The sequence below is a fragment of the Carassius auratus genome, unplaced genomic scaffold (genome assembly GCF_003368295.1).
Source record: "Carassius auratus strain Wakin unplaced genomic scaffold, ASM336829v1 scaf_tig00216420, whole genome shotgun sequence".
NCBI classification, from domain to species: Eukaryota; Metazoa; Chordata; class Actinopteri; order Cypriniformes; family Cyprinidae; genus Carassius; species Carassius auratus.
This window is the reverse complement of record NW_020528563.1, coordinates 106,309-178,397: the sequence shown is the minus strand read 5'-3', so window position 1 is coordinate 178,397 and position 72,089 is coordinate 106,309. Positions and strand designations below refer to the sequence as shown.

Sequence of the window (72,089 nt, the reverse complement as noted above, 5' to 3'; positions counted from 1 at the left end):
GCACAGGTGTGAGTGGACATTGCTTGGTCATGTCGGTTCTTGACTGCAAACAAAATCAGCACAGGCAAAGTGACAATAGGTGAACATTTCTCACTGTCTCAGGTTTCAGTGGGATCTTTAACACTGAACTGTTTTCCTCACATGTGGGAATCTGCTCTACAGATGGCCTTGTCGTGTTGTTTAACAACTAAAGGGTGGCCTAATAACGTTCAGTTTATTAGTAGTGCACATCTTAATCTGCATAATTTCATGTTTCTCAATGCAGTGGATTTAAAATAGACATCAACCACATCATTTTTGCCAGCTGGAGCCTCACTCTTACAGACCCCAAACTTGTAAATGGCATTGTACATAATTAAGAACATCAATTTCCCTTTGAGTTCACTGAAGAACCGTTTGGATTGATTAAGTGAATGACTGAATCTAATTTGAACTGATAACATCACATTTGGTTCAAGGACTCATGTTGTGAAGGAAATATTATTACAGTGCTTCATTATGTTGCTCCTTCCACATTAGTGCAAGAATGCAGACGGTGGAGACCTATTAATAATAATAACCGATGCATGAAAATAATGTTGTTTCTGTGTTTTTATAGAAAACAAAGATAGAACCAGTTCTGAATAAGCTTTCTCCTCGCCATGTCTCTTGACATCATGCAAAGGGCTGAAAATATGTGAGGAATCTCAGCAGCCTCTCCCAACATGCTAACTACTGCACTACTAGTTATTTTGCCAAGTGGTTTTGAAGAAAGGACTCTGGTTGACCTCTGAAGTATGTGTAATAATCTTTGCTTGATTGTTGTTTGACTGGTGTGCTTAAAAATCCCAGATTTTCTCTGTGGTCTCAAACTTTTGACCTCACAGTATATATATATATATATATATATATATATATATATATATATATAATATATATATTATATATATATATATATATATTTATTTAATATTTTAACCAAACAACAAAAATAATTTGCTTGGAAACGGTGCAGCTTCATGTATGATTTTAAGAAAGAGCATGCTAGCTTACACATGGGTCCTTTCAAAAAAATAATTTTTTTTTCAAAATCTTGAAGGCTGTCGCGATTTTTCACTTTAGTCAAAACAAAAAGGTATTAAAATGTGTTTATTTCATATTTGCATGCTGGAAAAACCCTCTTTCTTGAAATGCTGCAGGAACTTCCATTCTGTTTGGTCCAAGTTCTTCTTTTTGTCCAAATGTAAAATCTTTAAATGAGGACTAGTTTATTTATGTGTGTGTGTGTGTGGTGTCAATCAGGGTCTTGATTAGCTCAGTCCAAACTGCTTGAGGGTATTATAAGGTTATATTGAAATGAAATTCTCATATTAGTTGCTCTATTTCCTCCAAGCTCCAGTCATATATTGATTGTATGTGTGTTTTTTTGTTTAGTGTAGTAATTTTATTTTATTAAATCATTGACCCATTTAATGTCTGACCTCCCTTTCTGATTTATGGCACACACGACTCGCCTGGATTGCATTTCTACAGTGAATATATGCTCTGAATAATTTTGTCTGTGGAATTTTGAGGTTGTCAGCACATGGTTCAAAAAAAATAGAACCACTTTATGCAAGTTTCATTTACGTTCTGAATCAAGGACGTTTCCAGCTAGAATTGAGTCATTATTCTGTCACTAATTAGTCTTGCATGATCAGACTTTTGACTATAGGCAGATAATCTGGGCCAAGAGCCAACCATTTGTTCTGACATGAATGTTAAGTAATCAACCCTTTTTTATGTGTGTGTTGTTGTTTTTTATAGTTATTAATACATTTTTTTTTGTTACACATAGGTCAGGTACAAAAATGTTATATGGAAAACATAAAAAAAAAAAAATATAATCTTGCAAACGTCAAACTCAAAAACACAGCAGATACATGCCAACCCAACTTTTTAGCACTGTAGACAAATTCTTTTTTTCCTTAGTAAGGTACAGATAAATGTCGTTTTTTTGTTTTTCTGTAAACATTTTGTTTCACATTTTTTATGTAACATAAATCAATAAAACCGCAGTAAGGTAGCAATGCTGCAGAAGTCTATGAGACCGACAACACAGAATAAATTAATATAATATTGCGAACGTCTGCCAATTCTTGCCATTTCTGTGTGCAGTATGTATCAGATGGTTTGTGGGCATGCCATCTGAAGATTTGACAAAGCTCTGACCTATGCTGGCAATCAAATGTTTCGATGTGATTTAAAAGAAGTCTCACCAAGTGCTCACCAAGACTGCTTGTATTTTTAATAAAGATACAGTACAAACAATGATATTATGAAATATTATTACAATATAAAATAAAACAGTTTTAACTAAAAATAAACATTTCTCAGTTTGTTTATCTCACTTAAGTTTTATTGCTGCAGTGCAAAATGTGATTGTCAAGCAGGCAAACTGACCAACACTTTCATGAAAACCTGTCAGATATGTTGTATGCGCCAGGCAAACTCAACTATTTGTATTATAGTCTAGTCTAGTCTAGTCCACATTAACTGTAAACAGGAATGCACTGCTGTGCTACTTCAGGTATTTTGAACAACGCCTTGAACTTGTACTTAAAAGTTGTGCTGGCCCTTCTGCAATTGGTGCATTTAAAAGTAAATTATTATTCATTTTAAATCAAATTAAATGTAACAAGAACCGAAACGATGGTTCTGGGCCGAAACAGAAAATTCTGTATCGCTTGGCTGAAACGAAAATGCTTTGTAATTATTATTTATTGTTTTATTAAATAATATAAAGTAATATTGTTATATATATATATTATACATTGGGTGTAAGTGATTAATAACAAAATTGTCATTTTGGGGTGGAGTGTCACTTTAAGAAACATTTCAACTTGTCAATGTTGAATACAGTTCTGCTGCTAAATATTCTTATAATTGCTTTATTCTTTATATATATACATATATATATATATATATATATATATATATATAATATAAAAAAATGGCTAAAAGAATAGCATTTTGAATATTTAATATTTTCTAACAATTTAAAATCTTTACTGTCACTTGATCAGTTTAATGCATCCTTTGTTAAAAAAAAGTAAAGATTTATTTAAAAACCTCTAGACATCATATCATCTCTAGCACTTGTTGGTATGTAGATGTTGTGTTAAATGACCTAAAGATTTAATTACCAAGTCATAATTGGTATTTGGTAATTAATAATGGGTAATTACCAACCATAATTTGCATTGTCTGGTTGTAGTTTAAAGGAATAGTCCTCTCAAAAATTAAATATTATAAAAAAATAAAAAATAAAAGAGAATTAGTAATGAAATAATATTATTTGCTTATGTTGTTCCAACCCCATATACATCTATTTTTCTTATTTTCATGGAACACAAAACAAATGTAAGAAAAATCAATGTGCAGATTCTTGGCGAAAATGAGTAACAGAAATGTGCAGTGAAAGCATACTAGCGCTTGTGCATCTCTCAGCTCTTTGATTAATCTATGAGCCATTTCTAAAATGTAGAATAAACAAGGGGCCGTTTACTTCAGCTCCACCTGTGGAAATTAGTCTGAGAGGTAATTTCAAAAATTGTATTGCTTGCTTGTTGGATAAAACTTAAACAGTCATTATTAAAACCTCTTTTCTTAGACTCAAGGCTGAATTGTTTCCTACCCCGTGTAGTCTTTTGTGTTATTTCACTGACCCGGTATGTTCCTGTAGTTATTCACAAGCTGGCAACTGTGAACAGAGTTTTAAGTAAAGCTTTAAAGCATTTTGGCAGTCAGAATGCAGAGAAGTAAATTACCTAATATGTTTTGCTTTCTAAATGGCTGCAGAGGGAATAAGAGCAGAGTTGCTGGCTCTGGATCTGCTCCTGCCACTCATGCAAAGTCGTCCAACTATGTCATTATGACAATTTCTGCAAAGCTCTGCTCCAGATCAGGATGCTTCGGCAGGCTTAAACAGAGAGGCTAAGTCAGCATGAAACATTGGATACATGAGCTACACGAAGAAGCCATATTGTTGTTTAACTACACACTTTCAGTTTCCAAAAATCCTGACCTCAGTTAATCTCTGCATTTCTGTCATATTGGTACTGACCAGTTTTTTCTGTGCAAAAAGGGTTACAAAATAAAAAATATACTTTCTATATACTCAATGACATGATCAAGCCTTTTGAGTGAGTTAATTTGGAAGCTCATCTAAATTTGGAAGTTCTTCTTCCCCCTCCCCCCTTCTTTTATGGTTGGAAATATGGTCAAGACTAAATTAGAAGTAAAACTAGCTAACCACATTTTATGGTGGTTTGACATCATACGTAACTTTTGTCTTCTGCAAACTGCACCAAAAAGAAGAGGAAGAGACAGTGAGTGTGAGGCCACCAGCCTTCACACTGTGTTAAAAACAGAAAGTGGCCACAGAAGAGAAATGGTTTGGCGTTTGCTCAAAAAGGCTTGGATTGTGTACCTGGTTGTCTGTGGTTTAAAATGTACTTCCCAGAGAGCTGAAAGACTTGTGAGACCCGTCACTTATGAGAAAGTTTAGTCAACTGTATCTGTGTAAGAAGCAAGCGAAGTATGAAATTATGAGTGATTTCACTTCTGTATTGTTTTTCTTTTGTCTAAAGGGATTTGGTAAAATATTTTATTTTTAAGGACATATTCTTAGTTTTAACAAAAATTATAGGCATGCATATTACTAGAATATTGGCTGTTTATTAGTATTTGCAAAGCATATATTTAGGGGTGGCAGACACAATTAACTGGTTTTAATTAGCAATTTACCTAGCCTTGCAGTTTAAAAACAAGTGATTTTTAAGCTGTTCAAATGCAATCAGCAGTAAAAGCAGGCTCATTTCACTAGATTTGTGCTCTGTCTGTTTCTAAGCACTGTCAGTGAGGCATGTAAAGAGTGTGCTCATATAGTGTGAGAGTATTGAAGAGCATTGATTTTGATGTTTTGTAGGCCTTGAATGGTTAAATACACATGTATTTATGCCAATCTTTGCAAGTATCCTAGTAAACGTAGTGTTTTAGGTCTTATTAAAATGCAAAATGCTGAGAAGGAACACAGTGCGTCACAGAATATTGGATCTGGCCAGCTCTTAAAGTGACAGCAGTCAAAATTTCCTGCTGTGTATTATGCATGTTAATCAGACCACAAAAGAGAAAAAAAACTCTCTCACTGGTCTTGAATAAAGCTTTATATGTGCGCTTAAGCGAGTATTAGGCAATTAGATTAGTTCACATATATTAAAGGCTCAATAATTATGATTTAAATGTTTTTTGTTTTTTAATAAGCGTGCAATTAGTCAACTAATGCTTCAAATGAATGACTGCTAGTCCAACAGAAATATCTAGTTAAGTGCAGCCCTAGTTTTTATACATTTAATTACTTTATACAATGTATGTAGCATTTCTTATTTATTTATTCTACTGCAGTTTTTCTGTCCTAATGCTTGTAATTACACACTTCGCCCGAATAAGTTGACTTTGCTAGAAATTTTCTTGGAATCCCATTGCACAAAACTTTTAAAGTCTTTACCCAAATTGAAACTAAACCGCTTTAGTTGAATTAACATAGAACCTTAAGTTTATGCAGTAGACAAATCAAGTTTACATTAGTAGGCTTTACTCAAAATCTTAAGTTCACATCAATTATTATTTGGAGTGTACTGTAGGTTGCATAAATTAACTATTGTAAGTTACAACTACAAATATATATATATATATATATATATATATATATATATATATATATATATATATATATATATATATATAATATGTATTAGTAAATAACATTAACAAATGTTTTTAAGTTATGATAAATGTTAAATTTATGTCAATGTAATTAGACATAAATTGAGATTTATTCTATGAAACATTTTTTCTAAAAAAAAAAATAATAAAAAAAAAGATTTCAATGCAAATTTTTATTATTGTTTGCCAAAGAAATGGTAACATGACAATGTATTAAATTTTTCAGCCACAGGATAAGTAAAAATAAGCTTTGACAGCACATACTAACAATTGTAACTAGTTTGTAGAAGAAACATGAACACACAGTATTCATCAATATATTCTATATCCCTTGTGAATGCCTGGGTATGCATTAATTTCAAACTTGGCATGCATTAAAACGGAGACAATTCTCTGTAACTTTTTTAACTTGGCTGTAGAATTGTGTGAAAACACATTAACCGAGCACTAACAGCACAAATATGCAGTGACAGAAGAACACACTTTAATGTCATATACAGCAAAACACAAGTGGCTTCTCATGGGAGCGTCTCATATTTCCTTACATTGTTAGCTGTTTTTTCAGTGTTTGCAACATGGGTTTGGTCCAACATGAGAAGTACCTGTTGGATGAACTAGAATGTGTTCTTCATAAATTTAGTAGTTGAGATGCAGTGTGTATGCAAGTCCATACAGAATGCACATAGCTTTTGGCAAGTCATCAATATTGTCCATCACAATTTCTCCTTCAATGAGGATCTTCAATGAGGCTGGATTAAGATGGAGAGAAGATGAGAGCCTTGTTGTTCAATGAGGAGGATTCCAATGTCATCAGAGTCCTAACAACATAAGAGCACAATCATGAAATTTCTCATTACATAACCATCAATAATGTTAAGCAATTTGTTACGACTGCTGGAGTTCTGTCTTCACAATGATTATTTAAATTTGGTTACATGGACTTTTAATGTAGGAACAGAAAATGATGATGTTTTATTAAAAACAGTTCACACACAATTGAAAATCTGCTGTTAATTTACATATCCTCAGGCCTTCCAAGGTGAATCTGGGTTTTTCGTCAGTAGAACCTTAAAAGATTATTAGCTGAAACTGTGCTCTTTGGTGATTGATATAAAACAGTCAATGGAAACAATTTCTGATAGTTTAATAAACATGCACAGGCAAAACAAAATGAATACCTGTGGATACTCCTGACCAATGCAGCGCACAATGCTTATTCTCCAGACATTAGTAAACACACTCAAGACTGTGTGCTGGGGCTGTGGATTAAAGGTAATAATGCTGTAAATAATGTCAGTTTCTTTCACGGACTGATTGTTTTGCTTCATAACACCTCAATGTATCATCAGGAGACAGGTATTCAATTTGTTTTGCCTGTTTTTTTGTTGTTGTTTTTTACAACACTTTTTACTAAGTGATGGTAGCCATTGACTTGCATTGAATGAATCACCAAGGACCAAAGTTTCAGCTAAAAATCTAAAGCTACAACGTTTTTTTTAGTTATTAATGTAATGTAAAGTTTTTTGCATTTTTTACATTTTACTTAAATTCCACTTTTGGGTAAACTATACTTAATATTGTATTTTAAAAATGTACTTTTAAAAAGTCCAAATGGTTTGTAACGACATAAAAAGAGCTATTGTAATAAGTTAATGGTTTAGGCTTTATTTTCAGAGGTTTTATAAAACACAGGAACTATCAATTACTGGTGAAATGGTAATGTTTTTATGTTCTTTTAGATATTCTAAGAGAAAACAGTGGTTAAGTAACAGAGCATACTTTGTAGAAATCTGTAAGTTTGTGGTCAAGGACGATGGGGAGTCCTCTGAGCACCGGAGACCTATCAGTTGGCTCTTTAGTCTGTTAGGGAGTAAAATGAATCACTGATGAATAAAATGAAAGAAATGATCACAAGAAAGCAAAACCAAGCACAATTTTGTTTGCATTACACAACCAATTGTAAACGTTTTGTGATACATTTTCAGTGCTTAAGCTGTTAAAAACTTTGCAACGCAAGTCTATAATTGATATGGACCAACCTTGATTTGTTGTGAAAGCTGTCAACAGTTGCCCAACTTTCTCTCTCCTAGAGGGAATATCTCAGTTTGACTTCGTCTATGTTGGTTAATGATTTCATAATTGAGATTCCTGCCCACAATCCTGTAACATTAATTAGAACTCCATGAACACCTAAAACAGAAAAAAAGTTTTCCATTTCAGGACTAACTGAAACTTTCAGCATAAACTTTTAGCATGTACGCATAACCCTTTAGGCTCAGTTGCAGTTATTATAAATAATACTAGACATGATAATATATCAATAAGACAAGCTAACTTAGCTTTAACAAAAAGCTAATTGATGCACACATGCTGATGATAAAATACTGAGGCTAAGGGTAATGATATGTAACGTTACAGCTAAAATGAACATGCAAACACACTTGCTGAACTTAATCTAACTGTGAACCAAAAGAAACACCGATTTAAATGTTAGCATCATAGATAAACTGTGAACCGTCAGAGGAAAACGGTTGATCGGTACATTAAGAGTACTTTAGCTTTAATTACAGTAACGCTGTCATCGGACCAGTCTTTTGAATGATCAATTTTCCCAGAAAGATAAATATATAGAAGTTAACACACTCACTATTACATGCTGCTTTCCAAATCCATTGTGTGCATCATCAGCCGGAATCTTCAAACTATTGCGTGTTCACTGCTTAAACGTGTTCAAACGGGGCTCCTCCCCTTACAAAAACTCAACACATTAAGTTATCTCTAGTTAACATTATCAGTGCATTCAACATTCTGTCTGAATAGTTCAAACAACTAATTATATTTAGTAATGTCAACGTTTTTTACAAAAACACGGAACAATAATTAATGAAGACTAAAAATGTTTACTTAAAACAAAATCTGGGGTTTAGAGTGTAGATTCTTATTCTTATTTAATCAACTGTTTAATTGTCTTCAGTGAGCTTGTTTTTTTTTTTTTTAGGCTAGTATTTGTTTTTTCTGATATTGACACCGATGACATTTCTAGGGTATCAACAATTTTGATATCATAAAGACTATATTTAAAGCACAAATAACTATTGTGATTATATATTGTTACTCTGAAATAAAATGACAATTGTTCCCAAAACTAAAGTTTGTCCTTGTCAGAGTTCTGGTCAGGGTAACAGCCATACAAACTAGTGTTGGGCAATATGGTCATTTTTCAAATCATCAAATTGTCAGCCCGTGAGATCGACGATACACAATCTTATCATGCATGAGTGGAGCAAATGAGAGACTATTTGTTCTGGTGTTTTAAACCGCACATGTGCGCAAGAGAGAGAGAGCCTATGGAATCACCAATATTCAAAAAAATATACTTTAAAACATACAATAAACTAACGTTAAATATAAAAATGCAGATTCTGTATTTAAAACAACTATAGTTCATATATAGTCTGATGCAACTATCATATTGCGCATCCTGTAACAAATCTGCCGCATCTGTGCACTGACGTTTATATCAGTCTAAATGTTCTGCAAAATCAGTCAACGGTGAAAATCAATAGTAGATTTCATGTAAAGTCCAGCAGTTTAACGCTATATTTAACGTGTTTGTTTATGTCCAATATTAAAGTATTTAAAAAAGGTAAGTTCATTTGGAGTAAGCTGAATTATAATAAGTAACCTAATGCAAATAATAGTTATTATTATTATAATCTAATACATTAATAGGAAAATGAGCCTAATATCGTCTTGATTACCGACAGATGTCGATATCTCTGACTATCGGCGATACACAATACTATCATCTATCGGCACAAACTAATAACAAGATTAAAATGTAACGCATTAAACATGATGTGCAAAAAAAAATGTGATGTGGGGGTGTCACACTACGCAGCTAGTTGTCACCTGTCATAAAAAAGTACATTTAAAGAAGAATTTGATTGTTAGCATTATTTATTTGTTTATCATACTACGCCATCTTTGAATTCTTTAGTCTGATTGGCTAACTAATGTTCCAAGGAGTGCAATTACTTTCAAGGGAAATGTACGGTGACCATAGTTCAAGGCAGGTCTTGACCGCATTCATTTACGTCCATATCACTTTGCCAAATTATTTCAGTTATTTCAAAGGTCCTTAACAGTCTAAAACAGCAAAAATAACCAAAACCCACAATGACATTGGTCAAGCAAATAAATATGTAAACAATAAGATATCTTAAACAATAAGATTTTTTTGGCCAAAAAATAGTTTTATTATATACGGAAAGCAAATACTCTATTTCTCCCACTCTCTCTCCATTACAGATGCACATGTAGAGTACAGACAGTTACAAATGCTAGTATTTTAAGGACAAAAACTGGACGAATGCCTTAATACCTTAAAATGTGTTGTCTGTTCGATGTTTTGTATTTTGTACTACTGTGTAGTGAAAATTTGATATTGTGACAACCCTAATATATTGTATTATTATTCACTGCTGCAGTGTGTACACCTTCCACTTTTTTTGTAGCAAGAAAATGTCTTCTTTGTCAAACCTAAAACACAGATTCCTCATCAAGTTGGCCTAAACCTTTTTATTTTGCATCTCTCGACAGATGCTCCCAAATGAATTCCCCAAAATATTTTGGCCATACAGGGAATTTTTTTTTTTTTTTTTGATGATTACAAAAGTACATATTTTTTTATAGAAATCCTTTGTACAGACATAACCAGACAAGGTAAGGATGAGATCATGGCAAACACACTGACCTCTTCCCTGTGTTTTCCATGAGAAGTCCCTGCTATCTCTGACGTGGCTGTGTAAATAATCTTTGTCAACAGAAGTACTGTGTGCATATGCAGCTGATCACATTCCCCTCAGACTCATTCAGCTCCTCACAGCCAGATTTAGCGCTTTTCCTAAGGCATTGTCTGACACGATACAATTTCCAAAGTCTCTGCAAATGGTTGGGAGATGTTTGTGTCTGGGTGTCCGTGGTAATGATTAGGTAGCAGAGAAACACACATTGTTCAGACATTGTTGTTTTTGTTTGCCTGAAACTTGATTGACACCACTTTGCTTGGAAACAGTCATTCCAAAGCCCTTGAAAAAGTGCTTTAAGTGCTTTTGGCTGTTAAAATTACCATTGTTAGGCTTTGTCCTCCAAAACAAACCTATATTTGATTAAAACATTGTTTATAGGCTGTGCTCTGCTGGCCCTTGGCCAGTGATTTTGAAATTATCGCTCAACAAAGAGGTCAAACAATAGTAGCTGTAAAGGGCAAGGTCTAGATTTCCACACGGCTCTTCTGTGGTCCTGGTGTGGAATGTTTATTCATTCTTTAAAGGTCAGAACCAAATATTAGGACACATATTTGAAATATTGGACTAGTCAAGTTCATGTTGGTCTCATAGGGCTTTAACCCATGTGTTAAGTGAAGAATCTAGGTACAGTAATTATGAAATTTTAATTGGATTCATTACAGTTAATCAGAAATCACACTATTTAAAACAAAAAAAACTGGTACAATTAATACCTATCACACATGACAAAAAAAATGCTTGTTGCCGAATATATAAATGAAAATGCCCTTAGGCTTCTTTGTTGAGAAACTGACATAATAAAATGCATCAAAAAATATTTAATTTTAGGGTCTGTGCAGCTGCCTTTAACAATGAAATATGAGGTCAAATTGACTCATAATCGTCATAACTTTAATAGAAATTCTGTCACATCAAAGTGTCAAAATAGTGCAGAAAGTGAAGAAAAATCAAAAAAATTCAAGAAAACTTTGTAAGGTAACCAGTATTTCAGACAAAATAAAATTCAAAATGGGTCCAATTGACCGACAGCAAATGAACAGTTCAACCCAAAGTTAATATTCTCATAATTTTCTCACCCATGTGATGGTCATATGACTTTTAAACTACGTATATGATAACGATTGTTTTGTTTGTTTTTATTCGTTATGTGTTTCGCCTAAGAAAGTCATGTGGGTAGATGATGACAAGTTTCATTATTGGGTGAATTATTCCTTTAAGGATAATAAATACATTTTGAAATTCTATACAATATCAGTTTCAGTGTGTGTCAATGCAAACAGACCATTTGTTGTTGAGAGAAGCCATTTACTTTATTTGTTTAGCTTGATCAGTTTGTAAATGGTGTGAAAAAGCATTGGTTGTATTTTGCTGTTCATCTTTAAGTAATATCTGTGCTATTATGTCACAAACAACCTACTTTCAATGACTGTCTGTTCTCCCCTTTGTAGTTGAGGTGGTGGTGGAGTTTGAGTATGAAGCCGTCCATGACGATGAGTTGACCCTCAGACTTGGAGATGTGATCAGAAACGTGCGACGGATTGAGGAGGAGGGATGGATGGAGGGAGACCTCAACGGGAAACGAGGCCTTTTCCCAGACAACTTTGTAAAGGTAATTTCAAGAAATGCTTTTTTATGTTGTTTAATATATTGGGTTTATTTTAGGAAATAAAGAAAGATAAAAAGCCTTGTGGTTGGCCAAAGCTGAGTGGCAACAGGAAGGAAGTGGTTTTCTTTAGGTATGACATTACAAGTTTTGAATTCCGTTTGAAAGCTGGCCATGTGTCATTCAGGTATTGCAGTCTCTTCTTCAATTTGTGTACCTCTTAAATAGTGTTTTAAGTAGTTACTGAAGCAGTGTGAGGGAACCCACATTAAAGTCGGTTGTAATGGCAAATCTTGTCAATGGCAGGAAACTATTGCTTTAGTTTCCTTGTGGAGATCATTTAGTAGGGTGTGAGGTAATCTTCCACTCCCTTAACTGAACTTTGATCCCGGAAAGATTTGATACTCAGCACTCAAAGTGGTTTCTGGAGAAGATCATGGAAATCGAGCAGGTAAGGAGCTTGTTTTAGTTTGTCTGTCTGTCAGTTCATATCTAAATAAGATCTTGGGCTTGTTGTGTCTGGAAAACATGTTACTGGTAATGTTTTGTCTTCAGTTGGTGTTCTGTTCATTTAGTTTCTCATAACATGGCACTGGATTTGATGTCCTGTTTCGCTGAATCACCAGACAGATTCAAGATAGCACAGGATTTAAAGGTCCCATGACATGGATCATTTCCTTATCTCTTTAAATACTTTTTAATGTTCTCTTAGGTGTACTTATATTTTTAGTATGATTTTTACATTTAAAATTTAGAAATAAAAAGCATTTTTAGATCCTGATATTAGCCCTCTGGTTTGAATGCTCTGTTTGAAGGGGCGTGTCTGCTGTGAGACTCCCAGTAAACCACAACTGTTGTGATTGGCTGACATAGTTGCATTCGAAATGCGTTCATGTGGAACCCCTCTCAAATATAACGTTATATATATATTAGGGATGTCAACGATTAATCGATGATCGATTAATTGTCGATAAGAGATGCAATCGATTAAGGCTATCGATGGTCGGTTAACCGATTCAATGTTGGGCTGCGTGCGGCTCATGCGCACTCAACACGTGCGAGCGGCTGTGAGTGACGGTGACGATATATAAAAGCATCATCATTCATACACAATGTACAAATTAAGCTTTTAATGTGATTTAAACTTTAAAGTACATTAAAATAGAAACAACATAAAAGTTCTTCAACATTAAATGCAATAGAAATGTAGTTACTAATCATTTCATCAGATAACTGTTTTATATCGTGCGCTTTGCAGGGCTGCGGGACACAGTGACAGGACAGGTAGTCTATTCATTCCTACAACTTGTTAATTCATTCCTACGAATTATTAATGTGGCAATTGTCCATGTTTCATTAATTTTGTTCCCTAAATAACCCATGATTTAAGTGAAATAAGGGAACAAATTAATAAATCGAACGAATTCTTAATTCATGAAATCTTTAATTTCCCTTCCCATGTTTACCACAGTAAGAGATGCGAAAACAGTTATTAAAAGCGAAAGATAATAAAATAAACCTGGGAAATTAGAGGGTTAGACTATGAAGATTTAGGAAAAGAAACAATGCCTAAATATACTGAATTTGGGGAAATTCGTGACCAACCGGCAAACCAGAACAAAGCCGCGTAAATGAAGACTATGGGGTCCAAAAGCATGGTCGCAATCTAACATTTTCCAGTTAAGCTATTATTCCTCTAATAAACAAAGCTTTTATACCACACTTGTCATAATCAGATCTTATCATTTCTAAATAAATAATTGCTGGATTCAAAACAGCGATTAATAGGCGCTGTGACCGACACATTCCTGGAGCATTCACTGCTGTCACTAAACGATGACGCCGAGCATCGTTCACAAGTTTCTGCATGGACCTGACTAGGGCTCTAAGCCCTGGGACAAAATGGGATGCTTTAAGGAAAATTTATAGCCTACTAAGTAATAGGCCCAACATAAAAATAACAATTTGTTTTCATGTTTTTTTTTTTTTTTTTTTTTAAATAGGCTATGCGAAATATATCCGACTTAAATAGGCTAATTAAGATTAACGGATTTAAAACAGAAGTGTGGGCGCTCCATAAGTTCACAAAAAAAAAAAAAAAAAAGGATGACAACGCATTCTGTTTGTTTGCTTTATTTTACAAGAGCACAAATCTTCTGTTTTTATTGTGAGTGTGCACAAATGAAAGTAAACACTTTTGCGGAAAATATATATATTTTTTTAATGTCTCAGCTGTTTCGATCGCCCCGGAGCCTGCTGCACACGTATATTCTAGCGATTCAAAGTTACATCGCAGTCTGTTCATTATCAAAATAAAATGTCAACTAAACATTAAAAGGTTACACTGGTCAGTTTAAATAGACCGTAGTATACCGGTCCACTCTGCTGTTCCAAGGACGTTTTTGCTCATATGAAGAGGATCATCTTTTCCGTCTATATGCGAATGCGTGTTAAGTACAAGCCTAGTTTACATTATAAATAATAGTTTAACATTCAAATACATTGCGAATATGGAAACATTTCGATTTGTGCCGAATGAGACATGAGCAATAACCTCCAAATAAATCTAGCCAAAGCCGCGCTCGCACATCCTCGTCTGCACGCATGCACTGTCACGATCTAATGCGCTGTATGCCGGATTTTTAAAAATCTGACATTTTCTAGGACAGAATCCAGCAGGATCAAATTAATGTGAGCAACTGTGTTTTGGTGCAGCAGCGCCGATGTAGTTCACTTAATGTGCAGCGCAGTCACACGCGCTCCACATTTCGGATAATTTTATACAATAATGTCAGTTGAAAACATTGCAATTGTGCTTTAAAATACAACAACGAGCACCACAAAACCATTTAAAGTGGCGCGTTCAGCGTTCTTTCCGGGATTGGAAACTGTCAACAAAGTAAAATGACCTCAAAAGTATGGCGCGCTCTCTTCATTTTATCAAATGGTCATAATCGCATCTATTCATTTTATAATCCTGCTACTAGCATTTTATTCAGACTAAAACCTCTTTAATTCAAGTGAGAAAGCGTTTTGTGTGTGTGTGTGTGGCTTTTGCACATCCTGTCATACCGCTGACTGCGTGCCTGCAATAGACGCGTTTTGCAGTATTATGGTTAACGATTAATCGATTAATTGATCGTTAATTTAAACGACGATCGATCATGGAAATAATCGAAATTTGACATCCCTAATATATATATATATATATATATACATATATAATTTTTTTTTTTACTATTACAGCTGTCGAGATTAACGAATCGTGGAAGTGTGGATTATATAAAAAAATGTTCGATCTTTTCCCATCACATGAAAGGCTGCAGTGATGAGCATTGAGTAGACAGAGTCTGTTTATCGCGTGGATGCAGTGATCTCGTCATTATTGCAACACGTTATCTCACAAAATGCTTTCACCACAGCTAACAGCAAACACATGAATACAGTAAGAGCTCCGTTCTGCAGGATAACAGCGTCATTCATTGTAACGGCAGTTTGGGCAAGTGTGCAGATATACTCGCGATGTGTAACAGCTCCGGAAAAAAAGTGAGCTTTCTTTGATCGCTCGCTGTAGTTAAATCACAATTTAAATAACAGATTTGTTTCATGCTACTAAGAGAAACAATGCGAAGTTGATCGTTTAGTCACTGGCTTGATTCTCTGATGCATAAACAGTATTAAACGATTTAGAAAGAAAGTCTGTGTGAACTTTAATGATTAGCTACACATCAGAAATCACTGATCACAGATCAGGCATTAATAAACACTGTTACTCACTGTTTGTGCCGGTGCTGTCGAATCCATATCATAAATGTCTGTTTGTAACGCCTGTGCTGAATTATATGTAAATATTTGGGCGGGAAAAGCAGAGAAAGGGGAGGTAACAATTCTCGTTACAACGTCACAACGAGGAGATTCAAGATCAGCCTGATTGAGCTTCCATTTTCTCAAAGGCAGAGAAAGATAGAAAAATCTCAATTTACACCGATTCAAATTTCTAGAAACTTGGGGACCATATACAGGCTAGGGGAACTCATATTAATTTTAAAAAACCTCAGAAAGTGAAATTTCATAGGACCTTTAAAGTGCGCTTACAGGAAAAGCATAAGCAGAAAATAATCATTTAGTGTTTTTACACTTACAGCACAATTTGATTCTCTTCTTAAAGTTCATTGTGCATTTAGAACATTTGTGTTTTAAAAAAAAAAGATTTCATTTTTTTTAAACATATTTATTTTTAGACAGGAATAGTTTTTGAAGTGATTTTATACTTTTTAACTTATTTGATCTACCGCTTTCAGTACAGATCATTTAGTATATTTATGTATTTATTAATTCTGATCATTTAGGTATTACAAGAAAACCAGGAGCTTTTAAAAAGGTTGAGAAGGCTGACCTCAAGTTAGTTACTGAGCAGGGAGTAACAAAAAGGAATTTCTTTGTCAGCACCTCGGGCAGGAAGTTTGGCGCGGATGCAGTCTGTGGCATTCTCCATTCTGCACCGGAGCCTCCAGGAAACAATGCTCCACATACCTTTCTCTCAAACCCAAACTCTGTCTGAGTCCGTCTAAACCCAGCCCAAAAGACTTCTGTAGTGTTTCTGTGGTAATACTATGGCAATGCTAGAATAATGCTAGGGTACTTTGATGTATTACGTAGTACTGGATGTATTACATAGTGCTTACCATAGTATTAAAGGGTACTTAAAAGGATGTTGTGTTATCAACCATAGGAAATTTCCCCAAAACAACATAGTATTATTCCCAATGATGAGTGTGAATGGGCGCATTAATGGCAAAACGGATGGCTGAACGATAAATTGTGTAAAGTTTTTTTTTTAGGGCTGTGTGTGTTTGGTGCCATGCTGTATATAATATCGCCATAATCCAAAATTGGCAGTACTGTCATCTTAACTAGGGTGCATTTGGTAGCATAAATAAAGGAAGCTTTATTGCGCAAAAGAAAGGCTAGCCAGCTTTTACATTTTTGTTTGAAGGTTATTGATGTGTGGAATAAATTACAGGGATGAATCCAACCAAATGCTTATATATATATATATTTTTTTGACATACTCCAGAGCCATACCGTTCATGCAGGTGATTGTAAGTGGAGTGTGAGTAACCGGTTTATGGCTAAAAATTATATATTTTGTTTTACTGGTGTTAATGCGGAGATGGAGATTGTCAAAAAACTGCTCTATAGAGTTTAAGACTCGAAGCCGCAGAATATGGAGAGGATCAAACTGTGTACAAAATTGTATCATCTGCATAAAGATGAATCCAGGAGGTGTCAGCAGCTCTGGCTATATCATTGATGTAGATAGTAAAAAGGGTTGGGCCCAGGATGGAGTCTTGAGGCACACCTTTAGAGATAATAAGTGGGTCTGACATGATGTTTTCAACCTTCAATTGCTGGACACGGTTGGTAAGATAATTGGCAAACCAATCACAACTAGATGAGGACAAGCCAATACTGGAAAGCTTATATAAAAGGATTCTATGGTCGACAGAGTCAAAGGCCTTAGGTCTATAAAGGTGGCAATACAGACCTACATGCAGTCTAATGCTGTAATTACATCATCAAGGACCTTTGTAGTGGCTGTTATGCACCCATGTCCCATTCGAAAAACCAGATTGCATGTCAAATAATATATGATTCTTATCCAGGAAATCATTTAGCTGTTTTTGGACAAGCTTCTCCAGAATTTTGGCAAGGTATGGTAGGATGGACATTGGGCGTAACAATTTGGGTCAGATTTGGAGCCCCCTTTGAAGAGTGGAAAATTTATGGCTGATTTCCAATTTCTTAATTCAGTGCTGAATTGGATGCTAAATAGGTGTAATACACTTGCTCTACCAGCTCAGGATTCTTTTATTCTTGTTCATAGTATGAAGTGCTATACTTCAGATCCTCTTAATATCCATATCAAATACAAATATCATTGAGAGAGAGAGAAGCACAAAGCAAGTTTCATCTGGATGTGCTGAGAACTAACTTCTCTGGGCCTATGAGAACACGGCTGTGTGATGTCGCTGGAGATCTTATCACTACTTTGTTTCTCTCCTGCCTCTCTCTTCCCACCTTTTTGTGTATGTGTGATGTTGCTGAATTTACATGTTTGGAAGGCATGAATGAAGGTGCTAGTCAGTGGTTTCTGTAGAGTTTTACATAATGTGGGTGTGAAGAATGTAAATGTAGACTGTAAACCTAACAAAGAATTCATGCATTCATAAACAAAACTTATAGGTGCTGTAGGTGTATAATTGATGAATTCTCTCAGACATTTTCACTTGAATTTATACTGCTTTAAATTCAGATTTTTTAAATGTATTGTATTACTGAAAAAACATCTGTATTTTTTTATCAAACAGGTTTAGCTAAATCATTTATATTTAAATAATTTAGGCATGTTTTGCATCACTCCCTAATCGGACACACCTGATTCAGGCCATCAGCTCATTAGTAGAGACTCCAAGACCTTAAATTGGTCTGTCAGAGAAAGGAGACATGCAAAATATGCAGTGTTGGAGTGCCACCAGGACCAGGGTTGGGAACCACTGATTTCTACCGTAGTATATATACTAGCAATGCTATGAGTGACAAGGCAACATGGTGTAACGTGTAAATACAGAAGTTAATATGAGAAAAACTACTTGTATATTGGATATTGGAACGTCTGTCAGGTTCCAAACAAACTGAGAAAATTTGCTAAAAATAAAATGCTGAAATACCTTTCATTTGTGCAGCATTTTCTTTGTGCATTGTCATATGATTATTTAATATATAAAGCATTTTCATATGACTTTTCAGGGAAAATACCATAATACATGTGATATCTGTGGTATAAAATAACTTTTAACATGATGTTTTATTTGTTTTTTTGTCATACGGTCGTTATATGTGATGCTATATGTGATATTTGATTATTTCGTGTGTGTGTGTCTGTGTGTGTATCAAGGAGTTGAAAAAAGAGGAGCCAAAGTCCAAAGAGGAGCCAAAGGAGGTTAAAGAAGTGAAGGAGATGATTGAGACTCCGATACAGAGGCGAGCATCAGGGAATGTGGCAAGCCTGGTGCAGAGGATCAGTACCTATGGCATCCCAGCAGGAGGAATTGGCTTACAGCCCCATTCTCAGCCCCGTGCCTCAAAAAAGAGTGCGTCTTTTGTCATATCAAATTCTAACAGCTTTTCACTCTTCTTTTTAGAATACCACACATAAAATGTCCCTTCTACCTGACAGACCACATATCTGTCTCTGTGGCAGCCCGGACCCAACAAAAAGCATTTTAGCCATTGAGCAAAAGCAGCCGATCAGGAACACATTCTACCTGTAAATCATTTAGCATGTTTCAGTTTGCTGTCTGACTTTATTGGGTTCACTCAAATGTCTTTGGATGAAGGCCATGTGGTCTATAGATTTTGGTGGTCTGGTCTCATTTTAGTCTAGTGGACAATGATATTAGCATGATGGGTTACAGCATCTTTACTGTCGATTGGTTATTGGTGTCAATGTGGGAGTTTTTGTTGTCAGAATAATTTGTCACAGCAGGCTGATATGATTTTTATATAGTTTGCCATAATACACCATATGTTAAGATCTTTCACCAATTATTATTCGATTTTTTTTTAGCGGATGACAGCTTTGGCCAGTAGTGGGCACCAGTTGCTTTCTTATCGGCTAATAAAACCTGTTTTCATTTCCTCTTTCTTAAGTCTTGACTGTATGACAGATTTTAGAGGAAGTGCATATGATCCTCTCCAGCTGCATGGAAACATTGTCAAAAGAGCACACGATGATTGTGGTGCCGTCTTACCTTTAAGGTTTCTGCTGAACAGATCATCTAAAACAGTGATAACAGTTGGAATGTAGTTGTGTTGATTCACTTCCTCTGTCCTACTGTGCAGGTTTATCACATTGTACCCTTGAGCAAATAATATATACTTAGTTTCTGCTCAATGCAGCTTACATTACAAGCCAGCCATAGAGAGCCTTCTACTAAACGAGTGATTTCAATATACAGTGATAATGAAATATTATTATATTCATGTACTGTGGCATTAACTTAATACTAAGTAGTAATACACAAAAAAAAAAAAATTGCAAAAGTTTGGTTCAGAAAGTCTTCTTTTTAAGAAATTAATACTTTTGAGCACCAAATCAGAAATGTTGAGCACCAAATCAGCATATAGAATGATTTATGGAGGATCATGTGACACTGAAAACTGGAGTAATGGTTTCAGAAATTTTAGCTATGCCGTACAGGAAAGAATTACTTTAAAAAATGTTTTACACTGTTAATGTTTTTACTTTATTTTTGATCAAAGAATGCAGCTTTAATTAGCATGCAGCAACATAATTGATGCATTGAAGAGTTTATGTATGTTAAAATAATTTATGTATGTTTTTATCAGAATTATTTTAATGTGAAGGAAAAACAACTTTTTTAAATACATTTTATGTTTACTGTCACTTTGAATCAATTTATTGCATCATGATGGAATAAAAGTAGTATATAAAAATAAAAATCCCAAACTTTTCAACTGTAGTGTAACTGTTAAATAATTGCTAATTTCTCACAGTTCATAAGTATAAGAAGCTTCTGTAGTAGTGAAGAAGATTTTTTTCAGTTTAGTTTTTGGGTGACAGGTAACGTGTCTTAAATTGGCATGTAATATGGAGCAAACAAAGTAATATGCCGGTTTCTTTCTCCTTAAAGGGCACACTCTCACCCCAGGCACAGGGTGTGAGAGTGTATGTGCATATAGGTTTAATTGAGACCCTTCCTGATTGTGCTAGTCTTTACTCATTGAGCCCTCTTCAGGTAGCTGGAGGAAATGCTCCCCATGCATACACACGTTGTTGGCTGAGTGACGTGTCAGGAGAGATCCAGAGTGACTTGTTGAGTTTTCATTACAGAGCCCAAGAAGCGTCAGTGCAAAGTCCTGTTTGAATATTTGCCTCATAATGAAGACGAGCTGGAACTGAAGATTGGAGATATCATTGACATCACTGAGGAGGTCAGCTTCTGTCTTTTGTATTTTATGTTACTCGATGTTTTGAAATTGTGCTGAACATATAGCAAATGTTCTTTGGCTTTTTGCATGCTGCAGTGTGAGATATGATGAAGTAGTTAGATGTTCTTTAATTTTCATTTCTCGAAACGAGCAATTTCCTTGTAATTTTAGTTGCCCATGTTTCTCATGAGCTAATAATAAAATGTTGTTTATTCATTTTTTTTTTTACATACTCTTTCTCAAACATTCTTTATGACTTCATCCATAATGTTATGGAGATCAGTGGTTCTCAAATGATGGTTTGTGGCCCAAAAAGTCACAAGTCTGTTTATATATATAGAGTTGCAGGCAGTAAGGAAAACACCTACCGTATATAAAATGCTAATTAAACAATTCAAGTAATTATATAGTTGTGAATAGTTAGTTAATTAATAAAATAAGTGGTCCTATGTAGGCTGAAATCTTCATATATCATGTTTTGCTTGTCAAAGACAGTGTTTCTGATCAAACTGTAATATTGTAGTGCAGATTATTCTAGTTTAGTAGATGCTAACCAGATAAATGGACACATACCAATAGGGCAAACATGCTTGATGTCTCCTTTAAAATATTACAAAATGTTATATATTTTTAAAAAGTCTTTGCATTTTTAGGGCGGTTTTGCTTTATGCTTTAAACCATTTTGCCATTGTGTTGGTTTGTCACTTGATGTCCAGTGTAATATCTGCATCCTGAAGTGAAACCAGTTGAGACCGACGGCCTTTGAAAATGAGCGTTTGACTGGACAGTTTCTGTATCAGTGCTGACTAAGTGTTTGTTAGGTTGAGGAGGGCTGGTGGAGCGGAAGCATGAATGGGAAGTCTGGGCTTTTTCCTTCCAACTTCGTCAAAGAAATAGAATCATCTGAAGAGACCGAGACCAGCGTCATAACAGATGAGACAGGTACTGCTCAGCGTATCTCAGTGAGGGCATGTCCTCATACAGAAACACTCAACAGATTTTTAAATGGCTAAAAACTTTTTTAGTTTTGCCATCACAGGAATAAAAATATATAAAAATAAAAAAAAAACTGTTGTTTTACATTGTAAAAATATTTCACAATATTACGGTTTCACTGTATATTTGATCAAATGAAAGAAATCTTGATGGGTATGAGAGACTTTGAAAAACATTCTTGCCAACCCTGAACTTCTGAACGTGTAAACATGGATTTCGGAACGAACCAAAAGAAGGGGTGCACATTTTAATATTAGAACTACAGGCCTAGTAGTTAAAGGCCAGATATATAAGCCTACGTATTTTTGAGTTATGATTCTGAATAATTGATTTTTAGAATATAGATCACAGTTCTCCCGATTCTGAAAACAGAACATTAGACAACCAAACAAAATAATATGTAGGCGAGTTTACTGACAAAAGTTTTCGTCAAAATAATATATTTAATGTTATAAATGAGGCTATTTAAAAATATTTATTGGGCTACTTTAAATGAATTCATTATGACAAAATCATTGAATGAAGACTTGTTTAGTCCAGTTTTTTTTAAACAAATCTCTTAAATGAATGATACAGACATCAGATATATTTTAACAGTCACTGGTCGCCACCTACTGGAATGATGTAACAAAATCTGTGTTTGAACCGCAACAGGTTTAAATATTCAGATGTGACTTTCATTTCAAAGATTAAATTGACATAACAGGATTGTAATTTAGGAATATGATTGCATGTGTTTTAATCAAGGTCTTAAAGATTTTAAAGATTAATAGTGAGCCTATAGCCTATGTATTTTATATACCAGAGATAAAAGTAACCTGGGACCAGGCCCGGGCAGCCCCCCCTATTCGTGACCCATGCATAGAAATTAAGTAATTAATGTAAAATCTGTCCACCATAACCTTTTTACCATAAGGTTTTCCAATTTAAATTGTAAAGAAGCATCATAGTTAAATTTCAATTAAAAACTATTCCAAGTTTTTTTAAATTCATTAAAGCTTATGAGCAGACTGAACAGTCTGATTAAACAAATTATTCAGATTAATAAGATCATCAGGCTCATGAACGATTCATTCATGAATGGACATCCAACTTTCATACAATATAGCTTGCGCAGATGTCAATATTTTTAGTTCCAACTAAAATTTTTCTCTGTTCCTCACACAGATGTATTGTATGACTTTAGAAAACCTGGCATGTAGCGCACAACTTGTATGGATCACTTTTATAACTTTTATTGCGCTTTTGTGTCTGTTGGGTGAATTCAAACTTCAAAGTAAAATATCAATTATTGTACAGTCTACTTTGCACATGACACATTACTTTTTTTTATCCAAATGTTGTACAGCCTGTTTTGGTGGTACTCATACAAAAGTGTGTGTTCACAGATAACCAAGATGGAGCATCTAGCCCCACGTCCCCTCACCAAGGCAATGGAGTCATGGCCCAACCGAAGAAGATCAAGGGCATCGGCTTTGGTGACATATTCAGAGAGGGCTCTGTAAAACTCAGACTCTCTCAGAGATTACCATCTGACAATGAGGAAAAGAAAGAAAAAGTAAGCGTAGTTCTGAACATGACAATGTCTTATTTATAATCTCAAAGTCTTTCCTATGTCTATACTGCAGGACTAGTACCAGTCCCAGAAAATGCAGTATACACTTCACTTTAAACAGAAATCTTTCAGAATTGTAAATGTCACAGTCAAAAATAATGTGTGGCTGTAGTTGTATATCCAAGTTATTCTGAAGAAATTCTCTATTTATGAAGACGGAACTGCACTGCCAACCAGTGTAGCACATAATAGATCCATATAAAATCATATCATTGCTATGGCATGTATGGAAATCAGTGCCGCCCATTCCCATAGCCAAGAGCAATGGATGATTGAAGGGTAATTACATGTCTAACTGCTCTACAAGTTTTACCATTGATTGCTCAAGACTTTACCACATAGACAGACAGTCTCATGATGAGACCTTCCTTTTTAGGAATATGTCTTTCTATTTTGGGACTTCATTATTTAGGATGGCTGTTTTTGAAGCATTCTGGTATGGACTGCTTCTCTTGTTAATGTTTTTTCCTCTGCACAGCTCAAACTTAGGGCAGAATATCCCTGTCTATGCTTTGTTATATCTGCAGACAGCTGGAAGGCATTGCACATTTTAGTTACTAGACATGTCAATGATGTGTGTGCATTGTGTTTACATTTCTAGGAGCTACAACTTTTTGTTAGTTTTATAGGCAGCTGTTTGCAACTACAGTTTCATTCTTCAAGACAGCTTCAAATCGAGATGAACCCTTTTACAACCATTGTAAATTCCCCTGGTTGTGTGTAATTGATTCATCAGTGCACATTACTCTGGTGAAAGAAATGTCTCATCAGAACATAATAATTTGCTTTGACATTTTTGGTGATATAACCCATACTCTGTTGGTAAGGATATAATACTATATAAATCAATCATATTCAAACTGGGTTACAATTTGAGGCAAATTTTTTCTTTTACATAATGAAACACTAAGAATTATTTTTATCGTACGTATGAAACGTTTGTATATTTCTAGGTCATGTTTCATTGCTACTGTTCTAGTAAGCTTGCTCACTGGTTTTTCTGCTTTCCAATGATATTTATTGTGAATAGAGCTATAGATATAAATCCAAAATATTTCTCTAGTCTTCTTATGTTGGTCAGAATTTTAGAAAAAGAAAATACAAAGTATTTTCAGATAATGTTTATTGATATGTTCAATTACTAATTAATGTTTATTGCTAAATTTTGTGGATGCATTTTGCTTTGTGTATATCAAAGTTTTCTTCATAATATCATGCTTTTTTTTTGCTTTTTTTTTTCAAATGCTAATATATATATATATATATATATATATGTGTATATATGTGTGTGTGTATATATATATATATGTATATATATATATATATGTATATATATATATATATATATATATATATATATATATATATATATATATATATATATATATATATATATATATATATATATATATATATATATATGTATGTATGTATATGTGGGGGTTCATGTTCATTAAAACGTTTGGAAACCCTTAATATATATTATTAATAGCAATAATTACATAGCACATGATTAGTGGAGATGTAGCTTGGTTAAAATCATTCCCATTCTACATTTACCCCTGAATTTTCCATTTCACTTAGTAGTACACCACCATTTTAAAAAAAAATGGGATCAGTAGCATTTTAAATGTTTTAAAAGAACACCCTTTCAATCACCATTTTGCATCCCGTCATGTCATTCAGTTCAGTTGAATCATCCACTATGTCTCTTATCAAGAGCTCAGATGTCATTTATAACATGTCATCATATAACATGTGATGTCAGATCATTTACTAAATACTAGATTCTTACTCTGTTTTGGATAAAAAATTAAATAAACAAATCCTAAATGCGCTCCTAGTCCTATTAAATCTGTGCACATGTAAGAGTAGTGATTGTTTGCCCAGCGTTCCTTTCATCCAGGCATGGCTGACCTGTCTCAAAGTCTCTACCTTCCAGTGTGCAACTGCATGTGTTTGTCTGGCCGCCGTGTCAGTAAATCCATTTGTGATTCTGCTTCATTTTAGCCAATTCCATCATTACCATCAGCCACAAAGCCCACCCCTTTGAGCACTCCTGAACCCCCTAAAGGAGAAAAAGAGACAGAGAGCAAAGGAAAAGGTGAGTTCATGGGGAGGTTGACATAAAGCTGTATGTGATAACCAAAATAATGACAGGAGATTTATAGAACATACATGAACGGCTGATACGGACTGCCCTGGTTATACATTGGTTTTCTTCCACTTGGTTATTAGCTAAACCCAAATTATAGATTAGTATGTCTTTATGTTAGTACTTGAAGTGAACTTGCACCTTTTGCTTTACTAGTTGCACTCCACAACTTAAAGTTTTTAGTACAGAGTCAATAGTAGCTACATAAGACAAATCAAAGTGTGGCATACTGTACAAATATCATCTTTTTTTTTCTTGCCTCTCTACAGTAAAAGAATATTGCAAGGCCATATTCACCTTTGAAGCAACTAACCAGGATGAGCTGGATTTAAAGGAGGGTGACATCATCCACATACTGAGCAAGGTATGGAAAAGGGTGAGCAGATTTTTTCCTAACCACACATATTATTTTATAGGACAGCTATTATTTAATAAGTTACTTTATGTAATGTATAGTTATAAAAGAGAAAAAAAATAATAATCTACCAGATGACAAGCATTGAACATCTGAAAACAAATAAAACATGTTTGTCTATTAAAATGTAGCAATAAATTTGTCATTTGTCGAAAATATTAAATTACATAGACCACGTTCACACATGCAACAGCAGAATATGTTTGTCAGTCACGTGTTTTCATGTGTTTTCTGTTACTTAAAGAAGAATGATAATTTATTTTAATGTGGTGCACTGTTACCCTTTCTACCTAAAAATCAATCAAATCATGTAATGTGAATTTGGTACAGTCTTGCTCGAGACTAAAAAAACAAGTTGAAAGCGCACCGTGCCGCGAAGAGACACTAGTTTCTCAATCGCTTTCCGCAAGCATGAATTGAGACGAAGTGAAACACGGACAAATGCGTTTCATTCATTTGTTCATAACAACTCATACCACCAATCACTGTTATGTTTTGTTTTTGATTGTTTTTTATTGCTGAAATTAAGGGGAAAAAAACACAAAGTTCACAAAGTATTTGTTAAAATGTATTTAAAATTCATGTATTATTCATTTATAAGTCTCTGGGATCAATTTTGAAAATAATACTAAGTGAAATGTCAATTTTTGTTAATCAACCAAGTGGGCACTGTTATCAGATAATGTTGATCATTTCTAAATAGCCTAATATCAGCAGATTAATCAACTTTTTTGGGGGTGTTTAATCATGTTTTAGATTTTTTTGCAAGTCTCTTTTATAGTCATTTGTGAAATTGTTATTACACTGCATATATAATAGTTGTACAAAAATTAGGGCCGGGCAAGTTAACGCGTTATCGCATAAATGCATTACTGTATTTTCCAAACTATAAGTCACACTTTTTTTTATAGTTTGGCTGGTCCTGCGACTTATAGTCAGGTGCGACTTATTTATCAAAATTGATTTGACATGAACCGAGAGAAATGAACCAAGAGAAAACATTACCGTCTACAGCCGCGAGAGGGCGCTCTATGCTGCCAGAGATGCTGCTCAGTTCTCCTGTAGCCTACACTGAGCAGCATAGAGCACCCTCTCGCGGCTGTAGACGGTAATGTTTTCTCTTGGTTCTTTGTTCTAAATAAATGCTACTTATAGTCCATTGCAACTTTATATATGTTTTTTTCCTCGTCATGACGTATTTATGGACTGATGCGACTTATACTTAGGCGCGACTTATAGTCCGAAAAATATGGTAATTGATTAACGCCGACAAATATTTAATCGCGCATTAGCACAGTTTTTTACTATTATGAAAGTGTTGCTCATTGGTTTTGAATACACATACAGACAAATCATGGGTCACATTAATTATTAATGCTAAGCATCAACATATACAAACTACTGTTCACTGTTATTTTTAACAGAAAAATAATGACTTTATAAGTTGGAAATAGGAAGTTTCCGATAGCACGTGAAGAAAGCACACAGTGGAGTGAAACGTTTTGTTAACTTTGTGGTTTAACAAAAATAAAACAAATGTTGCTTATTTATTTATTTTTTTATTTTTATTAGATGTAATATGTGACACTGCATTTCACTGTCAATATTTAATGTACAGTGGGGAAAATATTTATTTCATCCCCTGCTGATTTTGTAAGTTTGCCCACTTACAAAGAAATGAAGGGTCTGCCATTTTTGTGGTTCATTTTGAGACAAAATACCAACCATAAAATCCCGAAAAAGCACTTTATTTAAAGTTTAGAAATTGATATGAATTTCAGTGAGTGAGTGAGTGAGTGAGTGAGTGAAATCAGCAGGGGATCGAATAAATATTTTACTAACAGACCATACATCAGTGGAAAGCTTATTTATTCAGCTTTGAGATGATGTATAGATCATTTTGGTATCTATATTAATAATAAGGCAGAAAGTGCTGCTCCTCTTACAAAAACCTGTGATCCAATCACTTTTACTCTCTTCATTTAGACTAGTTAGTCTATATCCTGCTCTGTAGATTAGTGTGGTGTGTATACTACATGATACAAACAAGCTTCGGCTTTTCTGTGATTTATGCCAAAGAGTTAGTCATGGTTCATATTAGAATTACAGTGTAATCATGAAGAGTATTACAATTTGATTTATGGATTAAATCACAGTTTAAAGGGAAAAATCTCCCTAAGATAAAAAATAGTCTTCATTTACAAAAACGTATAACCTGTAATGCAATTAATGCTAGTACAGAACTCTCAGAAGGGGATTCTGAGACAAAGGGAGTTTTCTGTAGGTGTTTTTTTTTTGGGGGGGGGGGGGGTATTCTTTTGTGTGCCTTTGATGCTATCTGCAGACACATTGGAAACGTATGATACTGTAGCTGTTGCACCTCATTACCAATGGATTCTGTCCTGTTAGCAACCGAAGGATGTGTTTGCTTCATTTAAGACACATAGACACTGTTTTCCTAGTCTTGAGTAGCCAGACCTTCAAACTGACGGCTGAAGGTCAGAAACTCATGGCTGCTTTCATTGGCCAAGGCCCACCCATGAGGCCGTTTGACCGACATGTCAAACAACCAATCACAGTTTGTTTCATTCATCATCACGTTTCGAGGCGTGGAAATGTCGCCACAATAACAGACCAGTGTGTAAAACTTTCAGACATATTTTATATATTCTGTGCCATGAACTTTATATATTTTTCATACTTTTGAAAATCCAGCATTTAGCTGATTCTGATAATCACTCATCATCACAGTTTTAAACACAATTGTTTCTTTTTTCGTGAGGGGGATTTTGCGCCATGGTATCTTTGTGTCCAGGTGGAACGTTAAATAATTATTTTAAGGTGTAGATTTTCTTAAATAAGCAAATTTTTTCTGAGAGATTGATGTTTTGATGTTTTAGGACTCAGGAGAGCTAGGCTGGTGGAGAGGAGAGATCAACGGCAAGGAGGGAGTTTTCCCAGACAACTTTGTAACACTGCTTCCTGAGACAGACAAAGAGGTCAATTTACATTCATTAATGCTGCTTTTGATGTCTTCCTTGGGAGTCATCTCTTTCTGAAAAGGAAATTGAACTACCAGTGCAAATGTAAAAAGAAAACAAATTCAGAATGATTTACTTTACTTTGGAGAGCTGTTATTCTCAAAACTAATTCTCAGTTGCAACAATAGAAAACTTCCTAAACCGTAATCTTTAATAAAAGTTCTTTTTTTTTTCCCTCTTTACAGACACTCATATCCAAAGGCTCCGTTAAAGCGTCTCCTAAACAGGAATTAGAGGAGGTAGGTATTTCATTAGAAAATGTGAGTCCAATTCATATGTTTGTGTGTGCGTGTGTGTGCGTGTGTGTATATACACACAGGGCTTGACATTAACACCTGTGTGTGAGTTAGAGGCTAAGTATAAGTTTAGCACAGATATATTTTCACTCGCAAACACTCTGATTGAGTTCTTCAGAGTTTCTCTCTGCATCAAGCTATCTGTGATATTTCTCAGTTCATCTCAATGGATACGCTGCAACCTATATTAAACTCTGGTGTGTAGGCGCACAAATCCCCGTCGCTTTCTCTCTCACACAGAGACCGAGAGAGAGAGAGAAAGTGAGTGAGTGAATTGACTCGTTACATTTAAACAATATTTTTTGTTGTATTTTCCTGTCAAAATAACCACGTTCCTATGGAAGTCTTCAGCTTTTAAGAACAGCTGGGTTTTCCGGTAGTGGGTGGAGTTAATGCGCAAACGGCAGTGTCATTGGCTGGCGCTCACCTGTTATCGTCTCCGTTTTGATTTCAGCAAATCAGTTCAAGCAAACGCACAAAAACCGATTAATATTCATGAATCAAGCATCTCATTAATCCTTTGTAATCCTTAGTGTGTTTTATACTTATTATTATTATTAGAATCCGTATCAATAATATCCTATCAGTATTTTTGTTCGAAACATTGAATGACAGAAAAAACAACCACCTCTCCTGTTCAGTTAAAATGACTAATATGCATTCTAACATGGTTATCAAATGTACTTCTAATATAAATATATATATGAGGGCCTGAGCACAAAAACTGAAATGTGTTCCCCTCAAATTTTAATGAAGATAAAAGCAATTTTGTCCGAACCATGGCATGCATTTTTCGAGAGGTTTCGAGACTGACCTACTTTCCATTGCAGCTTGTAACAAAGAATTTCCCAGTGTGGTTCAATAAAGTAATTCTGAGTCTGATTCTGATATTTAAACAGACAGTGTATGCTAAAGGTTTTTTTTTTAGTTTAGTTTTTATGTTTTGTTTTTTTTATTAATCTTCTATATCCATGCACCAGTTTTATTATGCAATAAGAAGCTACTTTATGTCTTTATCTTAATACATGGTTTTATTTAAAAAAGGAGCTTTACACACAACCTTATCAGAGCTAATGATAATAACCTGTATTGTTTATTCATTTTTGTAGTCTTGATTTGGGTGTGTACAGTGGTTTTGCATTTAAAAGGGTTGCAAGTCTAGTTCAAGTAAATATTAGCATGCCATAGTCAACTTTTATCAGGTAATTTCACAACAACAAAAATGTGGCTAGTAAAAATGCTGTGTGGCTAGTAACTTTGGAAAACCACTAGCCACGTTGGCTAGTGAGCAAAAAAGTTAATGTCAAGCCCTGTACACACATATATACCAATATATATATTTTTAAATTCTTTCCATTTTAGTTATTTTGGGAACTTGAGCTTTTTCTAGATAAACGCATATATTACAACATATACACTAGCATTGAAAAGTTGGGCATACCTTCTCATTGTTTGTGTTTGCTATAATAAAGTCATCAAAAACTAGATCAAAAGGATTTCAATATCATGAGAAACAAATGGTCAGTTGTGTTTCAGTGTATATTGAGTGTCATCAAAAAAAGTTTAGTTATTTTTTTTTCCCATTTATGATATTTTTTAGCTCTGTGTCCCAGCCCTGCTTCTCAGCGAAAGCTCTTTACTAAACATTTTAATCAAAGACTTTAAAGACCAAAATCAACAACACTCCAGACAATATCAGGTTAACAATTTTTTTTTTTTTTTTTTTTTTTGTGGTTCATTGTTGGGAATTTGAGCTTGAAAGAAGCATTGAAATCAATAAAAGCCACTTATTATCACCATATGTTTAACAAACATGGCTTCATTCTAGCTTTGGGGTCTTCAGGTTTACCCTGAGGGTTCATGTTTAACCACATTTTGGCAAACTCTGAAACAACAGGCTCTTTTTATTTTGAGAAGCAGATTATTTGTTCAAAGCACCAGCTAGCATGTCTAGAGAACAAACAGAAGGCTTGTGCAGGCAAAAGTTGCCCCATCACATCTATTTTCCAGGAAAATTCTGTGAAGCCTCATACCCCTACACTGAATCAGTTCATGGGTTGATATGCTTTGGGCACAAGTGTTTTTTCTTTATTTCTTTTTTTTTCTTTAATCTGTTCATTTTCAACTTCACTGTTGAATTGGTCTTTGTGCTGCTGCAGTGAGAATGTGATGAGCTGAAGCTCATGTGATGGCTTGTGGAGGTCAGCGAGCAGTTCATGAAAATTTTTAAGTGTTCATTCCTCCAACTGAATCCAAGGAGCCCATGATCAGTCCTTTATCCTAGAAGTGTCCTGTCAGATGATGATGCATTGATCTCTGTATGTGAAGGGGATGGAGGGAATTTACAGAATGCATTATTATCATTATTATTATTAATATATCATATGGTGATCAAAATGACATATAAATGATCAAATAGCACAACACACATCAGCCTCAGTGTTAAACTGGAATTTTTTTTTAATCGTTTTTTTTTTCTTCCCTTTTTTACATTTTAAATTTGATCAAAAAGATCCAGTCTGCTGTTTGATTTTTTTTTTCTCTGTGTGCCTTGAGTCAATGTGCCAATATTAACCCATCAGACCTTGATTTCCAGGTACATCTCTTATGTTGGAGAGGAAAATTGTTTTGCATCGCTTTGGCCCCAAACACATTTATTCATACGACTGCCTCAATCTGATTTCTTCTAAATTATAAACTGCAGTTATTTGAGCTGTCTGCAATAGTGATTTAACCAAATGTATGATTATTACTGTAAGATATCACTTCACAAATGGGTGTGTGCGTGTGTGTGTATACAGTTGTGCTCATAAGTTTACATACCCGTTGCAGAATCTGCAAAATGTTAATAGTTGAAAAAAAAAGAGGGATCATGAAAATTGCATGTTATTTTTTTGATTAGCACTGCCCTGAATAAGCTATTTCACATAAGAGATGTTTACATACTCCACAAAACAAAATAACTACATTTATAAAAATGGCCCAATTCAAAAGATTGCATACCCTTGAATCTTAATACTGGATAATTTCCTGGATGATCCACGACTGTTTTTTTTTGTAAACTTTTGAACAGGATGATGATGTGTAAATTCTTCTCATTTTGTTTAACGATCATATTTTTTTTCATTTAGTACTCTATGTCCTCTTAATGCATTTTGTAGCTTTCTTGAGCATCAGTGCATGTTTTTACCTTTTGTAATAGTTGTGCATGATCACATATATATATATATATATCGTCTATCGGCCCAGTCCTAGTGGATAAAGGCTCTGACCGTGGTTTGCTGGAGTCCCAAAGCCTTAGGAATGGCTTTATTTCACTTTCCAGACTAATACATGTCAACTATTTTGTTTCTCATCTGTTTTGGAATTTCTTCAGCTCGTGGCAGGATGTGTTGCTCTTTAAGCATGCTTCACTTAGTCAGACAGGTTAAGTGATTTCTTGATTCAACAGGTCTGACAGTAATCAGGCCTGGGTGTGGCTAGTTAAATTTAACTCTGCTTTCCAAAATAATGTGGTTAATCACAGTTCTTTCATAATTTAACAGAAGGGTGCAATTCATCATTTTAAAAACTGCATTTTGTATTTACTTGCATTATCTTTGTGTAATATTAGAATTAGTTTGATGATATGAATGTTTTAACTGTGACAAATATGCAAGAAAAAAAAACAGGAAGAGGGCAAAGACCTTTTTCATGCGTGTGTGTGTGTAAAAACACATTTAATTTTTTTCCCAAACTCAATTTAAAATGCAATTTATTCTTAAACTATTTTAGTTAGGCATAAGAGGGACTGTGTTAGCAGTAGTGATGGGAGCAGGACATAACAGTGATTTAGTTCCAAATTGCTTGGCTATTTTTTTATTCTTTATTTTAACGGTTCTTGCCCATCTTCTCTCTAAATGTAAAATAATTGGAACGGCCACTTTTTGCCCTGCAGCAACAACTATACTAGAAAGAAATACTTTTACTTATACTAAAAAGAAAATGAGCCACAATGTGGCTGCTAGAGTCTCTTTCAATATACTAATAAAACAGATATCCATTAAGATTGTCTTTTTCCCCCATGATGATATTCATAAACCTACTCACACTTAAGTCCAGGACATAGTGGCATTAGCATCTGTTATAAGCAACGCTAGAAAGGAAAATCTGAACTTGTGAGCTAAAACATTTAATCTAATTCAGTTCTATTTACTTAATACGTGTTCTTGGTCTTGTTGTGAACAAATCTTCAGTACATGTTGTGCAACCCATAAAAATAAAAGTTTTTATTCATAATCTTTCATCAAGGTATGTTAACTTGATCTAGCTTCTGTTGTGGGTAATGCAGCCTTTGTAAAATCTAACCAGTAGTTAATGGAGTGATTTATTCACAACTTGAGAAGCACGTGTGCTTTATTGGATTCTAATAAAACCATGGTCGTATTTATTGTACGGCATGCTTTAATTTAAGGTTGTTTTAGTTTAATTTTAAGCACCAGATGGAACATTATGGCTGGATATTTTTGGAAAATGGGCAATTCAATGAATGCTGAAATGATAATGCATAAAAGACTGCAAATGTCGATTTAGGCCTATATTATTGTTTGAACTCTCTCTCCTGCTGTGATTCTATGTCAAATGATTTATTCTTGTAATCAGTGCAGCGATTCAATGATGTTACAAGAGACATCAAGTCTTCTAGAGCTGTCAAAGGGGAGGCTGGGGGATTTCCAACCTCAGCAGTTTCATCAGTTTTAGTTCTGGTTCATTTTCATGTTGAGCTCTTTATAAACTTGTATGTGCTGTTTTTCAACCTCAGGGGATTATGGGAGCCTGTGCACGGTTGCATGAAACTCCTTAAGTGAGGGTTTCCCCGAGGGAGAAAAAATCCCTGAGATAAGGGATTTCATTAAGAGCGTTGCAAGAAACCTATTTAACTGTCACCCTTACCTAAGTGTTTATACTAAGCGTTTCACAGTAGTTTCTGACAACATACGACGAAGATCGCTGAGGTTGCTATAGTTACTGCCTCTAACAGTAAACAGAACATAACGAACCACAAAGCCAAACCCTTGCTAAAATCACACTTTTATTAATATATTTTTGCTATGGAGAGCACAAACATAACAGAAAACAAAAAAACGTAAACCAAACTGGACAGAGGACGAAAAGGCAATTATTGTTTTCGTAAGTGGTTATAATAATAATAATAATAATAATAGTTCTAAGCCTTTCATCATCTCCAAGGGATTATTACGATCATTAAAAACACGCCTTGGTATTTCATCCTCTTCAATTAACACTAAATCAGCCATTGTATTTTGAGTTTAAGTTGACTTAAGGGAGCTGTTCTGGTCCCTTAAATTTATTAAGGTGAAATGGTCACTAAGGACTTTGTAGCAACGCTTATGGGGACTATAATTAAGGGGAAAAACTTAATAATAGCCTTAAGTTCTTTAAGGAAACCCTTAGGGTTTTTTATTGCAACCCAAGTTTCACTAAGGGTACCCTTAACCTTATATCTAAGGGATTTCTTAGCTTAAGGAGTTTCATGCAACCGGGCACTGAAGTGTATTGGATTATGGAACAATAAAAAATGTTGGGTTCTATGCATCAGTTGTTGATTTCGATTGAATTATTTTAAATAAGGTCTGTTGAGGTGTATATCATCATTTTAGAAACTTTTTGTGAAGAAATGGGGTGAATTTTCAAGAAATAGGGTGAATTTTCATGTCATGCTGACGGTAGCGCACAAGTTTGTGAAAACCTGATGATTGTGTTCTTCAGGAAGATTTGATAATGATCCGACACAAATTTGCTTGCGTAACCTAGAAATAATGCAGCACATTGTTAAAGATATTTTTTCATGTCAATATATCATTTTCCCCCAATTTTAACAGAAATAAAATATTTATTTCTAGGTTTACATTTTATTTTAAATAGCAGGTTTATTTATTTTTGTTGTTTCTCCACAGAAGCCAAAGAAGCCCCCACCACCATCCAAAACCCCAGGTATGATATCTTTAACATAACATTTCACATCTGAAATATTGCTTTAAAACTCATTGTCGTCAAATATCTTTCATTTGTTTATGCCTACCAGAAAAAAGGCTATTATTATCAGGCAGCTGACTTGATTTGATGCTCCTTTATAGAAGTACTTGAAGGCAACTTGCCAATAAGTCTGTATCAGTATGTGAGTTGATAATAGCTGGTGGTATTGATTTGAGCTGCTTCCTCTGTGGTTTTCAGAGAAGCGTGCTGGTGTGTGCTGAGAACATTAGAGGTGATGCCAGCTAAACTGGCGCATTCAATTATGCACTGAACACACAGCCCATGTCTGCCCACACATCAGTGGTGGCATATTGAAGGATTTGGACACTTCTTTCATAGTTCTTGATCAATTTTTAGCTTAAACTGCAGCAATGATAATGTTTTATTCATTCATTTGGAATATTATATATATATATATATATATATATATATATATATATATATATATATATATATATATATATATATATGAAAATTTTACTGACCCCATAAAAAAATTCTGTGCAGCATGTTATATATACCACAAAGATTTACATGTATTTATTTTCATTAAGTTAAAAAAAGTTGCGTTATTTAATTGTTTGTTTACATTTAATTTTAATATTTTATTTGATTTGACAAAAAAAAAAAAAAATCTTATATTATAATACAGCTGTGATATAATTCCATGGCAGCTTTAAAGTCATAAACACACTTGCTGTAAAATGGCATTGTAATTCTATTTTGGTTAATTTGCTAACCAGCTATGTAACATTGCTTTTTTATTTTGCCATATTTACATTCATAAATCGCTAAATATAGCAATTAAATTTTAAGGTTAGTAAGATATCCAAACATACATGATCAAATAATTGAAGGGGATTTGAATAGAAAGTTGATTGGAAAGTAACCCAGGTGATCAAGACATCACTTGTTTAATTGTAAATGGGCTTTAAGACTGATGCAACAACTAGTGCTAGTTGAGTGTCTGTCAGTGCAGATGTAAAGACTGACAATGCAGCTAAAGTTGTCAGTCCCTCACAGCTTTTGTCTGCAAAACATGCAAAAGAAAGGCGGATGTTGTTATGCATCAAAGGGCACCACATCATCCCATATGCTTTATAGAAAGCTTGCATAGAGTGGTGCAAAGCTTAGGTCTGTCTCTCCAACCCACACAGGAAATGCAAGTCATTGACTGTACGTCTCTCATTCTCTTCATACGTCTGTCTCAGGAGTCACATTGTTCTTTTTTCTAGTGTGTCTAAAGCTGCTCTATCTTCAGCGTAGTATCTAAAAAAAAACATCAACTCAGTCAATATGCTTCGTTTCTCAGTTCTGAAACCAGAGGCCCCCAGTGCGGACAAGAAGCAACCGCAGCCACGGCCTGAAGATAAAGGTAAGAGAGGGCCAGCTGCCCGGGTCCTGCTATACCACAAATTCTTCTTGCCAGCTGTGGAGTCATAAAGAGCGAATGTCATAACGAATGAAAAAGCATACATTTATGTGTACAAGTGTAGTCCTTTATTGGATAATTTGAAATAAATAGTATCTGTTAACAACCTGTTAATAGTTATGGATGGAGTCCACTTTTAAAATGTTTAATTTATTGTGGATTTATTTGTATTCATTCATTAGTTTTCTAAGCACTTTTCAAGAGCCTTCATAAGAGAGAACCTTTCTTGTACATTTATACATGCTTTCAATAAGGAACTTTTGCAATGCTGTCATTTCACTTTTATACCCAATCTTCACTACAGATAAGCACTGCGTCACAATGAAACTAGATTGCTAACGCCATAAGCTTTGTGCACAGCAACAGCTTGACTTCATAACCCTCACAATCTAGACAGCTTTGTTGATTTTTATAAGTAGATTAACTAATTAGATTATTACAACAACAAAAAAAATTTTTCTGTTACTTTTTTATTGTTATTATTTTAAACACTACTGTTGTTCAAAAGTTTGGGTTAGTATGGTTTATTAATTTTTGTTAAAGAAAAATATATATATTTATTTTTTTATTGTTATTTAATGATTTTATTCAGCAAGGATGTATTAAATTAATCTTTAGTGACAAAGACATCATTCATGACAATTACTTTAAAAATGTATCATAGCTTACACAAAAACACACGGTTTATAAAAATGTTTCTTAAGCATTAAATTGACTTATTACAATCATTTCTGAAGGATGATGTAACACTGGAGTAATGACTGATGGAAATTCAGTTTTACTATCACAGGAATTAATATTACATTTAAAAAATAATAAATCAGTTCATTTAAATTGTAATACTATTTCACAATATTACGGTGTTCACTGTATTTTTTATTAAACATATGCAGTCTTGGTGAGCAGAAGAGACTTATTTCAAAATTATAAAATATCATACCAACCCTAAACCCTAAACTTTTGAACAGCAGTGTTATAATGTTACAAGCTTTTCTGTTATTAGTGTTATAATAACCGTTCAAATCACTTGGCACTTGATCTGCATAACACACAATAACTTGGCACTTGATCTGCATTGACTGGGCCCTGTTGTCAATTTACAAAATGTATTTTTTCGTACTGTATTCTTTCATATATAAACAAAAATAGTATTAGTCTTGTTTATGGACATTCATACAACCATCAATTATTTGAAAATGATCTCTATTGACTGATGCCAGTATGTTTTAACTGATAGCTCACAATCTCATAAATCAGTGGAAAGTCATGAGAACGGAAGCCAATGCGTAGTGCATCTAAATGTACTGAACTGGTCCAAATGACATCACAAACTTTCACAAGTGTTCACAATGACGTGACTCAAATTAGGTCAGGAGAGATTTTGCAGGATGTTAGCGCTGCATCGATCTGCTTCTATCTTGTCAATTCAATGTTGTCGTTTTTTTTTGTCACATAAATCACTCTTTCTGATACTCACATCACAAGTCCTGTGCTCAATTTGTGACAGTTGCTCTAAATAAGAGAGACTTCGATCTGATAAACACAAAGTCCTGCTTTCAGACATTGCAAAGATTACCAGATAGATGTTCCAGTAGACTGACATTTATATGCGAAAATATTTGGCAGGAAGTCTTTGATGCACACATAAAAGCAGACACTCAGACAGACAGTTGGTCAGAGTGCATGACATTTTTCCTACAAAGTAGCTACAACATGAAGTACATTATAAACAGTATTTAGAGTACACCCATCAGATGACCTTAATAGCCCCCACAAATGAACAACTTGCAATCAATACAGATTTCCTGCTTTCAATTTGATCCCATTTCATAAGCTCTTGATTTTATAATATTCACTTCCAGTATATTGGTATATTTTCAGTCTATTCTATATTAACCTTATTACAATATCCTACATCTAGACAACTGACTCCCATAACTCTGTAAGAGAGCATGTTTTGCATAAATCTTGTTTCTTGCTATGTCTGGGTAGACGTTTCATATATTTTTCCTTTGTTTCTCTCAAGTTGTCAAGCCCTTGCCAGAGAAACCCGCCAAACCTGCTGGCCCCATCGTGCCCCCGAAAAAACCTGTGCCTCCAAACAAGGGACTGCTGCGTCCCTCCATCCACACAAAACGACCTGACTTGCCTCTCACACCGTCACCAGCCGCCAAGCAAGCTTTATCGTAATACATTTCTAGGTTTTAGAAGCATAGTTAAAATATTTGGTGTTTATTTCTTATGTATAATTTTGAATACAATATTTTATTAAAATGTGTATATTGTTAAATAATTAAATGAGATATATTTGTGTATTTAATGTGTACTTTAAATGTATACATACATGTGGTCCCACCTTATATTAGGTGGCCTTAACTACTATGTACTTACATAAAAAAAAATTACAATGTACTTATTGTGTTCATATTGTTTTGTAAAACACTTTTGCTGCTATTGAGGTGGGATGGGGTAAGGTTAGGGAGAGGGTTGGAGGTATGGGTAAGTTTAAGGGTGGGTTAAGGTGTAAAGTATGGGTCAACAGTGTAATTATAAATGTAATTACAGAAATTAAATACAGATGTAATTGCATGTAGTTTTAAAAAACATATATAAGTACAATGTAAAAACATGTATGGACACAATAAGTACATTGTACTAAATTATTAATTAAAATGTAAGTACATAGTAGTTAAGGCCACTTAATATAAAGTGGGTCCATACATGTATATGTAATAAGTGTTTCCCAGTGGATTGTTCTTTTTGCAATATTGGATAAAATATAGCAATGCTACACTGAGCTTGTTGCAGTATTATGAGATGCATTCAATAAATTTTTTGTTTCTGCAAATGACAGGGTATATGTGTTACCTTACAGCTTTAATCAAAAATAGCTTTCTTATTAGTATTCTTTTTACTGTGTGCAACAGCATTTGCATTTAGAGTGTGTCAGTGGACATTGCAGCCAATTGTTCTAACTTTTCCTCATAAATCCCACAGGCAAAATGGAGAAGTTCCCATCATACGAACAAAACCAGAGAGCGAACCTGTACCCATTAAGCCAAAAACCATTGTGGACAGCAGTGAGAAGAATTCAGATATAGGTAACTTGTTCTGATTTTGGTTTGTTAGTTCACACTACTTACACATGCAATAACAAAACATGTTAGCAATTATATGAATATTTTAACTCTGAGAGTTGAGAACCACTGGCACAGAGGCTATAATAGTGTTTGGAATGGTTTTGGTTCTTATATGCTCAGTTTTTCACAACTCAATGTGGTTTTTATGTTAAAATTACCTGTGAAAGATAAAGGAAGCTTGAATTTAATTTAATTTTTATTTTATTTTTGGCTGTTAAAAAATGTCAGTTTTTTTATTATACATATTTTACACATTTGATGCTTAAATTATGTGTTAAATTAGTTCTTATGCATTACTTGGTAATAATGTGACAGCTAAAAGCATGTTTACATGTTAAAAACATGCACTTACAAGCACAATGGAGGATGTTCACCTTGTAGGCACCATAGGAAAAAATCTTAACATGACTAAAAGGAAAAACGGAAAACCAGAATTAAAAAAAAAAGAAAAAAGAGAAAAAACAAGTATGGTGTTTGAGTAGATTCTCTGTTTGTGGACCCAAACATCAGGATGTTGCTTCAGTCTCAAAGGTTGACAAAAGGCACCAAAGCTGCTATAATCACATCGACTCGAAAGGTCATGATCATGTCACTGCAGCAGGCGTCTGGATTCCTTTTAGACACTATCAGGAGGAGGAAAACAAGTTCAGTTTTGCCATTTCTGGATACGGGAAAGAATGAGACATTTTACACTTCTTGTAAATCTTTTGTACATAGTCACTGCTTTTTATAGTATTTACAAGAGCATGTGGTCCTTGTTTGTGTGTCCAATCTCTAAGATATCATTCAAAGGGTGATTAATGAGTTAGAATTGTTAGGTAGGTAACAGTTTTAAGGTATCAAACTGACAACCATACCAAGATGACTTATTGGAAATATTTCAAATTTTGGCACAATCTTTGTATAACCATCATTATTCAATAATGATTTCTAATTTCCTGCACTGTTGGGTTTTTATCTAGACAAACTTACTTTATTACCACATATGATTTTTTTTTGGCTCATATAAAACTTAGAACTATATTATAATTGAGCTGAGATTTGTCCTGTTTGACTGTGACTGAAGGCTGTTCTTGTGATTGTGTCTTCTTCCTGTAGTTAATCTCATAAGTTTTGACGATGTCTCCTCTTCCTCGGAGAAGTTATCCCACCCTACCGCACAGCGACCAAAGATGCCTGGCAAAAGACCGCCTGGACACAGAGGCCATTCTGTGAGTATTAAACGCACTTATGCTCAGTTGCCTTGGGCTCTGATCTCTCAGTTTAATGCTGAAAGACTAATGAAAATATCTGAGATATTAACATAAAAATGATATTTGTTTGTAAACAAAATAACATTTTATCAGAACATTACTTTTGCACATTCATTAAGTGCCATCATTCCACTTAAAGATAAAACATATTGCACAAATGTTCATTAATTAATTGTTCAATAAATCTTCTCAAATAAATTTTGATTATGACAATATATATATATATATATATATTTTATGTGTAGGGGTGCATAACAAGGCTATCAGGTAGTATTTTTGCCTGGATAAAAAAAAAGGCCTTACCAGTGACACCCCAGATGGGATGTGTGTCACGTATAGTGCTATTTGCGCTTCTCATGTTTTTGTAATGTCTTGCAGCCGAGCAAGGAGACTGGCGAGAAAGCTGAGAAAATCGAGAAAGTGGATGAAGCTGACGTTGCACCTTCCACACAAAATTTGTTTAAGGTATCTCAAATATACAGCACACAATTCACATTCAAAAAAGAAGATACTGTGATTTATATGCAAGTTTATAAAAAACAAAAAAAAGGGCAAAGAAATGATGACTTTAATGACAATTTTTAGGGTGAGCTATTGCTTAATTCAAGAATCTTGTGGGCTTTCTGCAATATCTGAAACAAGTAATTAAATAAGCTAACCGAAGAATATGTAAAAGGTTCATTTCCCCAAGATATCTGTCTGATTAACTGTGACTCAATGAAAATACATCCCATGAAATTATATTCTCAAGGGTTTGTGAGAAAAACAGCATTTCTGATATGATCTCGGCTGACTGTCTGGCTCTTCTTTTTAAATGAGGCTTCAGTCCTGAGGACTTCTTTTATTATGTAGTGTTTTTATATTAAGCTTATGTGAAATGGACTGAACACACCACAGTCTGGTTTCAAACAGATGGTACTCCTATTTGGACTAGCACAAGGTCAATCTTTTAAGAAATAAAGAGAAGAAAGGGATTGATTGTATGCCATTGATTGTACAGTATTATAGGAGTTATGTGTGGATGTCTTGTAGTTTTTGGAATGAATGTACGTCTGTTATATCTAAATATTAATATTATGCTTAGATGTAGTAAACTATGTATGATAATTAACATAATGATGCATTCTTTTATTCACTTTAATTATTGTCATACAAATCAAAATGTATGTGTTTTTGAAAAAATATATATTATAGAGTGATCTAAATTCAGAATGCATTCTATTATATATGAATCACTCTGTGGACAAATGAACCCAACCACCTCCTGAGTTTGGTGACCTTTTTTTGTGTTATTTTTTTATTAATTTTTTTTTCCAGCGGGTTTATTAATATTTAACATTTTTGGCCTGAGAAATGTTTGAAGTTTTCAACACTTAAAAACATGACCTCAGTCTCTCAGCTAGAACACTTAAGGGATTTCCAAAACCTAACAGTTATATTCTTTGCTAAATTCATAGCACAGAGTATTTTTCATACAAATTGATATGCTGGATTTGTTTTTTCTAGCAGACGTCTGTCTCATCAACCTTACACCATCTACGGTGCCTAAAACCATTTCAGCAACCCAAATCACCCCTGAGCTCAAACCAAACTTGACAAGGAAGAGGAGGAAAGCTTCTGAACTGGAGGAACTGAAGGCTCAGATAAAGGAGCTAGTGCTTTCTATGGAGTTACTGAAGACACAACAGTCGTAAGTGACCGTTTGGTTACAAGCAGCTTGGTTTTTGGTATTCTGTTACTGGTCGAGTTATGTTATAAAATATATAAAAATATAATGCACAAAAGATGTTTCCACATTTTACATTTCATTTAATTGAAGATTAAGTATTTAGAAATCACTTGTGACATAAAGGATGAAAACCTGTTGATTTACGTAATTCTGAAATGTCTTTCATAACTTTGTAGGAGAGAACTTGGTGAACTCCGAAAAGAGCTGGATGATGAACGACTCAAACGGGTGGCCCTGCAGGTAAATCGATCTTTAAATCAGAATTGGTCTTTACGGCTTGTCAGAGTCTGTTAGTTTGATGTAAACGGATGTCAAGAGTGCTGTTTCTGAGGACAGTGAAATGCAGGCGGGATGCCTTGGGTTTGCTTCCGCACTCAGCAGGGTGAACGCGAGAGTCTGACTCAGCTCTGAGTCTCCTGCTGCGTGTTTCTCACACTCACTGAACATAAAAACTAAGAGTACTTTACCTAAAGTCCACACCTGCTAGCATCTTAGATATATGGTGTCACCCAGGCCAAGGCATCAGTTGTGGTGATTGAGGTGATCTGAAATGTACCGTATTTTTCGGACTATAAGTCGCACATGAGTATAAGTCGCATCAGTCCAAAAATACAGGAAAAAAACATACAAGTCGCACTGGACTATAACTCTTGTGTTCTAAATAAATGCAACTTGTAGTCCGGTGCGACTTGTATGTTTTTTTCCTCATCATGACGTATTCTTGGCTCATTTCTCTCGATTCATGTCAAATTAATTTTGATAAGACGCACCTGACTATAAGTCGCAGGACCAGCCAAACTATGAAAAAAAAGTGCGACTTATAGTCCGAAAAAACGGTAACACATTATTTATTTACCAAAATTTTTTTGACTTTAATTAGTGGCATTTCTATAAACCACCTAACCAACACCATTTTGTATACTTTTTTCCTTATTTTATATATTTTTTTTAATTACAATAAACATACATATTACATTACCGTATTTCTCCGTACTATAAGGTGCACTGGATTATAAGGCGCACCTTCAATGAATGGCCTATTTAAGAAATGTTTTCATATATAGGGCGCACCAGATTATAAGGCGCATAGAACAGAAGATACTGCAGTCAAACGTCTGACTGGTTTGCGTTATGCATCCACTAGATGGAGCTGTGCTAAAGGGAATGTCAACATTTTGACAGAGCGCCTTATCCATATATAAGGCGCTCCGGATTATAATGCGCACGTTTTTTGAGAAAATTAAAGGCTTTTAAGTGTGCCTATAAGTGCGGAAATACGGTAAGTCATAGACATGCATCGCAGAGTAGAGCAATGCACATATTTTTGTTTATAAAGCATAAGATAAGACCCTCATTCCTCGTCTGGTATTGTGTAGAGCCCTTTGAAGCTGCACTGAAACTGTAATTTTGACCTCCACCAATGGATCCTCTGCAGCATTGGTCTCAAACTCCTTTCCTGGAGGGCCACAGTTCGCACAGTTGAGCTCCAACCCTAATCAGACACACCTGATCCAGCTAATCAGAGTCTTCAGGATCACTAGAAACTTCCCAAGCAGTCATGATTTGGAGCTCAACTGCAACTGAATGGCTGCCGTCAGAATTAGACACCAAGCAGCTGATAAAAATATCACACATAAACCACAAGTACCGTATTTTTCGGACTATAAGTCGCACCTGAGTATAAGTCGCATCAGTCCAAAAATAGGTCGTGATGAGGAAAAAAAACATATAAGTCGGACTGGACTATAAGTCGCATTTATTTAGAACCAAGAACCAAGAGAAAACATTACCGTCTACAGCCACGAGAGGGCGCTCTATGATTTCAGTGTAGGCTACAGAAGCACTCAGCAGCATAGAGCGCCCTCTCGTAGCTGTAGACGGTAATGTTTTCTCTTGGTTAATTTCTCTCAGGTCAAATTAATTTTGATAAATAAGTCGCACCTGTCTATAAGTCGCGCAGGACCAGCCAAACTATGAAAAAAAGTGCGACTTATAGTCGGTAATACGGTAATCCAGAAAAATACCAGTCTTGGAAAGCTAAAAGCTGTGTTTGTAATAAACAAATCCATCATAAAGACATTTTTAACTTTTAAACCATTGCTTACAGCAGATTTCTCTATCCATAATATTGCCTTTTCCAGTGGAGTAAGTTGTTTCCAAGAGATACACAGATCAAGCACTATTTACAAGCAAAAACAGTCAAAACAAATATGTCTGTGGATTTTGATGTGAGAGAACAATAGGGCATGGCCTTTTTCAACTGAGGAAGCGCTCTCATTTTGACATCGCCCATTCAGAGGATCCATTTGTTATGCAAATGATGTAACACTAAGTTTCTCCAAATCTGTTCTGATGAAGAAATACCCTCAGCCCATCCAAGATATAGATGAGTTTAAAAACATTTTCAGCTAACATTCAATTTTGGCTGAACTACTCCGTTTCAAACAGGTTTATAGTGCAAACAAAAGTTTACCATGTTAAGGAAAATTATGTCTGCTTATTTACAGATTGAGATAGAAAAAGTAAAGAAGATTAGTACAATCAACATGAAATAAAATCTGGCGTCCTGAACTGGACTAATGGCTCCGCTGTCGCATCACGAGTGGAAAGTGACCTGCAGATGGAGGGATGGATATGGTTCACATCACACTCACTGACTCCACAAATCTTAAGATTCAAATATTTGCACATGATAAGGTCTTTTCTGGGTTTAGAAAAGTGTAATTATGACAGATGTATATGTTTGTTTTCCTCTTCCTCTTCCTCCTTTTTTTTTTTTTTTTTTTGCCAACAAAAAACGATTGAGGCCTTACCTTACTACTGTGCTGGATATGTGGTCTGTGCACTTGAGAAGTGCAGTGGATTATGCATTCAATACTACTGAGTCTGTATACATGTTGGGGGATTATGTTGTTTCCTGTGTTTTTTATGACATGGGTTAGTTTTTTAAAAAAAAGATCTTTTGATCTCAGCAATATTCTGTCTATATTAGCCTCTTTAGATGATTATCAAATGAATGACATACTCTTGTTTCCATATTGGTGATATATTCTGATTAGGGAGAACATTTCTTATTTCTATCCAGGGTAACACTATTGTGCCTGATAAGATTTTTTTACAAGTGTTAATACTGGGAGCTCTCATGTTATATAAATATATATGTGAATACTTAGATCTATAGTGTGATATATTTTTATGGTCTGTTGATTGTGGCATCATACAAATGTATTGGATTTGTGTATCCTTGTTTGATTTAAAACATCCACACTTCAACATGCAGTGCCATTTCACCATACGAATGGCAAGAAATCCATTTCACAATTTAAGCTGCTCTGATTGCTGGTGGGTTTGTTCTGGATGCATTTGAAATGAGTCATCTTTGTTGTCTGAAATTTGGTAGAACGCATTCCATTTTATAGTCTTAAGATCTGTTGTGCACATTCAGCATTTATCAAAATTATTTTGTTTACATGATTGCAAAGTGAATTGCTTGAGCTGAGATTTATTTCCCCAAACTAAATAAATATCACGTTTATTTACAGAGAGTGTTTTGGTCTCTGTGAGTTGGCACAATGTTTTTTAATGTTCTTGAGGTCTCCCATACTCACCCAGGCTATATTTATTGGCTAAGAATTGCAGTAAAATAGTTTGCGTCAAAATTTTAATTCATTTTTGTTTCTCATTAATCTACACTCCATACCTCATAATGACAAAGTGAAAACAGAATTTTAGAAGTGTCTGTAAATTTAATAAAAAGCAAAAACACATTTACATAAGTATTCAGATCCTTTACAACAACACTTGGAATTTAGCTCGAGTCAAGTCACCTTTATTTATATAGCGCTTTAAACAAAATTCATTGCGTCAAAGCAACTGAACAACATTAATTAGGAAAACAGTGTGTCCATAATGCAAAATGACAGTTAAAGGCAGTTCATCATTGAATTCAGTGATGCTATAATTCAGCTCATCTCAGTTTAAACGGTATCTGTGCAATCACTTGCTATCAATTCAACGATATCGCTGTAAATGAAGTGACCCCAACTAAGCAAGCCAGAGGCGACAGCGGCAAGGAACCGAAACTCCATCCGTGACAGAATGGAGAAAAAATCTTGTGAGAAACCAGGCTCAGTTGGGGGCCAGTTCTCCTCTGACCAGACGAAACCAGTAGTTCAATTCCAGGCTGCAGCAAAGTGAGATTGTGCAGAAGAATCATCTGTTTCCTGTGGTCTTGTCCTGGTGGTCCTCTGAGACGAGGTCTTTACAGGGGATCTGTATCTGGGGCTCTAGTTGTCCTGGTCTCTGCTGTCTTTCAGGGCTGTAGAGGTCCTTTCTAGGTGCTGATCCACCATCTGGTCTGGATACGTACTGGATCTGGGTGACTGCAGTGACCCTCTGATCTGGACACAGACTGGATCTGGTACCTTGGAATAAGAGAGAAACAGACTAATATTAGCGTAGATGCCATTCTTCTAATGATGTAGCAAGTATATCAGGTGTTGTGGGAAGTGTTCCCGGTTTCTGGTTTACCTAATTAATGAAGTCTAAAAATCCTTTAATAACAGATTTGGATATTAGAAGCACATTAGTTTGTTATGTGTAAGCCAGGTTAAAGAGATGGTCTTTAATCTAGATTTAAACTGCAAGAGTGTGTCTGCCTCCCTAACAATGTTAGTTAGGTTATTCCAGAGTTTAGGCACCAAATAGGAAAATGATCTGTCTGAATATCTTTTGATATTCTAGGTATTATAAGAGTTTTAAGAACGCAGCGGACGAGGAGGATTATAATGTAACAAGAGCTTGTTTGTTCAAATACTGAGGTGCTAAACTATTCAGGGCTTTATAAGTGATAAGCAATATTTTAAAATCTATATACAATGTTTGATAGGGAGCCAGTGCAGTGTTGACAGCACCGGGCTAATATGGTCATACTTCCTGGTTCTAGTAAGACCTAACTGTAGTTTATTTACTAAGCGTGCAGAACAACCACCCAATAAAGCATTACAATAATCTAACCTTGAGGTCATAAATGCATGGATTAACATTTCTGCATTTGACATTAAGAGCATAGGCCATAATTTAGATATATTTTTGAGATGGAAAAATGGCAGTTTTACAAATGCTAGAAACGTGGCTTTCTAAGTAAAGATTGCGATCAAATAGCACACCTAGCTTCCTAACTGATGACGAAGAATTGACAGAGCAACCATCAAGTCTTAGACAGTGTTCTAGGTTATTACATGCAGAGTTTTTAGGTCCTATAATTAACACCTCTGTTTTTTCTAAATTTATCAGAAGAAATTACTTGTCATCCAGTTTTTTATATCGACTATGCATTCCATTAGTTTTTCAAATTGGTGTGTTTCACCGGGCCGTGAAGAAATATAGAGCTGAGTATCATCAGCATAACAGTGAAAGCTAACACCATGTTTCCTGATGATATCTCCCAATGGTAACATGTAAAGCGTGAAGAGTAACTGCCTAGTACTGAGCCTTGAGGTACTCCATACTGCACTTGTGATCGATATGATACCTCTTCATTCACTGCTACGAATTGATGGCGGTCATATAAGTACGATTTAAACCAGGCTAACGCACTTCCATTAATGCCAACAAAGTGTTTTGGTCTATGCAAAAGAATGTTGTGGTCAATAGTGTCGAATGCAGCACTATGATCCAATAGAACTTATAGAGAGATATAACCACGATCAGATGATAAGAGCAGGTCATTTGTAACTGTAAGGAGAGCAGTCTCAGTACTATGATACGGTCTAAATCCTGACTGGAAATATCACATATACTTTTTCTCTAAGAAGGAATAATTGTGATGATACTACCTTTTCTAGTATCTTGGACAGAAAAGGGAGATTCGAGATTGGTCTATAATTCCAGTTAGAAGGTTTTGGGGACATATCCTAATGACAATTGAGGAATTAATAATAGTCAGAAGGAGATCTATGACTTCTGGAAGCACCTCTTTTAGGAGCTCAGATGGAATAAGGTCTAGCATACATGTGGTTGGTTTAGATGATTTAACAAGTTTATACAATTCTTCCTCCCTATAGTAGAGAATGAGTGGAACAGTTCCTCAGGGGCTCTTTAATGCACTGTCTGATGCGATACTCTAGCTGATGGCTGAATGGTTAAAATTTTATCCTTAATAGTATAGATTTTAGAAGTAAAGTAGTTCATAAAGTCATTACTGCTGTGATGTTGGGATTAATTAATTAAATTGATTGGACATGATTTGGAAAGGCACACACCTTTTTTTTATTTTTTTTTATAAAAGGCCTCACAGCTGACAATTCATATCAAAGCAAAACAAGGTCAAAGGAACAGCCTGGAGAGCTCAGAATTGCTCTGCTCATCATCTGCAGAGTAGTACCATTCCAAAAGTAAATTGTGCTGGTAGAACCCTTATTCAGTGGCAGGGACTGGGAGACTGGTCAGGGTTTAGGGCAGGGGTGACCAACCCTGCTCCTGGCGATCAACTGTCCTGTAAAGTTCAGCTCTAATCCTAATCAAGCACACCTGAAACAACTAATTAAGATCCTCAGGCTCACTTAAAAATTAAAGGCAGGTGTGTTTGATTAGGGTTGGAGCCAAACTTTGCAGGACAGTCGATGGCCAGGAGCAGTGTTGGGCACCCCTGGTTTAGGGGAAGCTGAAAGGAGCAAAGTACAGAGATATCCTCAATGAAAACGTGTTCCACAAGGCTCAGGACCTCAGAAAGGTTCATGACAATGACACGAAGCACACAGTCAAGGCAACAGAGGGGTGGGTTAGGGACAACTCTGTGAATGTTTTAAAGTGGCTCAGCCAGAGCCCTGACTTGAACCCTATCGAACCCTATCAAACGTCTCTGGAGAGACCTGAAAATGGCTGTCCACTGACGGTCCCCTTCCAACCTGACCAAGCTTGGGAGGATTTGCAAAGAAGAATGGTAAAAATTCCCCCATATTTGGGGCATCATTTATAAAGTGTTCATGCGTGGATTTGATCTTAGAGTGTGCATACACTTAAGTCCATGCCAATTCTCAATTGGCTATGACGTGGAAAAGTGCTTCGTCTCTTGTCAGGGTCTGAGCACATGTACATACATTTTCTTGTTTGAGATCTGCAGGTTTTTGAGAATGTATGCTATTCTTGCAGCTCGCTGTTCTAAATTAAAGGATTTGGATGATGACTGGTGATTTTTTTTACATACAAACGACACCTTATTAATGTTATTAACCAGCAGAAAGCTGAAACCATTCATTTGAATGTACTGTAAGTTCAAGATCACTTGCGATTCATATAGATTTCACATCTGAAAGATGCGTATGTGCATTGCATGTACATTAATTTTAGGAATCACAGAAAATACCATACCCATATTTGAGAGATTTTATATTTGAAATCAATCAATCTAAAGTGCAATTTAGATAAAATATATTTGATGTTGCCCTCATTAATTGTAATAGTGGTGAAGGTACTTGAACTGAGTTTCACATTTTATTATTTTAAACTTTAATTAACTGAATAAACACTGAAAATAACTTGAAATATCTGAATTAATCTCTCAGTCGGTGCCAATTCATCGTTTCACTTGACTAGACTTACAAATCAAAATCCATTAAGCTTAATGTGAGCAGGTCATGTTTACATAGCCTTTTAGCTCCCTGATTGACATATTAAATTAGATCAGAAAGGACATTTATAGAGATTTCATAATTATGTATTTACACAGGTCACGAATGGCAGGAAACTATTGGTAACTCTCCAAACAGATCTCAACATGCTGAGAGTCATGCTGTGAAAGACACACATTTCCATCTGCCGAGCTGATCAGAGCCAGTTAACATTTCCATAACAGTCAGTCTCTGCAGCACCAGGAGAGAGCATGCCCTTCCAGATTATACTCAGTGCTGTGTTTTTACCACAGATAAACCCAATCCACCACTGATCTTATGTAACAAACCCAGACAGTTATCAGGATTGTCTTGTCAGGTCAACTATAGATGACCCGTCTGAAATAGCTGCAGCCATTCAACCAAGTCAAGTATTTATAAAATGCTTTATACAGTACAAATAGTTTCAAAGCAGTGATAATAATAAAAAAAACGACAACAACAGTGATTCAATTAAGCAAACAAACTCTGACAGCTCAGACATTAAACACAGACAAAAAGAAACAGACAAGTCTAACCTAGTACACATAGCAAGGGTTTGTTTTTGTTTTTAAATCACATATAGAAGGAATCAAAAGTGGATAGAAAAGAAATAAAGTAGATAGGGTCAAATTATTATTTTTATTATTAAAAGTAGATTATAGAGAATATATTATGTTAATGTTAGAGGGTCTAGTTTTTATATAATAAAAGAAAACAAGTAGAGAATAAAAACAGAAATAGAATATTTGCATTTAGTCTAATTTTTAAAAAGCTGAATTGTTTATTTGAGACTTTCTTAAGGTAAAATCTGGTAAATGTGATAACACTCAGTAACGAACAGAATTTGATTTTAAATGTTTATATTGCTTGCGTACAGACACTTTCTTATTGATAATAAAAAAAAGTTTAATCAAATTACCAAATATATTCTTCATTATTAGAAAATGTCAAATAATTAAGAAAAATAATTTGTGTAAGGAGTCAAATCTTAGTGCAATGATGCTGCCACAACTTGGTGAAAGAATTGCTTCATTTAGTAAGTCAGCTGACATCTCATTAACTCGAGTCTTGGCACTCTCATAGAGTTGCTTTGTTGCTGTTTCCTAGAAAGACTTTCTTGAACCAAACTTGTGACTATCAATGGTGGCCATTAATTTGTGCTGTAATGTGCACCCCTTTCTTTGGTTGTGGCAATATCATAGCGATGGTTTCTCTTGAGGCCTTTTTCACATCTATGGTGTGTGGTAATGCACCATTTAAATAGGAAGAATTACAAAATTTCTCATAAATGGGAACAGTTCTGGTAAACTCATGATGGAGCACGAAAAAAAGAATATATGAAAGAAGAATATACGGTACGGATACGGCTTTTGTGTCTGATTTTGCCAGTGTCACCAAAATGTAAAAAAAAAAAAATAATTCTGCGTGTGAGCATCTTTTTTTTTTAGTACCAGGAAAAAAGCTTCTTGAATTTTCCAGACTTTTGAATACCACTGCAGATTGAATGTGTCTTTGAATGTGCTTCAGCTCCAGATTGAAGTAATTTGGAAATTCATAGCTTAATAAATCATTTATAATAGTCACAGAAGGTACACTGTTGAATAGCAGTTTAGCTTAGTAAATGGTAATCATGCATCTAAATGTGTCATTCTAACCATTTACAATTTGAAGTGACGGACATTCAGCCAAGTACGGTGACCATACTCAGAATTTGTGCTCTACATTTAACCCATCAAAAGTGCACACACACAGCAGTCACACACACACACACACACACACACACACACACACACACACACAGCAGTGAACACACATTCCGGAGCAGTGGGTATTTCTAGTACATATATATGTAAATTCAATTCTTTTTAATATTGCCTTTATATAGTTATTTACTGAAGATTGAATAGTCTTCTTAAATATTTTTTTTTGTGAGTTTCATCCTTTGTGGAAGCAGATGAGAAAAATGCTATTTAAGCTCTCTTAAATCTGCCTTTTTATTTGTCATTGGCTACAGATATATCCAAATACTATATGTGTGAATCTGCTAATGCATTTCTCTGATATTTTGCCAACACTTCAAGCTGCTATTAAAGGTGCAAATGGACCTTGCTGCTCATTACAGTCCTCTGTCCTCTTTGTCCTCCAGGCAGTGACATTTTCACACAAGTTGCACAAAACTAAAAATTTCATTTTACTAACATACTTTTTCAAACAATGTGTTTTATAGTTGAACATAAAGTGTAACGCAAACTTATGTTTTTGTTGTTGTTTTTAGGTTTTAATTCAGTTTTTTTCAGATTTATGAAGTGATTACAAAAAGATATCCAAACATGCTTAATCACATTTTTTTTTTTTCAAAAAACAGCCTTTACATTCTCTCAAACTGTAATTCAAATGTCACTGCTGTTTGCTGGAACATCAAAACTCTATTGCGTGTCTGCAAAATCTAGTAACTGACACAAAACTTTAAATGTGTCAGTGATTTTGCCAGTTTCACCAAAATTAAAGTATTTTTGTCATCTTGTAAGCCATCATGTTCAGTTAAAATGGAATGTACTGTACAAATATAAATGTATTTATACAGTTTACTGTTGTAGCTGCTACTGTTTATGGTTGTGAAATTCCCCTTGTTTCAAAAATGGTAGCGATTGTGCTGGGAAAAAAACTCCATACAATATATACTGTATGCTTTCAAACTTGACTGATTGACTATTTCAATTACAATGGCAAATAGGGTTGCTAAAGGGCAGAACATTTCTGAAAACTTTCCAAAAGTTTCCGAAAAAATACAACATTTTTCAGAAATTTACCAATAATTTTTTAAACTTCCCAAAATTAATTATCAGAGAAAGATGTTGATACTCCCCTCTGCAGAGGTCTAACAATCATATGACTGATGGTTTTGATGATCTAGATGAAAATTCCAAAATTATAAAAAGTTTCTGGAAATTTTCAAGAAAATTGACCACCACTTTGCAATAATGGCAAGCCATTTGCCCAACTTAGCAGAAATTTGCCAAATTCAGTGAGAATCAACTCTTCTCCATTGCCCCTTTATACAGTATTTAGTACTGTATTGTGCAAACTCTAGACAATTTTGTTGCACATGTGCTAAAACACATGCTTAAATCAATAAGAAATGCAAATCTGATGTAATCAGATCTGAAATCTGAAAGAAACTTTGTGTTTAGACTTTGATTGTTCAGACTTTTGAAAACATTTGGAAAACTCTCATTTGAAAATAATGCAAAATGGTAATATTTTATCTAAACTAAATTCGATTTCACCTATAGCATCTGGACATATTGTGACATAATATTGTGTCATTTTGCTAACAGAGCGAAGGTTATTTCTCTGAAGTTGAACTTGAACACTTATTAGAGGAACTGAGCTGTTTTGCATTCCAGCTGCGACAAGGCATTTTCATCTAGATCATCAAAACCATCAGTCATATGATTGTTAGACCTCTGCAGAGGGGAGTATCAACATCTTTTTCTGATAATGGATGCATCCTGTCTTTCTAATCTTTGCCCTCTTTATCCTTTCCTTCTCATTGCTCTTGTCATCTAACACTGGCACCCTTGCAAAACCAAACACTATTTGATTATTATTGATATGAATCACACGTGCCCAACAAAGCCATAGAGAAACCGTTTTCAACCTTCAGCCACTGAATCAATTTACATAACCAGATGTAAGGCCATTATTACCACAAACCTAAATGGAACTAAATTTTTATTTATATATTATTACATTTATTATATATGTGCATGCATTAGCATAAATGTGTGATTTTAGCTTTTCATTATTTAAAAAACTCTCCTTGCTTATTTCAAAAAGCTATCCTTGAAAACTATTCAGTCCTTTCCTAACACTTGTACCCTAAGCATTGTGCATGGAAAATAAAAAATAGAAAATGTCAGTTATTCTTGAGGGAAAAGGCAGAAAAATACAGTGTTTTGATTTGCTCTAAAATCATTTTTGGCTGAACAAAGACATGGAGCAAAGGTTGTGTGAATTTGTTTTAAATTTAACTAAAATAGGAAACATGGCAAATGACCAGTGCTTGCATAAATAACAGGGGAGACAGCATTTGTGCCCTGCATCCCTTGAGTATAGAAAAATGCATCATAGTGTGCAGGCCAATTGTAGTTTCCATTTCTTCAGCAGTTAGACGGACATGAAACCTTTATGACAATGAATGTTTTAAAAATGAAAATGCAGCCATTGTAAATTACCCTATTTTACTTGGAAGTCAATGGGGCAGCCACAAGCCACCCGGTTTTCATCCAAAATATCTTAAAATTAGTTCCGAAGATGAAACAAAGCTTTTACAGGTTTGGAACAACATGGAGGTAAGTGATTAATGACAAAATTGTCATTTTGTGGTGGAATATCGCTTTAATCCACTTGCTTCAAATCAAAATCCAATTTTCATGTTACTAAACGCAGGCCTGATATAGGATTCCCAGCATGCTTTGCATTAGACTGAATGTAAAGAGCACAGGTCAGAATTGCTTTGTGTTTTGAAAAATTTGTGTTTAGTATTATGCTTTTTTCTTTCTTCTTTCTTTTTTTTGCATTGGGGATAAGAAGAGTTCCCATCATTGGAGTTTTAAAGATTATATATACCGGTATATATATATATATATATATTATATATATATATATATATATATATATATATATATATATATATATATATATATATATTATATATATATAAATCCAATGTACATTATTATTTTGTGCTATTTTTTATTTTCAAAATCAACTTAATATGTAATTATTTTATTTTTTGCAGCTATTGTTTGCATATTGTGACATTATGATTTACTCTGACACTGAAAAGTGTTAGACAATTGCTGTGCATCCGTGTGAATTACATACTTATGTAAACACATGATTGCATGATTGACAGGTCTATCACATGGGGGCGTGGCTTTACAAAATAGAGCTGTCAGTGCTACATATGAACTGCCAATAGTGGATTGAACTGAGAACTGAATGGAATTCTGTCGCCGCTTACTGTCTGTGACCAGCGGCATTTTCGTAATAAACTGAGCTCTACTTTCTTGTAAATAACCGCTTATTACTTTTGCTAGTTTAGCTGTGAAGGACCTTGCTGAACATCGACTATCATTATCATTATCTTCAGAAAGAGAATAGTCAGACCGTCAGCCCCTCAACTGAGGCGTTCAGTAGCAGAAGAAAACAAGACAGCTTGTGATTTACAAAGGTGGATTATGGAGAAATATAAGTTATCGACTCAATTTTAGGATAATTTCCAGTCGAGAGAAAAGAGCTCAAATCATCGTGATGTTTGAAGAGTCATAGCAAGGTAAGCGTTTTGATTTTCGGGAAACATTATTGTTGTGTTGCGTGCACTTGTTGCGTCTTCAAAATTTTTTTTTTTCTTTTTTTTTTTTTTTTACGATCATATAACGTTAGCTTTGTCTATGATAACTCAATCATAAACGGAATGCTTAGAATTAATAGTGTTCAAATGAAGCCTTTATTGCATTGTTGTTTAAACTTTAATGATTGTATGATTTTTTTTTTTATTCAAATGAATACTGTCCTGTTCAATGTCTTGCTTCAATACTGTTTTTTGTTCGTTGCATTTTCAAATGAATTATAGCTACTCTGTTTCAAGATGCTCAGTAGCCTACATCATTGCAACTGACAGATACAGACAGTTTTTCAGGGCTAGTCTGCGTTTGTTAGTGCACAATTGGTGGTTTGTTTTTAAGTTTTAGGAGAATAACATTGCCATAGGGAAATAAATCGTTTAGATTTCAACACATAGCAGAAGTGGGTGCAGGATTTAGCATCATCTACTGAGGATATTAATTATTATTCAGAAATGTTATAACATTTAATACAGTACAGTAATCGACTTCTACGTTTTTAACAACTTGTGATTCTGCATGTTTGTTTTAACAGAACTGAATAAATGAACATCCAACAAATACATCAGACAGATGTGCACTTTTATAGCAACCCACTCTGATTCCTCCAACAAAAGAACGGTTATTCTTCAGTGCTTTTATAGCAAGTCACATTTTTCTTGTTAGCTCTAAGAGGCCATTGCACATTAGATTATTTTTTTATATATATAATTTAACTCAAAAAATGGCTTCTCATGTGACAGCTTTGAAATGAGTATTGCATGCATCAAGTAGTAATCTCTTAGAACTTGAGTCTATTTTTTGTTGAGATTTCATTATTTAGGAAATGTATTTGGAGGAAGGGTATTCACTGTTTAGAAACCTCACACATTTCCTGACATGAGTTTGCAGCAGCAAGGGGCTTTAACTGAAGCACGGATGCAACATCAACTCTGATCTCCTGGAAGATGATTGCAAAAGCTGCATGTCACCAGAGAGTGTAGTGAATGCTCATTAAGTTAAGCCTACTGTTTTTGTTTTTCTCCATAAATCCACTATAAGCTTTTAAGTGACTTACAATGCTGATAGGAACCTCAATACTGTGTTCATTTTAGCTCTAGTTTCAATTGGTTTTAGATAAATGATTGTCTTCGGCTGTAGAAAGGTTTGTTTTGATGTGTTTGACAGGACGTTCTAAGTAATAATTCTGCCAAGTAATAGCATTCTTTTGACATGACCTCACTTTTTTGGGTGATAGTGGAGACAAATAATGGACTTACAAAACAACAATGTGGCATGGCTAGGAAATCAAATGTAACTTTACTTTAATGGGAAGCAATTATAGTGAAGTATGTCTGTTGCATTAGTAATCTGTTCTGCTGAACATGCTTCAGACTAAAACTGACTAAATTGCTTTATTCCCAGATTTAATATTTTTTTTAAATGTCAAATAAATAAATGCATAAATTCAATAATCCTCAAGGACTGCCAATAAGCAGTTTATAGGCACATTCGTAGTCTAAATGATTAAATCAATAAATAAACGTACTGATTAACAGTAGACTGCAAGTTTCCTGCAAACCTCAAGATACCAAATCAAACGATATGCCAATATCTAAATATCGTCTTTATAGATAAGTCCATCTAGATAAGTGGTTTTATCTGATATTGCTTGAGGGCCCGGATTTCTGCAGTATCACCTTCCTGTTCTGTGATTTATTTCATTTTGATCATTTGATTTGGAACTGTCAAATGAAAGAATGTGTGTGTGTTTGGTGTGTATAAAGAAAACCCGTGCTGTTACAGTAATTAGCAACCTTTTGTGATTTACTGTGATTGACATTGGAAAGGTATAAATAGGACAGATAGAGGTAGGTGCAAAAATCACACAAAATCACATCGTATTTGTTCCAGAACTATGTGTAATTAATGTCTTGAAAGGACTGACAAAATGTAAAGGGAAGATTTCGCTAAGTCGATAATGGTGATCATTTTGGACAAGCATCAGTTACAGTAATGCCAGTAAAATCTCTGTAAATATATATAGATCTTATCGATGATAGCAAGAGATCTGCCTGACATAGTGCTAAATTGCACATAGAAGACCTATCATTAAACCTTGGAAATTGCTCTTCTGCTGAGAGGATTTGCTGAGAAATTACACGGCTAGGAAGTCTAAATCATGTCTTATTCCTATGCCATTTTTCACCACTGTCTCAAATGCATCTGTTTTGTGAGGGGCAGTGATAAATGTTTATTTTGTATCTTCATGCGGCTAATATGAACATTTTTCATGGGAATGCATGCACTTAATGACTCAGTATGTATTGTTTACAGATATGAAGGGAGAGTCTTCATGTACAGTAGCCGATAAGAGCTTAATCTGGAGCCTCAGAAGATTGGCAGAAGGTTATTGAATTGTAAAGCTGTTGGATATGGCTCCCCTTCAGCTTATATCTCAAACTGAGTTCAAATATTATTCGGTAGTATTTTCGTTTTTTTGTTTTTAATTTTTTTCCTGTTTATTCTGCAGGAAAGGAATCACCCTCCTCAATAAGGCCCTAATGGAGAATGAGACCATCTCTTCGGGCTATGTCCCACATTACCTTCTTCAAGGAGATCCCTTTGCTTCCAAGCTGTCCAGGGAGGCAGACATAGTGGCGGCGTTCTACATCCTTATCATCGGTAAGTGCACAAGGTCGCTGTCCGTGTGAACGTGTGAACTGTCTTGGATAAGATCAGAAATAATAATTTAAGAACAATTTGAATTCGAATATGTAATTTAGGTCACAGCAGAATGTCTGGATTTTAGTAATTGTACTTATTTCTTGATGATTTCAAGGAGTTTGTCTTGTGAATTTAACATACTGAAATTTGAATTATATTTTAGTCACCAGTAATGACTAAATCAGATATTCAGATTTATTGCATTACTTAATCTTGCCTAAACATATAACAGCCTTGGCTTATTTTTAACGTCATGTTAAAAACAATGGGTTCAAACCCTGATTGTTCATTGTGAATAAAGCCCAACCAAGAACTGTTACACAGCAGAATATGGATTCAATCGGTTTGTTTTGAATAAATATGTGTGCACCATCATGTGTATGTTGTGTACTACTGGCAAAAGAAAAAAAGATTCTCAATGTTTTGTTAATACATTTATAGATTTCATAGGACCGTTAGACACCAAATTACTTTTGTCATTTTATTGAAAACCTTATCTTTGACTCTCAAATATTCATCATTGGCAAATTTTGTCTAGGAAGTCCATTATATTGGTCTGCTGAATTCATTATCGGAAGAATGCACACCTAGCATACATATTTATTTCACAGTGTATGTTGTATGTTGTTATGCATTTTAAAAATGTATCTTGGAAAATGCCATATATTCCTCTTTCAGCTTATTTGTCTTGTTTGTCTAGTGTGAGCATACTCTGAGGTTATTAAAAATCAAAGCACATGTCTAGCGTTTATATATTATTGTATTGACCAACAGTAGTAGCCTGTGTACATATAAATTATATAAGCACATTACAGAGATTTTTCAGTGACTGTACTGATACAATGAATGCCTACAGGTACAATAACCAACATGTATTTGATTCCTTCTAAATCGAAAAAACTATGAAGTTTTTTTTGAGCAGTGTCAGTTAGTGTATTTTACATGCTACATACAGGGGAGATCCTGGTTGCTGAATTTTGTTTTACTACATTCAGTGGTTTTGTTGGTGGGTTTATTTTTGAATGTCAGTTTCTCTGTAGGTACATATACAAGTATTGTTTGCCAAAAAAAAAAATTAATTGAACATTATTGTAGGGGTGTATTGTTATTGGCTGTTCAGGAAAAAAAAATTATGTTTAAATAATAATAAATAAATAAATAAAATAGTAGTAATAATAAATCATATAACAGTTCGTGAAATGGCAAAAAAGATAAAAGGTGACATATTCTTTTTGGACTTTTTAATCCTTTGTGAATTAAAAAAATGCTTTATGGAATCCTTGTATGTTTTTTTTTATGTTTTTTTTACTCTTCATGAATTTATCTCTAAACCAGAATAAACATTTCTAAAACTGACATAACCTCTCCAAGAGAATGATTGCTATGTCCAATCTTTATAGTTATTAGAAATAATTCCGATGTTTTGCAACTGCATGTCTTTTACGAAATACACTATTGAAAAAATTAATTTAATAATGCTTGCCAATGTATGTCTGTCTTTTGTGCAGTACGCTTTTGAAAAGTGTAATTTGAAAATCCTTTTTTTTTTGTTCAGTACAACATCATTTATAGCCCAGTCATCCATCAATAACCATGGTATTAAAGCTGTTCTGTGAAAGATGATGCAACCCTTTTTTTAAATTAAGGTATTTACCTTCGCCCATTTTCAATGTAATTCTTTGACCTGAAAGATGTGTGTGTTTCAGGGGAAAGACTGAATCAATAGTTCTTCCTTGTTGTATTTCACAGTCTGTTCTCCTCCATTTGAAACATGAGATCGGTCAGAAGCTGTTGCAGTAGACATATACTCTCAGTAATGTATACACTTCGGCAAATGCCAGTGATGAACAGGTTTCAGTTCAGAACATTTGGTAGGTAACTTTCTAGACAGCATGATAGTATTGTCATTTATGGATGGGCTGTCCCTTTAAGAGTAATAACTGTTGAAACAATGTATCTGTTAGGGATGTTAATGTGCGTGATCCATGCACATTGATTCTAGATCATATGAGAACAGCAGACTAAAGGACATTGAAAGAGTTCATTGAATAGTCACATGAAGGAAACTGTCTTCACTGCAAAGTTGCATCAGTCAGCTGACACAAAGGACAAGAAGTGAAATTACTGTATGTGGCACTCACTGACCTCTGCATTGGAAATGTCTTTTTCATAAAGAGGCCTTGGACATTATCAATTGAACATAAGATTTTGAGTGATAGATGTTTTATTTAATACAATTTTGTGAAAGCTCTTTTTTTGGACAAATTTTAGCAGGCACATAAGTGGTCATCTAGTTAAAAAAACTCTGAAAAGACAAACTAACATTAATGGGAGCGTCGTTTCATTTGAATGTATGAGGCTGTAACCAGAAATGAATAATTATCACACTGCTCTTTTATTATAGTGACCTTTTTTCACCCTTTCACTGTGAAACAGAATAACCAGTAACCTTTGACTCCTATTAGTTCTCTGAAAAATAACTGGTATACCACAGGGGCCTTAATATGCAGTCATTGTATTTCAACAAATACACAAGCATTAATCACATGCTTCTCAAACTGATGCAAAGGACTCCATATAACAGAAATAATAATTAAAAAAAGCCTTTTCTAAGGTCCAATACTTACTTTTTTTTCTGGTATTTTAATAATACCATCCCATCTGCACATCATTTTTAGATGTGTTTACTGTTTAAAAAGGTAATGTCTTTTTTTTGGGATTCCCCTCCACCCAGATGTTATGTATCGTGTGTGCAGTTACATATTTGTGAGCAAACACGCAGTATTGCAGTTTGTCTTATGTTTTTACAGGTATCTTGTCATCCACTGGAAATGGTTATGTCATATACACAACCATCAAACGGAAGGGCAAGTTAAAGCCACCAGAGTTCATGACGCTGAATCTTGCGGTGTTCGACTTTGGCATATCGGGTGAGACTGAAAGACTGAAATACTGTTTTCATCCGTCAGATGTGCTTTTCAAAAATTGAATGTATTACGTAACTGAAAGGATCTCTTTGTTGTTTATAGGATTTTCTGCCTTTGTGAGTGTTTGACATACATAAAGCTTTCACATGTTTTGTACAGCTTGTATTGGGCTTTGGGCATTATGTTCCGAGTGGAGAGTGTGACAGTAAATCAGCCAAGGTTATTCAGTGCTGCCTCTTTTATGATACTTGTCACTGTCCTTATTGATTTATTTCCTGTTATTGTAAATCACGCACAGATTTTTAAGACACAAGTTTACACAAATGAACAAAAGATCTATTTAATGCCTTGATTAACACCTGAAAAATATAACAACTCTCTTTTCCTTCAGTTTACTCTGGTGATTCCATTTTCACATAAATACCAACAGGAAATCCTTTTTAAATACTCTTTGTTTAAATCTGAATTTATTTCTACAGCAAACAGTTCATATTTTATGATAGCTTTCAGTATTATACAATTAGAGTGAAAGCAATAATATCTATATTAAACATACATTAAGTAATATGATGTGGGCATGTAAAGTTTCCAAGAGTTTACTGTTGCCTTCATGTAACTATATAAAGTAAAGACTGGGCTAGTTTTAATACATAATCATAAAGTGCTTAAGGTTATTGATTATAGCATGTTTCGTTCACAAATTCGGTATTGTTAGTTCTGGCTCTAAACAGCTCATAAAAAACACACTTGACATGATTGCTGAAATATTGGCAGGGGAGAAATTATTTTCAAATTGATAAACTATAATCTCAATCATTTGACACATTTCTAAGAACATTTTAATGGGGCATAGAGGTACTTCACTGGGGCTTGTACCGCAGTGAAAATGAACCACTGTCTGAATCAAATGTTCTGGCCTTTGTTCCTTGTTCATAATAAACATTTCATCTCGTTCAAATTTTTTTTTATTCATAATTGTACTAGCCCCACCTAGTGGATGTTTAGTGTCGCTTCCTCATATCCCTGATAATAAACCAGCATTTCTTAAACTTAAAAGATTGCATGCTTATTACAACTCAGTTTTCATTTAAATAGCTAATTTTTCGTAACACTTTACAATAACAGTACATGTATAATCATATACTAATTTCTAAATTCAAGCCATGAATTAATGATGATTATGGCATGGACTAATCAAATAACTTTAATCAAGCACAGTTACATGAATTCATGTGTGATTAATGACCACCTTGAATACATGTTAGTACACGTTTATTACACACATGAATTCATATAACTCATGGTGTAGTAGGTAATGTCAGTTCTTGATTAGCATATGCCTTAACTCATCATTAGTTCATTATTAAATCAAAATTTCATTTAGGTGTTAGTGCTTGATTATTCATGTACTGTTATTGTAAAGTGGATAATCTGTATAATGTCCTCTCCACCAGTAAGCTGGTGTGTGGTGGGCGTTCTGGCGAAATATGGCTGCCGTCGCATCATCCAGGTGGATGCTGCACACTGGTGGTGGATGAGGAGATACCCCTTGACTATGTAAAGCGCTTTGAGTGCCTAGAAAAGCGCTATATAAATGTAAGGAATTATTATTTTAATCTGTTTAGTCGCCATCATCATTAAACACTCACTTTCTGAGATTTGCAGAACAAACTACCTACCATGTAGCTCATAAAGTTCATTCCGGTTAATTAAAGGTGGGGAGTGTAATTATCTGACAAAAATAATGACTGTTTTAAAAATAAGTTTCCCAAACAAGTTTCTCTCTGTCTGCAATTGGTCAGTCGACAGTCCTACCCCAGAATCACAGGATTTGATCAAACAATATGAGTAATACTGTTTTTCCATTGCCATTGAAAAATGTTATGTTTACAGAGAGTATTAATGAGAATCTGCATCATATTTCAAAAAAATGTAAATTTAGGTGGTTTTAGATACAAACAGTAATCAAAGATATTAATTATATTAAAAGCTATAAAATCTACTGAAAAAGAGCCGTTTGGAATGATAAAGATGTTTTTTTTTTCTCGATTCATAACATCATAGTTTGCAGTTCATACTTTTGCAGTGCTCTTATTGCCCTCTGTGGAGCTCACTGAAAAACAAAAGTATTCTTTTGCCAGTAATAGCTGCTTCTGAAAATTTTTTTATGGCTTGTTTAACATCAAGTTCTTTTTGTATGTTTTGTCAGTCACTGGAAAGCCATTCTTCATAGTGTCTAGTTTTGCCCATCGCTGGCTGTTTGGCTGGCAGGGTTGTTGCTACTACGGCTGGGCCGGCTTTTTCTTCGGATGCGGAAGTCTCATTACGATGACCATTGTCAGCTTTGACCGCTACTTGAAGATCTGTCATTTAAAATATGGTAAATATATTTTTTCTGTCTCTCATTCTGTTTCTATTTGTCTGTCTGTCATTATATTTTTTTTGTATCTGTCTGTCTGTTGTTCTCTCTATTGTTCTGTAATATCTGTATATCTAGTGTTTGATATGTTAATCTTTATGTTGTTCATTCTATCATTCTATCTTCCTCTGTTTTTTTTGTTGTGTCTGTTCTGTTTGTTAAATCTATTCTGTTATTCTGTCATCTCTATTTCTGTCTATTTCTGTCTGTTGTTCTATATCTCTGTCTATCTATTGTTCTGTATTTCTATCTGTCCGTCATTCTGTCAATCGTTCTAGCTGTCTAGTTAGCTTTACTAACATCAGTTCACTCTGCCAATCAGGTACATGGTTCAAAAGGCGTCATGCCTTTCTCTGTCTGGTTTTTACATGGATCTATGCTGCCTTCTGGGCCACCATGCCATTGTTGGGTTGGGGCAACTACGCACCTGAGCCGTTTGGCACCTCCTGCACGCTGGACTGGTGGCTGGCCCAGGCCTCGGTGTCTGGCCAGAGCTTTGTCATGTGCATGCTCTTCTTCTGTCTCATCTTCCCCACTGGCATCATCGTCTTCTCCTATGTCATGATCATCTTCAAGGTCAAATCCTCAGCCAAAGAAGTCTCTCATTTCGACACACGGAATAAGAACAACCACAGCCTGGAGATGAAGTTGACTAAGGTTTGTGCATTTTAATAAGCAGAAATGCTATGTGGAAATGCCATGTCATTTTTTACATGGTTCCTTTTGCATCCTCCAGGTGGCGATGTTGATCTGCGCAGGGTTTTTAATAGCTTGGATCCCTTATGCTGTGGTATCAGTGGTGTCTGCTTTTGGAGAGCCTGATTCAGTGCCTATCCCAGCCTCTGTTGTGCCAACTTTGCTGGCCAAGTCCGCTGCTATGTACAATCCAATCATATATCAGGTCATTGACTGTAAGAAGAACTGTGCAAAAGCTTCCTGCTTTCAAGCTTGGAGGAAAAAGAAGCACTACAGGGCTTCAAGGTATGTGCAACGTTAGCGCTCTTCCACGCTCAATACCCATGGCTGAAGAAGTGCCCTTGAGCAAGGCACTGAACCCCCAATTGCACTTGGATGGGTTAAATGCAGAGCACCAATTCCGAGTATGGGTTAACATACTTGCCAAACGACTTAACCTAACTTACTGCTCAAATTCTAGAGGAATGTGGGATGAATGAATGGCTTCTGATCACATTTTTATATATCTACATCCTAGAACCAAGATTTGTTTATTCACCTGAACAGATTGAGAGAAATGTAACATTACAGCACATGCTCACCTTATATTATATCATATTCCTTTAAAATACTTTTATTTTATTCCTTTAAAATACTTTTATTTATGATATATTTGGGTTGGTAAATCTATATTAATATTCATCAATTATTCCTCTGTACTAGGTCATTATATTATGAATCAAGCGCAATATGCAAATGCATATACTACTGTGGGTGGATGTTTTTTGTTGTTATGCCGCATCTCGCTCTTTGTCTTGTTCCATTAGTGTTATAAGACACTGCCTTTAACTCACTTAAAAAGAGATACCTGTGTCGAGATGCATTCATCAAGTTTTAGCTGGTTAGCTTGGCCCTTGTTAGCCTTATGAAATATTTCAATTTCATTTTTTTGCATTTAAGCAACATATTGCTGATATTTTAATATTATAGAAGTTGTTTTACAAATTTGGTTTGCAGAGCTCTTTAAAAAATGGGAATTCTGTTTTCTGAATGCAAAAACATCTGTCCTTATAAGTTATTAGCATGCAGCAAGAATGTGATGCGTTTACATGTTCATTGTCATTCTGCATTAACAAGCTTGGACACTGTAAAGTAGGATTGCCTATTTTTTTGAATGTTTATTGGAAAGATTGTTGACATAAAACCTAGTATGACTGGATTAGGATAAAGGTAACAAAAAACAACCGATTGACTGAAGACTATTGAATGTAGCTGTCTTGTTTTTCCCAGGTTCTACTCCATCTCTGCCTCCCTGAAACAGAGAGCAGCCAATGAAGTTCCAATTGAGATATGAGGAAATGACAGGAACTCACAATGGGCCTGTGATAGGACACTGGGCAATTTATTATTGTGCAATTAAGACATCAACAGGACATTTCCTACCGCCGTCAACGTCACATAATCTGCAAACACATCTCTTAAGTTGATCTGTGTGTGTATAAAAAAAATAAGTGGTAAATAAAATTCAGTTTTGTTTTTTATGTTTTATTGTATTCCAGCCTTCTCAGAACCACAATGCTTGAACTCTAAAGTGGCTTCACTCTGTGTCAAGTCTGTGTTCTGTCTATTGTTGCTAACTGAAACCGGTCACGATCACATCTGTACAAGAGCATGGTCACAGATAAACAACAATATATAGATATAGATATATACCGTACAGACAACATATGTGCATAATTATATATTTTTTTTATCAGATTGAATGGACTATGATGCACTGATTCAGACCACTGAATTTCTTTTACATTATTATAAGAGACGTGGCACGATAGTTTTGGGGCATGTGCAATGATAATTACATCAGAAATTTTACATTGAAATGTGTCCTCCAAAGATTCAGTTCATGGTCTTTAGAATTTCTGTGTTTTCTTTGTTTTATTTTTAATCATTTAACTCATTTTAACATTCTTTTTATATAGTAACCTTTTGCATGTTATCAAGCTGCAGGAAGCCCCTAAGGTTAAAAGAAAGTGAACAGTTGGTGAATATAAGTTGTTTACAGGTACTAGTGTGGTTAAATGTTTTCCACAAATATTATAAACGTTCTGTGGAAGTTGGACAATAATAGAAGTTCTAACAGTTAATAATGAAGCAAGCTTGGTTTACAAAAAACTTAAAGGGCCTAAAATGAACGTTCACTGTATAATGATGACTGATTAGATAGAAGCTTGTAAATACTCAAAACAAAATGTTAGCACAATGATAGCTAATTGTTATTAAATGTGAAATAGTTTACACTTATTTTGATGCAGATCACTATTTAACCTTAATGGCAAGCAGAAATATTTCTGTTTCTGGAGGTTTGGTTATGCAGTAGACATATTATCAAAATTAAATTGTATTTATTTTATTTAAATTTTGCAAAGTGCACTCCATTAACTTGTATGTATTTAAAAAACACTTGAATACACTGTAAAACACACTGTTTAGTGATAAAAACTAAATAAACAAAAGCAAAAATATCTATTCTTGGAAGGCAAAGTATTTAGTCCAGAGTAATTTTTTAGCCCTTTGAATAAGTTAACAACAATTTGAAAAGCTTTTAACCATGACTGAGTACATTAAGACAAATATTTTTCAGTGAGAGAAATGACATTTTTATGTATTGTATATTAGGTAATTGTTTACAAAGGTTTTAAATGAGCAGCTTTGTTAGTCTGCTCTCATCAATAAAGGCTTGAATAAAGTTGAATTTGCAAATGCATGGTTTGACCCTGTTGGGTTCCGGTTTGAATGGCCAGAGATTCCCCACTCTTATCTCCTGAGCCTCTGACAACTGTATTACCCAAGGTACTTCTTCAAATCCTCACAGTCTGTTGGTAGCTGAGCCTTATGGTGTTGGATTTCCCTCAGCAGTTTATCCCGTTTTTCAGCAGTTCAGTATAATGCCCACATCTTTTCTCTGCTGCTTTCATGCCGTTGTGACAGAGAGGGCGACTTCCCCTGCAAATCAATGCCCCAGTTGCAGGAAGCAGAAAATGCACTGGATGCCTCACTGACTGCCTTCTGTTGGCCTTGCAATAATGCAGTTTACAGCACGCAGGAGCCAGAATAACAACCAGACAATACGCCAAAAGACCTTTCAATTTCCACTGAAAGCTATAAAAGCCATCTCTTTCATTGTCTTTAACTGTGACTTGAAATGAATGCCTTTTCATGTATCTTGTGCTTTAATCAGCTTGATGAATTATGTACAGTATATAGAATGATTAGTAAATTGAACCTGAAGTGGAAAATATAACGAATCCAAAGGTAATGTTGCCTATGATGTTTCCTCTAGGTAGATAGGATACACGTTCCTTCTCAATCAGATCTGACAGTCTTGTCAATGAATAAGACTGATAAACCTTACAAAAAACGTTTGAAGAAGAAATCGCCATTAAATGAAAGAATAGACTATTCTGCTATAAATAATATTTGGCTTTGTTATCAAACCTGTAGGTTTTGACTAATGATCAAGGGAAGCACTTAGAACCAACCAGAAAAATGCATTGCCGTGTGAATTGATGTTAAATGGGACATCTTAAGTGTTCTAGAGCTAAGTGGTGATCTGGGAGGCAAATAAAACTGGCAGATTGAAGACTACCAAAGATTTGCATATTTCACAAACGAGAGGCACAATGCATCTTCTATACTATTTTTAGAATTCTGCTATTGCAATAAAGCCTGTCACAAGTAACAAATCATTGTTCTGGTGCATTCAACTTTAAAATGCCATTGCATTAGTCAGTTGATCTACACTGTATCCGGCCCTGAGGACATCAGCATTTTTGTCTCCAGCAGATGTCTTGGCATAAATAGTAATCTCTTCATCATAGTTACATTAAGTGAAATTTAATACAGGACCTTGATTACATGACAACATTCAGTGTAGACTGAAATAGTTCAATCTACATTACAGAATATGATAATATACAGTACTGTAAGACATTCAGTATTTTGCTATCTTCTGTGCAAGTGCAGAAATCATACCGGCTGATCATTTATCATCATGTTCTCATTAACATTATTTTTTAACCTCACTATGGTAGAGTTTTACTTCTAAGGTAATAAGAAATGTGGTAAACAGGGTTTTAATGTTTAAATTCCACAGGCTGGAACATTTCTCTGTTACAGTGTTGGTACTACATTTAACTGTAAACCCGAAAATATTGTTATCAGTTGATTATTGTATGATGTTATCAGTTGATTATGTATGTTACTTTATTAGTAGAAATTTGCTTATTCTTCTCATCAGTTTGCGTTTTGGAATTACAATTGCTATAACTTAAAAATTCACTTTCAACAGTTGACAAAGGATAGTTGGCTGACAAATTCATTTGTGTGTCATCAGAAAATGTAATGTCAGTGTATCTATCTACAATAATGATCAAAACATTGAATAAAGTTTGTTTAAAAGGAGTTGTTTTTGTGTGCATTGGGAAGGAAAAATATTGCAAGTTAAGAAATGGTAAAAGAAGAAAGAAAGAAAAATGTCACATTGTTAGAATTTCCTGTCAAATAAAGTATAGGCTGTTTGACAAGAAAGCATTGAAAGACAATGCCAAGGGTGAGCAACCCAACAGGGAGGAAATGTTTCAATTAACTTATGTTAAGGTATTTTAAAAACAGCAAAAAATAAAATAAGGAGTGCAGAAATTGGTGACATTAAGCCACTTATATATTCGAAGCAAACAGTAGTCGCCAGTAACTGAAATGAGAAAACTGACTTTTTTCTTTCTTTGTGTAATTAACGTCTAGCTAGTTAGGATTCCACAATATTAGAATGGCAAATAACATCAATCAGTTTAAATAAAACAAATACACACATTTTAGGGCATTTATTGTTACTTTTTTTTTCATTCGTCAGTTCCGTTGATAGGACCATGATCTCAGCGGGGGCTGCAATATGATGTGTGTGGTATAAACTCCACACACACCGTGAATTTGTGATTCCAGAGGAGGCAGAGAATGGGCTGAGAACTGGGAGAATGAGCTCGACACAACAGACACGCTGAGCTGATGTGCTCACAGCTGCTTACTCATGAACGAGCACATATTCACCTCCCTGTGACAGTCAAATGGACCGTTCTCACGACCTGATGGGAAACACAATTAGCTTAAAACTCCTATACGGTTGCAGTCATTTTTTACTCACTCTTGGTACAACGACATGCCCCTTCCTAAAGCATGTAGACATTAAACTTTTTGCATGGCAGTTCATTTGTACAATGCAATAATACAATAGATTCGATTCAAGGAGCGGCGCATGTTTATAGTCTAAGTATATTTCTTAGCATAAGCTATATTTTAAAAATCATGTCACTGTTGATTATTTTATTAAGTCAGGTTTTGCCATCACATGACTTTAATGATGCACATGGAGGAATTTACTCAGCAAATGCGTAAAAACTTTGGCACTCGTTTCTGAAGCTATAAGTCATTGTATGAAGGTGGTTTTGGTGCAAAACAACTGAGTGTCAAAATTTCACTGTTACATACGCTCAATTGTTTTGCACCAAAAACACCTTCATTCATATCATTCACCATAGTAATTATTAAAATTAGAAAAATGGCACAAACCTGCACAGAACGGATCAACGGCTCAGTGAGAACCTACAGTACGGTGAATGACGTCAAGTTGACCATTCCAAGATGGTGTCTGCATCTGTGAACAGATTTCTTCTCCTCAGCGTCACCCATTAATGGAAGTATCACGACACATGCGTGTGATGCTGCTGACACTTGTTTATGAGTAGAGGAAATCACAAGCATGCACCCTGGTACTCTAACCCTAATTATTGTTTAAATTGTTACTGCCTTGAGTTATTATTTTGGAATGAATATAAAATGCTTAAAAACACTAACCTGATGAATAAATAGGCTTTAATTAATATAATATTGTAAATATAAAAATATTAAATGTAATTATTTTTGCTTTCTTTTTCTGATAGTAAAATGATAATGATTTAACCAAGAAAATGTGACTGGGACATTAATTTACATATTTAGAGAGATAGAGAGAGAGAGAGAGAGAGAGAGAACTTCTATATGGTCCTTGAGGCCACAGTACTGTTTAATCACGGCTGATTTCAAGTGATTTCAAGCACTGCCCCTTACTTTTTCAGTTTTTGTTACTAACTGTATCAGTCATTGTATACATATTTTTTTAGAAAATAAAAATAACATAGAAGTGTACTTTCAACTTTCTAAATCCCAATTCAGACAGAAACAGTAAACATGAAATATACCTCCCAAACATAGCAGAGAGGCTTGGAGACATGTCTCTGTGGAACAGTCCCTCAGGGATGGAGAGAGAAGATCTATCTGTCTGTTTGTCCTCTCATGTCTCTTAGCACGTGTTTGAGTTTATCTCTGGACTTACCCTCTCCATCAAACCCACATCATAAAAGGGAGTTGCAGGCAAGGCAGCTCTGATGGTATCCCAGGATAATAATGTTCTCTACTGGTACGTCACTATCTGTCAAATGTCACACAGTTAGGCAAAATGTAGAATCTCACTAGAATTTGTGAATACAACCAGTAGCGGTTTTAGGCACGGGCGAACCGGGCAGCCGCCCGGGGCGTCATTTTTTCGTGACACATTGGGGGCGGCATCACGAGCAGATAAACAAAAAATCATCTGTGTCGCGAAGCGGTTTTTCATCATTTATATAATTTCACTGTGTGTGGAATTGGCAAATCGGCGCTCCCTGCAGCTGCCGGCGCCCCTGCTTGCTGAAAATGTACACTGAAAATGCGCACAGAAGCTTTGTGTTGTGGGGCGAGAGGCGCGCGGCGTGCGACATTTCACCTCTGGGTCTCTCTCAAATGGCACGGACAGGGCGGGGGTGGACGGGGACGGGGGATCCACACTAGTAATATAATTAATAATAGGCTAAAGTCAGTCACACACCTCGACTTTCTTCCAAATAAAAACGCACATTTAATTCATAATGTTATAATACAGGCCTATAG

The 72,089-nt window shown here is 34.8% G+C and overlaps 2 protein-coding genes across 3 annotated transcripts; both read left to right on the top strand.

Annotated features, from left to right (window-relative positions):
• The first annotated feature begins 11,993 nt into the window (after nucleotides 1-11,993).
• On the top strand, nucleotides 11,994-46,334 carry LOC113098144 (CD2-associated protein-like). Its single transcript, XM_026263090.1, has 18 exons — nucleotides 11,994-12,165; nucleotides 19,118-19,313; nucleotides 21,077-21,177; nucleotides 21,996-22,116; nucleotides 23,559-23,728; nucleotides 25,796-25,889; nucleotides 26,210-26,304; nucleotides 29,256-29,354; nucleotides 29,582-29,635; nucleotides 35,650-35,686; nucleotides 37,041-37,103; nucleotides 39,187-39,346; nucleotides 40,158-40,261; nucleotides 41,399-41,511; nucleotides 41,932-42,029; nucleotides 43,085-43,243; nucleotides 43,459-43,522; nucleotides 45,790-46,334. The coding sequence occupies exons 1-18, from the start codon at nucleotides 12,112-12,114 to the stop codon at nucleotides 45,835-45,837; spliced, it is 1,830 nt and encodes a 609-aa protein (XP_026118875.1). The 5' UTR covers nucleotides 11,994-12,111; the 3' UTR covers nucleotides 45,838-46,334.
• A 9,577-nt stretch (nucleotides 46,335-55,911) lies between these two features.
• Nucleotides 55,912-67,761, top strand: LOC113098145 (opsin-5). Of its 2 annotated transcripts, XM_026263091.1 has the most exons (8): nucleotides 55,912-56,275; nucleotides 58,662-58,733; nucleotides 58,858-59,009; nucleotides 61,862-61,981; nucleotides 64,188-64,358; nucleotides 64,720-65,054; nucleotides 65,134-65,378; nucleotides 66,363-67,761. In XM_026263091.1, the coding sequence occupies exons 3-8, from the start codon at nucleotides 58,889-58,891 to the stop codon at nucleotides 66,424-66,426; spliced, it is 1,056 nt and encodes a 351-aa protein (XP_026118876.1). In that variant the 5' UTR covers nucleotides 55,912-56,275; nucleotides 58,662-58,733; nucleotides 58,858-58,888; the 3' UTR covers nucleotides 66,427-67,761. The 2 variants fall into 2 exon arrangements, with proteins under 2 accessions (XP_026118876.1, XP_026118878.1); XM_026263093.1 differs by lacking the exon at nucleotides 58,662-58,733.
• The last annotated feature ends 4,328 nt before the right edge of the window (nucleotides 67,762-72,089 follow it).

Coding starts and splice junctions, on each gene's coding strand:
- LOC113098144 (XM_026263090.1), top strand. CDS start 12,112: ATGGAGGGAGACCTCAACGGGAAACGAGGCCTTTTCCCAGACAACTTT. Junction 41,512..41,931: donor CTGGACACAGAGGCCATTCT/GTGAGTATTAAA, acceptor AATGTCTTGCAG/CCGAGCAAGGAGACTGGCGA. Junction 42,030..43,084: donor TTGTTTAAGGTATCTCAAAT/ATACAGCACACA, acceptor CATCAACCTTAC/ACCATCTACGGTGCCTAAAA.
- LOC113098145 (XM_026263093.1), top strand. CDS start 58,889: ATGGAGAATGAGACCATCTCTTCGGGCTATGTCCCACATTACCTTCTT. Junction 65,055..65,133: donor TGGAGATGAAGTTGACTAAG/GTTTGTGCATTT, acceptor TGCATCCTCCAG/GTGGCGATGTTGATCTGCGC. Junction 65,379..66,362: donor AAGCACTACAGGGCTTCAAG/GTATGTGCAACG, acceptor TGTTTTTCCCAG/GTTCTACTCCATCTCTGCCT.